The sequence below is a fragment of the Agelaius phoeniceus genome, chromosome 12 (assembly GCF_051311805.1).
Source record: "Agelaius phoeniceus isolate bAgePho1 chromosome 12, bAgePho1.hap1, whole genome shotgun sequence".
In the NCBI taxonomy this organism is placed as follows: Eukaryota; Metazoa; Chordata; class Aves; order Passeriformes; family Icteridae; genus Agelaius; species Agelaius phoeniceus.
The window spans coordinates 2,900,048-2,962,434 of record NC_135276.1 but is presented as its reverse complement, the minus strand read 5'-3'; the positions used below and the strand labels follow the sequence as shown (position 1 = coordinate 2,962,434).

At 44.5% G+C, this 62,387-nt stretch overlaps 4 protein-coding genes and 1 long non-coding RNA gene across 7 annotated transcripts; 1 reads left to right on the top strand and 4 right to left on the bottom strand.

The window, feature by feature from the left end:
* Window positions 1-5,189: 5,189 nt before the first annotated feature.
* Window positions 5,190-22,506, bottom strand: UBA2 (ubiquitin like modifier activating enzyme 2). Its single transcript, XM_054640702.2, has 17 exons — window positions 22,319-22,506; window positions 18,767-18,850; window positions 18,427-18,497; window positions 17,239-17,303; window positions 16,705-16,805; window positions 16,438-16,559; window positions 15,707-15,774; window positions 13,361-13,482; window positions 12,506-12,605; window positions 11,794-11,954; window positions 10,795-10,888; window positions 10,591-10,703; window positions 9,992-10,147; window positions 9,291-9,387; window positions 8,637-8,742; window positions 7,733-7,869; window positions 5,190-6,511 (listed from the first exon to the last, which is right to left on the bottom strand). Exons 1-17 carry the CDS (start codon window positions 22,460-22,462, stop codon window positions 6,228-6,230), a joined length of 2,025 nt encoding a protein of 674 aa, XP_054496677.2. The 5' UTR covers window positions 22,463-22,506; the 3' UTR covers window positions 5,190-6,227.
* A 1,466-nt stretch (window positions 22,507-23,972) lies between these two features.
* On the bottom strand, window positions 23,973-29,663 carry PDCD2L (programmed cell death 2 like). Its single transcript, XM_054641076.2, has 7 exons — window positions 29,423-29,663; window positions 29,153-29,316; window positions 28,929-28,998; window positions 27,504-27,943; window positions 26,366-26,479; window positions 24,626-24,774; window positions 23,973-24,132 (listed from the first exon to the last, which is right to left on the bottom strand). The coding sequence occupies exons 1-7, from the start codon at window positions 29,531-29,533 to the stop codon at window positions 24,002-24,004; spliced, it is 1,179 nt and encodes a 392-aa protein (XP_054497051.2). The 5' UTR covers window positions 29,534-29,663; the 3' UTR covers window positions 23,973-24,001.
* A 40-nt stretch (window positions 29,664-29,703) lies between these two features.
* On the top strand, window positions 29,704-52,340 carry LOC143695085 (uncharacterized). 3 transcript variants are annotated; one of them, XR_013183996.1, is made up of 5 exons: window positions 29,704-29,838; window positions 32,732-32,865; window positions 33,371-38,574; window positions 47,090-47,223; window positions 52,208-52,340. It is a non-coding gene; the product is annotated as an uncharacterized LOC143695085 (long non-coding RNA). The 3 variants fall into 3 exon arrangements; XR_013183995.1 differs by lacking the exon at window positions 52,208-52,340 and adding an exon at window positions 47,729-47,967 and having other exon boundaries at window positions 35,727-38,574; XR_013183994.1 differs by lacking the exon at window positions 52,208-52,340 and adding an exon at window positions 47,729-47,967.
* Window positions 32,029-41,313, bottom strand: LOC129125253 (fatty acyl-CoA hydrolase precursor, medium chain-like). Its single transcript, XM_054640606.2, has 14 exons — window positions 41,166-41,313; window positions 39,798-39,990; window positions 38,984-39,128; window positions 38,407-38,540; window positions 37,918-38,071; window positions 36,948-37,049; window positions 36,015-36,119; window positions 35,829-35,882; window positions 35,214-35,354; window positions 35,044-35,130; window positions 33,921-34,068; window positions 33,604-33,735; window positions 33,201-33,273; window positions 32,029-32,774 (listed from the first exon to the last, which is right to left on the bottom strand). The coding sequence occupies exons 1-14, from the start codon at window positions 41,236-41,238 to the stop codon at window positions 32,600-32,602; spliced, it is 1,716 nt and encodes a 571-aa protein (XP_054496581.2). The 5' UTR covers window positions 41,239-41,313; the 3' UTR covers window positions 32,029-32,599.
* On the bottom strand, window positions 46,389-55,552 carry LOC129125215 (fatty acyl-CoA hydrolase precursor, medium chain-like). Its single transcript, XM_054640547.2, has 13 exons — window positions 55,410-55,552; window positions 54,157-54,349; window positions 53,345-53,489; window positions 52,765-52,898; window positions 52,276-52,429; window positions 51,305-51,406; window positions 50,370-50,474; window positions 49,573-49,713; window positions 49,402-49,488; window positions 48,279-48,426; window positions 47,962-48,093; window positions 47,559-47,631; window positions 46,389-47,132 (listed from the first exon to the last, which is right to left on the bottom strand). Exons 1-13 carry the CDS (start codon window positions 55,480-55,482, stop codon window positions 46,958-46,960), a joined length of 1,662 nt encoding a protein of 553 aa, XP_054496522.2. The 5' UTR covers window positions 55,483-55,552; the 3' UTR covers window positions 46,389-46,957.
* Between the last annotated feature and the right edge of the window lie 6,835 nt (window positions 55,553-62,387).

The following is a 62,387-nucleotide window of genomic DNA, read 5'->3' as shown; positions in this document are numbered from 1 at the left end:
TGGTTATCCTTATGCCTGATTTTAAGTTATCTTAGTAAATCAGACATTAAGGAAAGCCAGCTGCTTCTGTTAAATAAACTCCATTGTCTAAGACTTAAAGAGAACAAAATATAATAATAACTCCACAGCCAGGTGGAGTCATTGATCTGTGAATATCAGCTGGCCAGGCCTCCCAGGCAGAGCTCTCGGGGTCCTTGGCATTGCCAGTGTCTAGAAGGGAGCAGCACCCGAGCCAGCAGGCAGGGAGGGCTGCAGCTCTGCCGGCCTTTGCTTCCCTGAGCTGCAAACAGTTCATTACCAACCAGGCAGGGAAGCTGTCAGTGTGAGAGCTCCCCGTGGAAACTTTAGCTCGGGTGAAGACAATGGCAAAAATCCCCCGACTTGTGTTGTGGTGTGTGTGTGTTATATCAGACCTGACACAATGCAGGAGGGAGTTCTTTGTCTCACTTCATCAACTGAGCAATCTGAAGCTGCTCTGCAGATTTGCCTACTGAACTGGATGCTACCTGCTTTTTTCCAATTTATTTCTTTGCCTCCAGCATTAAGAAATCAATGAAATTACACCTGTTTTCCACTTTTAAAATGGATCAGTTTCTTGGTAAGGAACGTAAATGATTATTCTTTTATCTCTGGTCTGTTTTAAGTCTGATGAAAAAAGAAAAAACAAAACCAAACCCAAACAAACACAAAACCCAAGAAAAGTTGTGAAATTAATTAAAAAATTATGCAAAGAAGTGTTTATATGTTGGGATGGGAGACTGAAGCTTTGATTTTCTTTGAAGTGGTAGCTGTATTGGGTTTATATTGGTTTGTTTTGCATGTTTGGATCCTGTATGTTAATTTGTGTTGTAATACTTTTACGTATAAGCCAACATTTTGGAATATGAAGTTTGGATATTAATATGTATGTGGACTTGGGTGATTTGTTTGCAAATCACTCTGTTCTGACCTGTATTTTAAAATTATCATTTGCAGTTGATTGCAGCTTCTAAAAACTGCAATTCTAGAGTGTGTTTTAGGGCACCATCTTCTGGCAGACAGCACACACTGTATTTGAATGGCTGCCCTCGCTAGGCACAACTATTTAAAATATTTCTGACTAACGCCACTCTGCAGGCTTACAGGTCATTTCTCATTCTAAATCTGCAATAAAACACTATTTAACATTTTTAACATTCTTTTTATTCACTGCAACTGCAGCTATTCACTGTGCTGCACAAACATAGCTTGGGACAGACCCTGTAAAATTCCAGTCACAACAGGCGCTTTGTGAACGTGCTGGGGTAGACAGACAACATCTGTCCAAGCACTTATGATTAATGCACCATATATGTATCTTATTTCTTTTATAGCTCCATCTTCCACTTCTCTTACATATTTCAGATAATCACACTTCTGTCCAGCACAGTTTAGGGGCTCATACTTTGGAGCTGCACAGGGCACTGGCCATAATTCCTTGCACTCACAGGACACAGTCACTGTATATTCCAATGCAATCAGTTAGCAACCACTACATTTGCATAAATCCCTCATTTACTTGGCCAGCTCAGTTAGCAGTGCACCCACTTAGTACTTTTAAGGAGGTCTGAAGTTATATAGCTTCTGATTTCAGAGACTTGCAGGAGCTACACTTTCTCTTGATGCAATAAAAAGAAATCCTGATTGCAACCCTGCAAACCTTCATCCAGCAAAGGAATCCGAGAGCATTAGTCACTGAATAAAGGACAGAAACACTGCATGAGGGCCAGGCTGCCAGACACACAGCCCCCTCTGCTCTGGTGTGAGGAGTATCAGCCTGACTGCATGTACCTCTTCATACCCATTAAAGAAGTGAGGCAGGCTACGAGCACTGACCTCCTGACCTGGCAGCACAACACACTTCAGCTGGGATGAGAAGGTTCATTTCAGAAGGAGGAGGACATTGGTCTGTTGAGAACACCATTACATTTCCATTTCATTGTACTTTAGAGGCATTATAGAGGTGCTACTCATTAACTGAAACTGATGAACAAATGTGCAAGGATGAAGCTGCTCCATGTGTAACTAACCCAGCCTGGTCTCTGCACTCTGCATCCTCTGCACTCTCCAGCTCGTGGCTCCTCTCAAATCCCCAGTAATGCTGCAGTCCAGTGAGCCCTGTGTCCCAGTCTGGCCCTGCACTTACCCAGCAGCAAAGGTGGCAGTCCCACACCTCCAAAGCCAAAGTGCTGCCACAGAAGCTGCTGGGGGTTTGTCTCCTCCAGGATTGCAGGGCTGGAATTGCTCAACCTTTGCAGGCATCCTCAAGTGCTGGACTGAGGACTGGCAGAGCAACTCCATATAAGTATCTTCTCTTCTGGAAATTGTTCTGCAGACTTCTAACCTTTTCTCATAAGAGTGAAGGAGACTGCCAATGGGAGAGATAAAGATAACAAGTATCTACACAGCAATTACCTTCTTTCAATATAACAGATATCAAGCTGTATCTACAAGTACAGGTAATTACTTCATCCTGTTCCTCCCCTAAAAAGCATCAAGGCCTCCAAATCAAAGCATTGCCTCTCATGTACATTTGTCTGCAGGTATAAGCTTCCTGTAGTCATTCCAGAAACAATCTCAGGCAAGCAAAAAACAGATAACTGACAAGTGTACAATTTGCTGTATTATCCTGATCCTAGTTCCTGCTTTCTTGCACATTCTGTATTTTAGATGCACAAAATGGAGGTTTTTTTGTCCTTTTAGCTGCAAAGAAAAGAAATATGTCTACCACAGAAACAGAACAACACCAAATCTATTTCCCTTAATTCTGTGTTTATTCAGTTTTCTAATCCAAATTTAAAATTTTGGGGCAGTAGAAGTAAGGCTTGAAGTAGGTATCAGTGGTATCTACAGACTGAATACAAGCTGATTTTATCTTCTGAAATCTAATAAATGGTTAGCAAGAGGTCTTTGTTGTAAAGGTCAGAACTTGAAATGGCACATCAGTCTGCTCCCAGCTGTCAGAGGCCAGAGGCCAGGAAAGGATGCACCTTTCTCTGTGGTTCAGCTATGGAATGGTTTCATAAAGGAAAGCTAAAATGTCACACACAAGCACCACAAACACTAAATGGTCACCTACAAGTTGCAGTGGCTCTCTAGGAAATGGGCTGGCACAGGGCTGTCACCAGGGCCCCAGAGCTCTTTCTCCTGAATCTTTATCATTTGCCTCATCAAGGTGATTCAATGCTTTGGGAATTCCTTCACCCTCCCTCAGAACAGCTTCATGAATCTCTGGTTAACTGCTGTCAATCATTAATGGTCAATATTCCTTTCCATGCTCTGCTGCAGAAAAGGGATATTGAATTAAAAGCATGCACACTAGGTACATTCTGTAATAGTCTGTATTTTCTTGTCCATACATGGCACTCAAATTCACTAAGTTAAAAATGCAAGCATCAAGAATTGTCTCTATAAAAGCAGCCAGAAACGCTTATCTGCATTAGAGAATTTTGCATGACTATAAGCAAACAACTTGAAAACCCTGTGTGACAGCAGAGCCAATTTATATCACTGCAAATAGCAGTTTGTAGACTGATTTAATGAGCTGGGCTCCAAAATTGTTAGTGAAGACAGAGCCTACATTAGGTTGCTGAGCCAAAGCACTGGGAAGAATTTCTCCTCCATTTTAACATTTAGATCTTGTGCCTTGCAACAGTACCTCCTTCCATATGACCATTCCTGCTATTAGGAGTTGAACAAATTGTCATTTGAAAAATGGAGGGCTTTTTAATTACTTGAAAACTTAATTAACACTTCCATTTTTATTTTTTTTTCTAAAGAGCAAAGGAAAGTTGAAGCTGGAAGATTCTACATTAATACAATGTTGGTGCCTAGCAGCCAATTAAGGACACATACTCCACCAGTTCTGAAAAGCAGCTTTTCATTTTGCACAGCAGCAGTTTGCATTTAGTGGCTCATTCTGTATTGCCCAACTTGCAAAGAACTGACCAGAGCAGCCAAGAGCTGTCCCATGTTCTGTGGGAGCAGCCTGTGGAAAGGAAATACATTACAAATGCTTCACTGCCAAGGGTGTGACAGGAGGGGTGCAGGAGCATTCTCAGGAGCATTGCCCAGGCAGGAGCAGCACAACTGCACCTTCCAAATACATCAGCAGGCCATGCCTTGTGCAGCCCATTCTGGCCCTTCATGCTGCAAACCAAATGATGGCACCAGGTTAAGAACAGTAAACAAGCAATAACTTGGGGAGCAGCCAGGGAGACAGAATAGAACCCCCCTGGTTTTTTTCACCTTTGAATCTGTCAGGGACATTTCAGCCCAGCTCATACTCCACTCAACTTCCAACTCACATTCTCAACTTCAGTAAAACCAGGTTACCAGGATTATACTCTCTACTGTGTTTAAAAAAAAAAAAAAAAGTTAGAAAGTGAAATAAAGCAGTAATTTTATTTTTAATAAAGATTAAACCCAAAATATGTCAGCCTTAATTTTTGGAAGATGTCATTAGACATTAAATTCTCATGCTTCACCTGTTTATGGCAAGAAGTTTTCCACTGTAGCACTGCAATCCTTCCTCTAACACCTTATTTACATCTTTCCCTCACTCTTCACTCCTGCCAGCCAAGCAGCAACTCACTCAAAAGGATTTCACTGTGAACTATTATGCCTCCAAACAAGCCACTGCATATGACTGTTACTGCCTAAAAGAAGAAATAAAACATTAATTGCCTCGTAGAAGCTGTCTTGCACAGCATTGGCAATTTTACCACAATGATGAGCTGGCCTTTGTTTTTTAACACTCTCCTGTAAAACTCACATTTGCTTTACAATTCTCTCAGCCTGCAAACTGGAACAGACTAAACCTTGCTGCTCAACTGCTGTGCTCTGTAAGGCTCACTGCACACTCACCCAGGACTGGGAGCAGTTTTGGGTCCCTGGCACAAAAGTGGGAGATTCTTTTGGTACAGTGACAGAAATGGCCAATTATTGCATTTTGAAAACCAACAGTGACAGTTTTTTGAGAGTTAGCAACACAAATGCAATAGGATTTAAGGCACTGATTCTAAACATGACACTTTTGTCCTACACACAAGGTGTAATGTATAAAATCAGTTTTCTTCCTTCTGAAGGCATGATGTGGTGAAAGTGTGTGTGTGTGGTGGTGCAACTGCTGCAGCTGAAGAGCCCAATAATTGATTGTCCAAGGAAAAAAAAACATTCACAAAAGTTTTATTAAAAAAATTCCCCTTTCACCTCAAACAAGTGAAGCTTAAGTTCTGTACTACTAGGTTATGTTTAGAAAAATGGAAATAATACAGTAATTTTTGAAGGCTATACATTGTAAAATCCCATAGTCAGCATAATTTTGGACTGTGCAAGCAAATATAGCAAGTATTTCAGATGTTATTTATTTGGTCCATCAGATGTACAGTATAGTAGTAGTATCTGAGTTTACAAAACATCAAATATAAATAACCTGAAACTGTAACAATACACAAAAATTTGCTTCTTACATTGACATACCAGGCAGTACGAGCTGAAAAACTGGAGTAAATTAACAGTTTTACAGTAATGTACATAGTGCCAGCTGATGTTTAAGAACACTGTTAGAACGTGGCACTAATTTGCTTTGTTGGATTTTCTTTACTTGTTCAGGGTGTGAAAAATGTTTAGGACTAGGCTAGAAATGTTATTTTTCAAGCATCTGTGATTTTGTGAATGCTGGAGGTGGAGCAGTCACACTTGCAACATGGCCTCAGAAAGGGATAAGCAAATATGCAGGCAGGCCACTGCTGGGAAACTTTAAAGGTAATCACAGAAAAATAAAAAACGTAATTGCTTAAAATGTGGGCATCTGGTGATGGCCCTTTCATTAAACAAAAGTAGGGTTTTTTTGTCCTATTGTATAATACCTAAAAGGTATTTACACAAAAATACCATGCTGTTTTCATGTTTAGGTAGATACTTATCTGTAGGTATTCATAGACTACGTTTCCACTACATTTAATATATGGAATACAGAAAAACCTTTCTGAGTCTATTGATACGAGAGCTTTATCATCGAGAGAAACAGACACCAATTATTTCAGCCAGCAATTTGGTTTCCACTTGAACCAAGGCCTTAGAGTTAGTCTAGTTCTGGACATTTTTCACATCCCAGCACAATTTGCTGTTACAGTATGACATTATGTGAATCACTTTGCCAAGGGGCCTTTGGAGGTTCCCCAAATGCTCTTCATCTTGCTCTTAGCTCAGCACACGCTCTTCGCCCCGACGCACTCGCACCCTTTCTCTTCAAGTTTCCTCTTGTGGCTCCTGCTCTCCTCCTCGCCCAGGCTGCTGGCAGCCCCCTCATCCTCAGACTCCACGATCATCAGGTCATCCTGCTCCTGCTCAGCCCGAGATCTCTTGGCCCCCCCACACTCACAGCCCTTCTCCAGCTTCCTCTTGCGGCTCCTGCCCTCCGCATCCGCAGCGTTGCTGGAAGTGCCTTCGTCCTCAGAGTCAACAATCACCACATCCTCCTGCTCTGGAGCTGCAAAAGAGGTGCCTGGGATTCAAATGGATCCTGCAGTGGATGCAGTCTACTCTCAAAGCAGTTTTCCTACATAAAAATTGGACCATTCTTTATCCACATTCTTTGCCATGACACTGCAAGTGTCACCGTTGAAATGACACGGATAAACGAGTGACACACTCCAGGCATTCCCAGAAGTTAATAATAATTTTATTTAGGAACCCATTCCTTTTTATACTCTAGTTCACTACAGGTGGACATGATTGGTCCTTTAATCAAAACACCATCACCACTGGTTAATAAGGAAACAATTTGGTAAACAACCTTATGGGAAAACAGCTTGTTAAAAACCACCTGCAGATTATTTACAATTCTTTCTCTCCAGCTCCCTCAGACCAATTAATGGGAAAGTTTATCTAGCTTTCTCTCTCTCTGACCAGACTGTCACATCCACACAAGAGTATCTCTAATGTCCCTGAAATTACTATAAAATATGGTTTTCACACTGGTGTTCCTTCTTCACTACAGGTGTGGAAAATAAGCCAAAATTATGGGAAATGCATTAGTTAGCATGACTTTTTTTTGCATGTACAAAGCCAAAGAATTGCTGTTGTCTGCAGCAGTTGCTGGGAAAAGAAGTTTTGCACACAGCAAGCTCTAGAGCAGCCTCTCCTTGCCCTACTGCACTCAGCAGAAACCCAGGAGAGGCCACATTCCAGGAGAGAGAAGTATCAAAGACAGGGAGAAGTGGAAGGGTGAGCAGACTTACAGAGCTAAAGGATAACAATGGATAGTATGAAGAAGGGGAGAGCCAAACGTGAACTTTCAAGACATCTAGTGGATTTTGTTTGGTTTTAAACACAAATTCACTGTAAAAACTTATTAAATTATGCAATTTTTAGGAAATTTTAGCAATACTCTTAAAATTTAGTTTTCTTTCAAACAAGAGGGAAGGGACTACATACTTTGTGTCTTAAATCTGTGCACATATCTTACAGGCAAAGGAACACCATGTAAGTAACAATTTCAAAGTGTATGTACTAGAAACTTCTGTACCTTTTGTGCCCTTTGTAAAAATTGTAAATGTGCATTTTTCTATTCAGTATTAGTTATACAGAGAGGCAACTTAAATGCCTTTTACTGTGCATTGGCAAAGTTAAATCACACAACTGGAGACAACTTTAACTGGACTGCACTAGAGAAGGACTGTTTTGGTTAATATTGATTAGTGCTGATTACCTGTTGATGTTGAGGGTTGTGCTCCATCATCACTACCATTGCTAATGTTCCTGGATGTTGGTTCTGATGGTTTAGGGCCAATTCTTTCAGGGGTATCACCAACAACTTCAAATTCTACATCTTTTTCTAGGTCTTCACTGCAGAAAAATACACATGCTTTTTAACAGCCAGAAAATAAAATCCTGTCTTTTACACAAAAAACCCCAACCTATTCAGGTATTAGAACACACTGCAACTGTGACAAAATGAGAAAACATACTGAAAAAGAGAAAAATCTGTTCAGTCCTCTTTTATGATTTATGCTTTGTCTATTCCTAAACACTATTCCACCCAGTGCTACCAACTCCAAATGCTTAGGAATCAGAAAAACCATTGCCTGAGCTTGTCCTTCTTCCTTAACAGCACAGCCCTCCTCCCACTGAACATGCAGTGTGAGTTTCTGTGTGTGTCTGTTACTTCCCCAGGGTTCAATATACACCCCAGAGAGTTCAGAGGGACTTCTGAACACAGGTAGGCAAGGAGAGGATCTATTATCCCAGCAGGCTGGGGCTTTTGTGCCTTTCTAAATTTTAGGGGTTTTTTTAAAATGCCAGTTTCTTGCTTGTTGGTTGCCCCAAATGTTAATTTGTTTTTGCAATGTATTCTTATGTTGTGTAACAACAAATTACTGAAATAAACCTCTTTCAGTTATTGTTATAAAAAACAAAACCACAACAAAACAAGACTACAACAAAAAAGACACAAGACAAAACCCCTTAAACTATAATTTCATAAAAAATAACCTTTCCTCTTTTGCCTCTATATTTCCTTTCAGCAGCTTAATCTTTGAAATTCGTTGATGTATTTAAATTGTGAGTGAAAAATTCCCTGTATGTACACAAAACATTGATTTCAGAATCCTTACCTGTGAAGCACATTGATTAACAGAGTATAGTCCTGCAGGAAGTCATCTGCCTGTAGTCGACTGCCATTCCGAATTCCAAAGTCTGATAATTTCCTGTGGTTATTTGCTACAAAAACAGTAAAAACCTGCAGTGTACAGAGCTATTTACAGAAAGATCTTTACATCTGAATAAATAGGGAGTACTCCAGAACTTTTATGTAGGAACATATGATTAACATGCAATAGCTATATTTAAATTAAAAGCTGACATTTAAGCCTATTAGGAGTTGAAGCTACTTATGATGTTTGATTTATTTACTCCTCATGCCACCCTGTTCAAGCACTTCACAATTACTGCATCTGGGAATATTTTGGAGGTGCTTTCTGGCATCATGAGCAGAGCAGCACCTATGAGCCAGCAAATGCAGGGTACCTGTCCCTGAAAGGAATCCTGGCATGCCAGCTGAGCAGTGCCCTGTGCTGGAAAAGCTGAGCTGCACGTGCAGCTCGCACACAACAGCCCTGGCTGTCCTCAAGCCACTCCAAACACTCACAAACCCTCTTCAAATACGAGTGCACAGGGTGAGCACTGCAGCATCTGCTACACACCTGCTCTGCAGAGTCTGTTCCAAGGGTTTGTGTACTCTTATCCCAGACCCTCAGGAGCATACATACCTTCTGTTTCACCTTCTTCTGAAGAGATCAGGATAGTTCCCTTTCCATCTTCTATTTGTACATCTGGTGCTACCATAGCAAATTTTTCTTTCAGTATCTGAAAATACAAATATATTAAAATATATTCAATCTCTGACTTAAAAAGATTTACTAAAAAAAGAACCCTGAATTATGTTGATTTTATTATTCTGGCTCATTGTCAGGCATCTACTGAAAACCTACACTTTTTTGTTCACTTCCACAAACAAAATTGTTATATTTTGAGGTCTGATACTTACAGGTTCATTTAAGCTAGAAAATTTTTGGAATACTTCATAAAATGACAGAATTACAAATCAATTGTGACCACAACTGTAATGTAGCTACTGAACATTCAACTGAAATGCAAATTTCTTTTTTTTTTTGCTCTGAGATATGAATAGGTTTTAGAACCACCAAAATTTACAAAATACAAACATTCTTTTACAAGACATACAACACACATGGACAAGAAGCATATTGGATAATCAGCTCTTCTTGTAGAGAGAGAATTATATTTATATTTACTATGCATTGAGAGAAATGTATAGTAAATATAAACAGCAGATGCTAGGTCAAAATACACTGTATATATTGTATAATATACTACAGCAAATACCTAATTTTAAGAATTTACAGGATTAGATTTGAAATGACAGCTACAGCTGTAGCTCAAGATTTACCTTATCCTGGAGTGTCAACACAGTAACTTTGTGTGTGTTAAGTTTCACAGTCACTTCTGGCTTACTTGCACATACATAACAATTGGGATTTGGTGGATCCAAAGCACAAGGAACCAATAGCTTCTTCCTGGGATTTGGCTGCTTGTTCAGAAAAATCTTGAGGACAGACAAAAAGAAATCAGGTTATTCTGGAATGACCAGCATGTCTAAAGCCTGTTTTCCTGCAGCTTTCTTGTCCTGGTCTGACAGGCTGTCCTGTTTCCAGATCCTCTCTGCTGTGCCTGCTGAGCAGGAGTCCCAGTGCAGTGCAGCCCGTGCTGACTGAGCAGCTCCTGCCAACAGCTCTGACACCAAACAGCCACACTGCAAGTGATGCCTCTCTCTCCTATCCAGCTGTAAATTTTTATTAACTCACAGGAATTTATTGATCCTTCAGACCTGTACTTCTCTTTTCATTGTGACTGAAAGTTCCCAGCATATTCAGAATCTACTGAAGCAACAAGGGACAGTAAAACTACACAATAGTAAAAAAATGTTAAATGTAACTTTTAAACAAATAATAAATAGCAGGAAAGCAAAAGCATTTTGTTCTCACTTACCGTTCTACACTGATCTATTTTCCCCGATAAAATCTTCAAACCCTCCAGCACTATCAGCCCAGCTATCACTGCATTGGTAGTAGCTATAGCTGGGATAATATTTCCTGCCATTGCTGCAAAACAAACCAGTATGCAGATTTTTAACAGCAGAAGAAAACAAGAAGATTGTAATTTAAATAAAACAATGTTCCATTTTATCCTTACACTTGATATCAAATCTGCTCTTCATATTCATTCCAAAAACATGCATCCTGAGGTTTGCAGCAGCAGTGACAAAATCCATGGCAGAAGGGTCATCCTAAATAGAAGTCAATATAAAAAGCATTTAAAAATCAGATTACTCATTGGAAAGAGTTTGCTACACATGGTTCCTAAAACCTTAAAAACCAGAATTAAAAAAAAAAAAAAACCACCCAAAACTTCCATTTCAAAGTCAATGTACTTTCTCTTTCAGATGGTGTACTCAGAGCAGTACTACTTTAAATACTAACTACAGATTCTAAACATGTATTTTAGTAGCAAATTAGTATATCTGTACTAATAAAATGCCTTGTACATTATAAAAATGTTTAAATCCTAAGTCTTACAATGTTTCAAACATTTTCAACATTGAATTTTAACTGTGAATCAGTTTCAAACACTGGGTGTTTCAGAAAGAAGTGTTTGTACTATTGGTTGTTGTAATATTCTAATATTTTGCCCCCACCTCCCCTATTTACAGACTATTTTTTATGCCAAATGATAACTGACTGGAAGTGATACTGTGTGTGGTGATAAAAGAGAAAATTCTTGTCTTCAACAGAACTTGTGTTGCACACCCATCATCAGCTGATTGCTCAGAACCTCAGTAACCCCCAGCTCCTGACACCTGCCTAAGAGCATGTATTGGAAACAGAAAAGGGAAAAATGAAGCTGCATTATTTAAGTATTTTCAAAAATCCAAACACGACAAATACTTGTGAATTTGTGCTTTTATGAGCTGGAGAATTTGGTGAATTAAGTTATTCACACCACAGCAGTTAATCCCCACCCTCAGTGAGTTACACAACATGGTGTTTAAAGAATGAATTTGTTTACATATGGAAACTGTTTCCATGAGGGGCCAGATAGTTTTGTGTTCAGTAGTGTCACTTTTGAAGGACACTGAATGAGCCCAGCTAACACTTGCATTACACATGTAGAGCTCAGACATTGCAAACCAACCTTATCCCATATAAGTGCTTCTCCATCAGCCTTCTCAGCCAGGTGAAGACTCAGGGTTTTAACACTCTTTGAAAACAGGTCTGCATAGCTCCTGACATTGAGAACCTGCTGATCCTTCAGCACTGCAGAGCTCTCATTCTGCTGGTCAGGTATGTTTTGCTCTTTGGGGAAAAGGAGAAAAAAAATAAGATCAGGAATATTTGTAAGTTCCACAGAAGTTCTCTCAAATAACTTTCCAATTTCAGCAGAATTCAGTATATTCTAAATGGAAGAACAATATCCTTAACCTACACCAGCCCAAATATTTTATAACAAATCTGCATTTAAAACTGCAACTATAGCTATGCTATCAGTCACCAACACACACACACAAATTACAGCAAACATAAATTTTCAACCAAACAACTTGCAGAGATAAATCTTATGAGATAAGGGCTTACAGTAAAGTGTCCTAGAATAAGCTGACATAATTTTATTAAATGTGTATTTTCTACAGCCAATACTGAGCATCTAAAACAACAACTGCAAACAGTCTTAGAGAAAGTGTTGTCTATACAGAGAAAACTTTGAAATCTTCAGGAAATGTAAAGAGTTAATATGTTCATTACCAGATCTCAACTGTGGCAGTAAAAAGAAATGTAAATATCACAGAGATGCATTAATAAACAGCAGGCATTATTTACAAATGTACAGTAGGAGGAGGGACAGTTACCTTGCTTTTGTACCTCAGCCCAGTCCAGTGGCACTGGAGGCTTTCTTTTCCTCCACAGCTTATCCATTGTCAGCAGATATCTAATGTCATCTTTGAAAAGCTGGAAACATGAAAAAAAAAATCAAATGAAAGGGGGGAAAAAAGACACTAAAAAAATCAGCATTACATTGATGAGGTTTTGATTTTCTCCTTGACAGTATTTTCAATGACATAAAAACAGATTCTACAATCTTATTCCCTACTCTCTAACACTCATTGCATAGAGCAGACATAGCTCTGATTTATCTGGGGAGGAGTAAAGTGAAAAATCAAGAACCAATAGTTCAAACAGTGGTTTACCTGTCTACTGAAGCCATCCCTACAGTTCTTTGTAGGCCCTCTCTGAGACAAGTGAATGAACAATGCCAATGGATTTCCAAAGAGAAGTTATTGCTACCTATGAACATTACATTCAAGCCCATTTCCTCTATTTATCCACTTTCAGTAACTATTTAGAACAAAAACTCCTAAATCAGTTTGTCTTTTCTTATGCCAGAGCCTGATAATGCACAGATGACTGATGGCTTTTAGGTGATCAGATTGGTTCTGATTGTGCCCAGTGCAATTCCAGAGGTCAAACAGACCCTTTCCCAAGAAAAGTAACTGCAGTGGAGATTTGTCTGCAGTGGCCAGGCTGCTGCAGCCATCTCCACAGGTGCAGATGGAATCCTTCAAAGAAGCAAATGTTGCAAGAGACCAACACAACAACAAAACTGGTGGATGTCACAACACATAACTGATGGCTAGCATTAAATATCCAAGCTCAAGAACCTCATGCATTTCAAATAAAGACATTATTTGGTGTAAAGAACATACCTTAGTAAAAAGTTTAACTGGATCATAGCCAGTGGATTTAGCCCACTCCTTAGTTGAAACACGTTTAATCTCACCATCTTCATTGGATGCTAGTGCTCTGGCTTCTGCTTCTGCTGGCTCCCCTATTAACAAAGTGATAACCAATATTTTAAATTAAAAAAAAGAAAAAAAAAAGAATCCTATCCAAATATTACCCCCAGAGTCAATTACCAAAATTATACAAGGAGCATAAAATGGCTTTATAGCACCCAACAAAAACTGAATTAGGCACAGTGGCTTGTTCCTCTTTGCCTCTGAAACTGCAACTCATCGACTTAACCTGGTATCACCCAACTCCTTTATTGGCAGAAACAATAACAATTGTTTCCCACTAATTTTCTTCACATAATGCTGCTACTCCAGAAATGTCTTACTACATCCTTTTAGTAGTCTCTTTTCTGGTTGAAGAGTCTTAGTTTGGTTGGGTTTTCAAAACAAACATAAAAATCGGTTTCCTCTCTCTGGTTCTTTTTAAGCAAAAAAAAATCTCTATAAAGACGCTAATAATTTTCTTTATTTCCCAGTCACATCCAACAATTGCTATCACGATTTCTAATAATCAGGTTGATGTTTTCATAGAACTATTTATTAACATGTTGACAAAATAAGAAAAATCAACTCAGAGACCATCACTTTATGTGTAAATTTGGGAATGTTTCCCCTCTTTCACCAATGCCTCATTTGCATTATTTCATATTTATCTGCTTCATATTTATTATTTATGGCAATCTACCATTGCCCAGTCATTCTGTATTGCAAAGCTTTCTACTACTTTTTCAAGTTAGGTCTCATCTTTTTGACTCTGAGTGACTTTGCCTAATCATCTGTGCTGAACAGCACACATCTCCCATCTGAGACTCCTCTAAACACCATTTACCTTCATCATTCAAGTAGTTTATCAATTTCAGGATCTTCAGTCTTTTTTGTCCCTTTGGCTGCTTATGTCCCTCAGGCTCCACTCAACAGTTTTTGGAACTGCTCCCTGGACATTCAGAACAGCCTAAACCAGACACACTCTACACAGGCTTGCTGATTCCTTCCAGGGACCCACAGAGCCCTGCTGGGACAACTTCCCTTATAAATATTGCATTAACTCTTCCCTGGATGTCCTGGTTTGGCCTGGGAGACAGTTAATTTTCTTTCTAGTAGGTGGTCTGGTGCTGTGGTTTGGATTCTGCAGGAGATAATGGTGATAACAGGCTGATGTTTCAGCTCTTGCCAAGAGGTTACTCCAAGTTAAGGACTTTTCAGTTTCCTGTGCTCTGCCAGTGAGCAGGAGCACAAGGAGCTGGGAGGGAGCAGAGCCAGCAGAGCTGACCTGAACTGAGCACAGGGATATTCCAGACCTCAGAACATCCTACTCAGCACAGAAACTGGGGGAGGTGGCTGGGAGGGGCTGATCTCTGCCTGGGGACTGGCTGAGCAGCCACTGGCCAATGGGCAGTCACTTGTTTGAGTTTTATTGCCCCTCTCTTTATTCCAGCTGTGATCAATAGTATTACACATTTGTTTCATTTTTAGTGGTTCTCCCTGCTCTGGGCAGGGCAGTGAGTGAGGGCTGTGCAGTGCTGAGCTGCCAGCTGGGGTCAAAGGTGGACAGTGCCACCCTGTGTGACCCAGCACCCTGACTGTGGGCAGTCTGTCACTGCAGACACCAGGCTCCAGCTCAGCACTCTGTGACTGCCCTGCTGTCTTTACTTAAATAAGTGGCATTGCATTTGCTACCTGCCAACTACTCCAGCCATTGTTTTAAGTGACTATATTGCCACTCTTGTTAAGACTCACCTATTTCATTCTGCACTTCCTGTAGGAACAACCTGTCCAGTGATCACTATCTGATGTTCAAAGAATTTGAAGAGTCGGAGGATCCTCTAAGCTCCCCCTCCCAAGTCCATTCATCTATCAAAGGATCCAAAAGAAGCAACCAACAATGATGCTTATTCACCTCATAGTAACTATGATAACTGTCCTTACAGAAAAATAATCAATAGCTATAAAAATATCACTCAAAATGGACATATTTCCTATGTAGATTAATGCTGAAGTGTTGCAGGCTAGAAAAGTTCAAACACAATTCCTGAAGTTTCCTTGCAAACCCTCAGCTAGAAGTGGGAAATGCAGAGTGACCACAAATATCACTCAGTACTCTGTTCAAAATACAAGCCTCCCAGAGGCCAGAAACAGAATCTTCTTTAAAGAAAATTGAGCTGAACTCTCTAACCTTAAGAAATGTACAGAAAGGAGTCATAATCTCTGAAACAGAGCATTTCAGTAACAGGGTAAGCCACCAGCTTATATCACACTCACAGGCAGCTTCAGGATCAGCTCTGTCAGGAGAGACTTCTTGATCAGCATCTTCTTCTCCAAACAACTGGCTATATAATAATTAAGAACAACAACAAGACCAGAATTTCAGCATATGTGGTTAAAGACTCATGCATTTGCTAATTGATATATATTCATTTTATGATTCTTGCTTTCAGACAGACTGCCACTTTATCATTGCTTTTTAACATGTTGGGATTCATCACACGTGGATTTAACACGGGCAACACAAAATACCCAATACAAAAATGAATTCAGCCAAACAGTTTTCTGTATAACTCACTCAGCAGCTCACCCAATATTCAGCCTAACATTTACACTGCAGTACTAAATGCATTTTTAGAACCTCTAGGATATCCAAGATTCCAACAAACTTGTTAAAACATGCATTAAACTGAAAAATGTGCTTACTTCATACAAAGATGAATAATAAAGCAACCTCAACCTACACTGCTGCGCCAAACTACTCTGCCAGGTTTTTTGTGCTATTAAAGCAAGGCCCAAATACTAATGAACCTTCCATCTTTATAACTACCCCAGCACCCAGGACAAGGAACCAGAGTTTTTCACCATAATCTATCTAAATCAATTTAAAATGAATTTAAAATCCATTATAATTTTTTTTAAAGTGTGTCAATTTTATTTCTTCCTCTGTATGCTTAGAAACCAAAAGAATGAAGCATAGCACCTGTTTCTTTAAAGAAGTCACTTACTTGAACAAATACTTGGCCCACACAATGCAATGGATAGGCTCCGAGGGCGTGTTTCGGATGGTGCAGCCTGGGAAAGTTTTCTGAGTTGGTTTAGGCTGACATTCATAACATTCTGTCACTCCCTGGTGAAAAATGAAGCATTTACTTGTCACTCTGAGAAGGCTACTGATCATTTGGGCTATTAACAGATGAGCTGTAACTCTATCTCCAAACACCCACTCCCTGCTGTCTAAAATAGCCAATGACAAGAGTGACACCCCACCTAACCTTTTTGATAACAGTTACTTGTCCAAGGTAGCCTGCAGTTCCACTCTCTATAAGAGGAATATCAGCAGCCAGACACATCCTGTTCACATGGTTACGGGCAGCTGCAAATCAAGAGGGTTTTAAAGAAAAAATTTGAATAGTTAAGAAAAAAGAAGTTTTGCTTCTCCAAATTCAAACTAGCATCCTATGCACTTATCTTTAACATACCTTGTTTCTCTATAGAGCACTACACCATTTTCACAAAGCCCCATTTCCCACTCTCAGAAGATACATGGACATTAATGAACACAGCAAACCAGCTGACTACAGCTGCCCTGTACCCACAGTAGCCAGCAGTTCCCATGAAGCAGAATTAGCAGTGCACATTTCCTTTCAGAGCACCTGCAGAAGCACTAACCACCCCTTCAAGCCTCTAGCAAAGCCCATGAGGCTTAGTGCAGCTGCAGATGGGGCAGGAGGATGCTTGTTATTCAAAGGACACTGCAGCAAGGAGCAAGCAACATGTGCAATATAAAATCATAGTGAAAACTTCACCTCTGTTATCCAGAGCATTCATAACCAACGTAAACTGGCGGAAGAACTCTACGTTATAGTCAGGGCTATGGAAAACAAAAACAACATTTCAAATGGCACATCCAAGCTCTTGGTTATTACTGCACAACAGAAACTCTACACATGCAGCCAACGTGATAAATTACACATTTTTTACATTTATAAATTTAGCTACCCTTTAGCTGCCCCATTTGTCTTCCACCCACTTTAAAGCTGGGTGAAAGCATGAATTTTATGCTGCTGGAAGGAAGCTACTGCAATTAGTACTAATTTGACCAATGAAACGGGCAGACAAGGGAAAGTGATTAAACTACTCTGACCTAATGAGTAAATTGGCTGAGCTGTGGTAACTGACCTTAAAAACCATCAGCTGTAGCTAAAACATGCACACTGTAATTACCACAGCTCATCAGACAGTGCATAATTCTTTGTGCTGTGACAGCTCCACTGGTTTGACTGTGTGGCCGTACCCTGAGGAGCCAACATATGGGACCTTAAATCCTGACACTTCAGTTATCTTTATGTTGCATTTTTCTGACTTAAAGAAGAAGGTGGAGAAGAAGAGAGAGAAAAGAGGAAACAGGATTAACAGTTTCAGGAGAAGGAAGCAGTGAGTCAGTGTTTCACTGGCTAATAGCAACATCAGAGTTCAAACCTCCATGGTACAGAATATTAATTTTTTTACAAACTGGGGCAAATATAAATTAAAACATGGGGAACAGATAATGGAACCCTACATAATCTTGTACTCTACTCATTGGTTGCAGATCATAAAGACTAAATTTCAACAGCTTGGGGCATATATAAATGACAGTTACCTACACACACACAGAGGACTTAATTTTCTTAATCACAGACTCAAGATTCACATGTCTCTTAATTTAAATATTGCTCAAGACTTCAGGACATCCTTACAGAGTAGAAACTCATATGGCAAATGTTGCCAATAAAATGAAAAACAGACACAAACAAATTTCTACAGCTTACTACCAGAGCTTAAAACCCATGCAAAAGCCACACTCCCACTCAAGTGCATGGTAGTTCACATTTACAGCTATTTCTCCTTATTGAGAAAGCTTTGTAAAATACCTTAAAGCACACCATTGCAGCATTTAAATAACACAGTACTTGCAAATCAAACATGTAATTAGAGCTTAAAACCAAACATACTTCATGATGCTATCATGGTAAGCTATAATATTAGCTTCTGGACAAAACTGTAACACGCTTTCCTTGGCAACCTAGAAACAAAACAAACAAAAAAAGAAAACAAAAAAAACACTTATTATTTCTTCCTTCCTTCTAAAAGACAGACTTGATACCAGCTGTGTATTGAGTAAGTTGACTACCTTAAGAAATTTAAATACTTTAATAATGAAATGATGTGGATAGCCATGATCAGCCAACCAACACTTACCTCCTCCCAGCAGAAACTAAATTGTGACATGTTTCTAACACTATCCATAAAATAATACTGAGTAATGAGCTTGAGCTTTGACTTTTTCCTCACCTGTGATTTTGATCTTCCAACATGTTTCTTCTGAAACAGAAACTGTCTGTTGAGATTGCTGACATCAATAGTATCCAAATCAATCTACAAACACACAAGAGAGGCATTTCATAGGAACAAAAGGAACAAAACCAATAACACAGTTTGAAGAAAAGACAATTGGCCAAAATGCAGAAACTTCACAGACCCTTTCTCAGCCCTTTCAGGTGTCACATCAGACCTACAGCACCTGAAGAGGCACAAGTGGCCACCTATGGCTGCTGACAGGGGACCGTGGCAGAAGTGCAGGACTACATGAGAACAAAGTTTCTGCAGAGATCCCTGCTGAAACTGCAGCCCCACACAGTGAGCAGAGATCCCTGAGATCCCTCTGCAGTTTCTGCAGAGATCCCTGCTGAAACTGCAGCCCCACACAGTGAGCAGAGTCACCCCCAACGGCCCTGCTGGCACAGGATGAGGATTTCAGCAGCAGCTCCTGAGGAGCACAGCACAAGCTCGGGTGGGAAATGCAGAAATCCATCAGACAGGTCCGGCCAGCCCCTCCCTGCCTGCCCCAGGCCCAGGAAAGGCTGCTCCAAACCAACTGGTCCTTCCACTTCCCAGAGCATGGCTCTGAGCACCTCCATCAGGGAATCAAGGGCTGCTCAGCCATCTCACACACACTGCAGGGCAAAGCTTCTACTGCTGTCCCCAGGACTGACTGCCTAAGTGCACATTAACAAATTATGAAATCCACTTAGAAAAAAAGAAATCCAATCACACAATCAAAAAGTTTAAAAACATACAGCACAGAGCACACAAAGGATGCCATGACTGTAATTGCCTAACAGCTATGCTTACATTTATTAATATATACACAGGAACAGCATAAATTCCAGTACCTTTAGCCCTCACAAGAATTAAGAAGATTTAACTAGAACTTTGACATTTATTCCTAGCTTTGTTACCACTACTTTTTGTGCAATTAAAGATCCTTTGACCAACAACTCTTGTTAGAAGTCTTCTCCTGTCCTTAACATTTTAATGAGGAGAGTGAGAGTTTTTCTGAGATATTTCAGAGATTTTTCTGAGATACATCAGAGATATTTCTCCCAAATTCCCACAGGTAATGCTGACATACTCAGCACAGTAACACCTTCAGCTACCCAGAGAGCACTCAGACTGTGCAGTGTGAAGGTTAAATGTGACCTGCTCAGGCTGCTCTCACAAGCTCCTGACTTTACTGACCAAACCTGAATTATGAAAAAAGCTCGGTACACACTCAGTGAACAGCTCTGCATGAGAGATCCAAACCCCAGCATTAATCTACCTCTTTTCTCAAGGGAGTATTTTCAACTGAAGGACTAAGTTTTAACATACTAAAAACTGCAATAGCTACAGAGTTTATTTGAACAGTTAATAAAAGCACCCGTGCATACAGAGCAGACAAAAAGATACAACGTTTTGAAAATATATTCTAGAGCTGAGAGTGTAAACATTGCTACCACTGTAACACAGTAACTACCCATGGCCTTGTCTCTTTTCATGAAAACAGTATTTGCATAATTCACATTTCTACCTCTGTTCCTTCCTCAAAAGACACAGGTTGCTTAGTCCACAGCCAGAAAGCCCAAGAACTTCAAGGGAAAACAATAAAGTGCAAAACTCTGTTAAAACCTTCACTACCCAGAAAGCTTTGAATATTTCAACTGGAGAAGATGACAAGCAACATCAGCTCCTGCTGAGAACAAGAATTACAATTAAAGGGAGCAAAGGGAGTTCTCCAGAGGGAAAACTTGAGACCACTAGACCTCAACAGAAGCTCCAGTCTAGCTAAGAATGATGAGAATTTCACGGCTCACTTATAAGACAACTACACTGCTCCCATTTTGGTAACCTGGAAGAAAAGGCATCATCACTTAACAACATTTACTCATGCTCTTAATTCAGACCTGGATCTGAAAAAACATAATTTTCTTCTTCATTCACAGGGCAAGAGTATGCCTTTCAACACTGTACTTAAGTCACATATTAATTAGTTGTCTGCTATACAAAACTACTGATTTTATTTTAGTATTAATATTCTTTAAAAAAAACCACAACTTGCTTATAAAAAGTATTTTCAGATGTTCAATTTTGTTAATATTTAATAACTGAGGAAAACTCTCAACAATATCACAAACGTTGACAAAAGCACTTTATTCTGCTAATAGCAAATTCCCTCTTTGTGTAACAAGTCTTCTTTTGCTCTCACCTCGTCTTGTACCCACCTGTTCCCTGTTATCAAAACATTATTTATGTGTTGCATGAAACACTGCCAGCAATATTGTCATATGAAGGCAGATCCAACGTGTATTTAATTTAATGGGGTCCCCCCAGTCAGCCTGCAAAGGCAATGCCAACCCCCAAACCATAACAAGGAAAACAAAAAGCACACCCCGATGAGATTCATGCCTAATGACAAACTGGAAAACCAGGAGCTTTAGGCTCTGCTGTGATGAACTGCAGGAGTACATAACTGACACAGCAGAGCAGCGGTGAAAAAAGAGAGGAACAGTGCAGAACAACTCCTCTGCAGTTATTTATTTCCCTGGTGCAATGTTCAAATTGGACAGGCTCTCAAACCAAAAGGAAAATTTGGAATTAAACATATTCTACAAGTTTAAAAAGCATTCCAGTAGGAAAGCCCAAGCTGTAAGAACAAGGCAAACCAGTAACTCTTTTCTTCTAGAAGCTGATAAGGTTTCAGATACAAGCTGCTATGCTCAACAAGTCTGGCTGCAAACCCAAACTCCTCACAACCTGTCACAAAACTCTCAGATGTGACTCCTGGGCACGTTACCAAAAAGGTATTGAAGGAAACAGACCTCTGCTCTAGCTGGATGTAAAACCATGTGCCCTTCTTTACTACAATAAAGGTCTGGACACCACGCAATCGTAGTTTCACCAACAGTATTTCTCTCGATCTCTTTTCATTACTACCCTCTCACATCTGCCCTTCCCGCACGTGTTCACAGATTAATATCTGGAAGCAAAAGTGAAAGCAGGAGCCCGCGGGAAGCGCCAGCGCTGGCGGGTTTACCTCCCGGGATCTGCAAGCACAGTTCACCTCTCCCGGGGGTTCCTCGCTGCGATTCATCCCCGGACCCTCGCCCCCAGCACCGGCAAAGGCGGCACTCGGCACAACTAAACACTTTCAAGGCATCGCCGGGCAGCGAGCTCGGCACAGCGCGGTCTCCCGGGCGGTTCCACCCGCGGGCTCGAGGGGACGTTCGGCCTCGCCAGGAAGGGGCCTGAGCTCGGCGGGGGAAGGAGGAGCTCCCGCGCCCGGCGGGAGCCCGGGCTGAGGGGGGCGGCGATGGCGCGCAGGCCGCGGCCCCTTTGTGGCGCCCGGCCCGGCGGTGCCGCGGCGGCTCTGGCGGGCCGGGGCGCTTTCAAACCGCGCACGCACCGCGGCGGCGGAGCGGCCCCGCCGACACCGCGGCCCCCGCGCGGCACTCGCGGCCCCGGGCTCGGCCTCCCCCCGCCCGCCAGCCCGCCCGCCCCGGCTCCCGCCCCGGCATCGACCCGCACCACGTAAATGTTGCTGAAGCCGGTGAGCACCAGGTTCTTGAGCAGCTCGCAGCCGATGCCGCCGGCCCCCACCACCAGGACCCGCGCCTGAGACACGGCCTGCGCCAGCTCGGGGCGCAGCGGCCCCGACAGCGCCGCCGCCATGACGGACACGGCGGCGGCTCCGCGCGCCTCCTCACGGGCCCGCCGCGACTGAGCGCCGCCCGCGCGCGCGCAGCGCCCCCTGGCGCCCCGGAGGGCCCCGCGCTGCCCGGGAAAGCCGCGGCGGGGCCGGAGAGCCGCGGGTTCGAGCCCCGCTGCCGCCGAGAGCCCCGCACTCCTGGTGCAACAGCGGATCATTATTTGTTTTGATATTTTTTAATATATAATAATATAATATTATAGTTTAATATTATATCATTATTAAATTAAATTAAAATTAGTTTATTAAACTATAATATATAAACAATTTTAATATTGAACTATATATAATATTGTCCAATATTAAAATTGAACTATACATATTAAATATATTTATATGTTTAAGATTTCTTTGTATATTATGTTATTATGAAGAGAGCTCAAGGAGGATTTGGAAAACGCTCCCAAGCACACAGCAGGATTCATGGGGTGTCCTGAGCAGGGCCAAGACTTGAAGATCCTGATGGGTCCCCTCCAACTCAGCATATTCTATGATATTTTAGTTATATTTATTTCTTATGTATTTTTACATTATTATATTTATTTTTATGACTTCACCTAAGTTAAGTAACTTGCCCCCAGAAGCTGACATGGTAAGCTACAATTCTTCCTTAAAAACACAGTTTTGCCAGCATTCCATCACTCGTGTAATTTTCTCTCCTGCCCACCTCCCCTTATTTTAAACCCACAATTTTAGTGCATTAATTTAACATAAACATAATTAATTATGTTGCAGAATTAAACTTGTACAGAATGCTCTAAGGAAACTCAAATTACTTTTCCTTCAGTCAGTAAAGATACTGCAGGTCAGCCTAAGCCAACAGGGAAGGCACAGGAGAATGCAGATGGTTCCAAGCAAAGCTGCACAAAATCGCCCTGCACCGAGGCAGGTGCTGAGCCTGCCCCAGTTCTGTACCTGTGAGAACACAAGGGTTAACTCATCCCTGCACCTTCTCCCCACACAAACCCATGGCACTGGCACAGCTCATTTCAGCACACAAATGGAACCTTTCCTTCACTGGAGAAACACAGAAAAGCTTCATGTTGGCCAGCTGCAGGGACAGCAAGGCCCTTCAGCCACTGCCCACCGAATTTCCAATCCGTGGTCAGATCAACACAGAACTGCTTTTTAAAATCAGGCTGGCATTAAGTTCTCCACTGCTAAGAGTTTCTAAAAACTGATTCTGTGTGGCTGATGGATACTAATAGTATATAAGAAAGGCTTTCTCCTTTACTTCTTTCCCAAGTGCTAAGAGCAACTAGAACTGTGAAACAATCTCTACACTTCAGTTTCCATGTGTAACTGAAGTGTGCAAATTTTGCCACATTTTAGAGGCATGCTAATATCCTTCAATCAGCTACTCTTGGAAATAATCACAATGCTGTCAAACAAATTTAATTTTTCACCACATCTGAGGAAAATTTTTTTATGCAATTACATACGTGTAAAAAAAGAAACCAAAACACCCCAACAGACTTTTGATCTATGCAGAGAAATACAGTTTATTTAAATAATCTCTGATCTGGGTCTTCTTGTACAAAAATAAATTCTTCAAGAGGGGTTTGATGATTTGTCGGCCAACAGCTTCTCTCACATGTGTAAACTATAACAGTTCCAAATTCCACTGACAGATCTAAAAACAAAGCAACAGAGGTACATAAGGGTATGAAAAGTGACATAATCAGGGGCTAGTGCTTACCACTAGACTTCAGTCTTTGCACAAATTAATTCAGTCTCCTCTGTAAACAGCATTTTCTAATGTTAAACATTTTAAAGGCAGCCAAATCAGAATTTTCAAAGGGATTTTTACATGTCTGCAATCTTATCTCACAGCATTTATTATTTTCCAAGGCCTCCTTTAAGAGGTAATAAAGACAGATACTCCCATGGCCACGGAATTATCCCTACTGCAGTTATTAAAGTTCACTAGTGAGCAACTCAAGCTGTAATCAGAGTCTCCATGAAGAAGAGTTCTCTCTTTGCTCACTGAAATCTGCAATGGAGACAGCAGATTCTCTGATCTGTGGCTAAGCACGTGTGGGTAGCTGGAAATAACCCAAATTGCAGTACACTGCACTTTCCCAAAAAGGAGACTGCTGGAACATTGATTCAGCCAAGCCAAGCACCTGAGTCACTCTGGAGCATGCTGACCAGCGTGGGCATCAGCTGGAACTCAAACACTCTGCTGCTCCCACAGGTACTGCAGGCTGGAATACCCTGCTCCAGGTTGGCTGGAGGAGATGTGATGAATAAAGGCTGGCCACCCCAGGAGTATCTGAGAGAAGACAGGGAGGAGAAAATTATCATTTTTTAAATATCTAAATTTGATAGGAAATCTTATGTGTTGGAAACAGTGTTCTGGAGTTGCTGAAATCTCTGAACCTGCTTCAAGCAAAACAACGGTGGTGAGTCAGAAGCTTCAAAGGAGTCATGAACCAAAAAATAAAGACAGGGAGGGGGAAATCCTTGGTAGGTTAATGCTTGGAAAACCTTAAGGAAAGAGCTGGATTAAGAGGAGACAAATGCTTTAAATGGACACCTCCAAAATATGCTGTACCAGAATAATTTCATTAAGCAAACTTACACTTCCCAGAAAAATGGAATCCTAAACAGTGGCAATAAAAGATAAAATTCAACAAGATTTAACACCGAATTGGTCCCAAGACCACTGCAGCTATGGTGCAGAAGTGATGGTTAATTTGTAAGAGCTATCAGAGCTTCACAGCTAGCAGGAAACAAAGACCAAGGATGGTTTCCACTGAATGCCAAGCAGGAGATTCTGTGCTCTGCAGGCAGGGGAAATGGGAGTCTAAGAGCATTGACAGTGCCCAGGGAGGGCAAAGGGAGCCTATGGAAAGATTGTAACCAGGGACAGCCCGGGGAGCAGCAGAGCTGGCCTTTTAGAGGAATGGCAAATTCAAAGAGGACAATACTGCAAAGGGACAGACCCAGTGAAAAGCTGTCTGAAAATGCTACTTGCACTCTGCATTAGAAAATCTCCTGTATAACCCTTGACAATGAATGAAAGTTTCTCATGTTTCCTTTCTGTCTAAGCAGCCACTCAGACTTTTAACTCCTCATCAAAAAGGGCCCAGTCATTCCACCTGGTACTGGAAAGCTGGTGAACAAAAGCCCTGTCACTACACTGAGACAGCCTGACCAGACAGGCAGCACTGGACTCCCTGGAACAGCTGGTGTGATCCATGAAAACCTGTATTTTCTGGTACTATGAATGATTTATGATTTACTCTTCACTAAATCCCATCCAGAATTAACTCCTCTCTCAGAAAGAGCAGCTACTTTGAGGTTACACCTGCTTCTGCTCTAGGAAAAACATCAGATGTACAAGACCTGAAGAGTGCTGGGTGCTGAGGGGAGTCCACAATGAGCTGCAGCTCTGGGGCTTTATTAACAAGAAATTCCCTGCAGGACAGACATTAGAAATTCCAAATAGATAACAAAATTTCACAGGAGCAGATAGCCTTGGAAATGTATCAGAACAGCAGAGCACTGTGTTGCACTTCTACCTCAACACTGCCTCTTGGAAACCTCTGTGCCTGGATTTCAGTGAGGCTCCAAAAACTCTCAGGGTCTCTCCTCATCAGGTCTGAGGTCTAAAGTCTCCCACAGCCAGAGCCATGGTCTCTGCTCCTGCTGGGCTTTTCATCTACTTTAACTTTGTATGAAGAAAGCCCAGCCAGGGACTGAAGGCTGACCAGAGACATGGCAACAGCATCCACAGCACCTTTTTTTAAATTATGGAATTAAAACACACACATCTTTCCAAAGAAAGAATTTATTTTGATGTACCAACCATCCATGCCAATGATTTGTATCTCTCTGTTACAACCAGATTATCAACATACCTTAAAATCTGTTCAGGACATACAGATATTCTTTTCATGAATTTATGGAATGTGTGATCCCAGTTTTTGACTTCACTCTTCTCATATTTTTCATTACCATCTTCACCTGAAAAACTGTATGAAAACAAAAAACAAACTGTCCAGTGACATTTTCAATATGACATGTTTTAAACAAGAAATGGTTACTATAAATGTTATAGTAACCATGTTAAATTATACTAAATACACTGAAAAAGATATACCTGTTCAGAGAAAATTCCTGTTAAGAGGTTGCAAGTGAACATTTTGCTTCTAGTTCTTTGGTTTCTGGTGACCTACAATTTACTAACAGTGTTTTCAACTATCACATGGGAACCAAATCCACCAGATATCTGCTGTATTTCATCAAAAATCCTAGTAACTTCTCAAACATTTTTGTGGTTCTTAAATTATGATGTTGTCTTTTTCTATTTTGAATCAAACATAATTAAAGTTCCACAATTTTATAGAGGTCACCAAAAATCAACAGGACCCCCACTGCTGAAAAGTCTTCTGCATCTTCTATGCAGATTCTGCAGTTGACAGCAGCTTTAGCTACAAACAAATCCAATGCTGTCCCCAATCCAGGCACAAGAGGCCAGAAGTCCTCACTGTAACCCCTTAGTTAAATATTTCACTAAGAGATATTTTCAGTAACCACGCTCAACAACTGTTTTTCAGGCAACCTTTACTAAACCTTCAGGTGTCTTTCCATCAGCCAGCTCTCTAGCCAAAATCCCTACAAAAGTTAAACTCCTAAAAATGCTACTGAAATGGAAGAAAAGCTTTAGGCCTGTAAAGGGGAAAGTGTGGAATGTCATGATCTAAAGTCCTGCCATTTGGCACAGATCTTGCATCAGAGATTAACCATCCACTGCACCTCCTGGAGCCCATGAACACGGCTCAGTCACTCAGAAGCAGCTGAGCTAAAAGCACCTTGGAGTAACTCCAGCTTTGGCAGCACTGGGTGCACTGCACAGCGCCCCAATGGTTCCTAAAGGAGCTTCCAGCCAATTGTCACCATTCAGGTTTAGTGAGAGTGCCATTGAGATTCTCAGCCAGCATACAGGAAAGCACACAATTCCTTCAGTTTCACCATGAACTGCAGACCTGTTCTCACCTTTCTGCCATCATCTGTTCCAAATCAAGACACTCTCTCTGCTGATACTCCTTCAGTAGCTTATCTGCATGATCCGTATCAAGGAAACCCATGTAATCTTCCTCCTCCACAACATTAATGTAGAAGGGCTGGAACACAGGAGCTGAACCAGCCATTGCCATCAGCATGTCCTCACTGGCTGCAGGATGTGTGTCCTGGGCACCGGGGCCATCCATGTCCTCACTGGCTGCAGGATGTGTGTCCTGGGCACCTGGGCCATGGGCAGGCTCAGACAGGTGGAGCTGCTGGAGCTGGGATGCACACTCCACCTCGCTGCTCACAGCTTCCTTTAGGCCAAGCAGCTCCAGAGAGGCACATGCAGGAGCCTCTGCTCCATCACAGGCTCCCCAGTCATCTGCATCCTCACACCAATCCTTTGCAGCAAAGGCTGATTCTTGTTTCTGAGAATCAAATAAAAAGGGGAAGAGAACATTGCCAAGGTCTACCACCCTGATGCATTTCAAATTCAGCTTCTCAGAGATGGGAGAACTGAGACCTTAACCTAATGGTCAGTGTTATTGCACCTACTCTCCTCACCGTGGTACTTCCCAACTCACCACGTTTACCTACCACACCAGCAGTTATGGCAAAACCACCTCACACTGGTGAATCTGAGCAAGAATTCATCAGCCTTTGAGTGGCCCTGGTGCCTCCTGCTGCCATGCCCTGGCTGTGGCACAGCCCCTGCCAGCTGAGGGGCAGCTCCAGATGAAGCAGCTCCTGCACCCAACAGGAATTCTGCACCCAAAGGGCAGAACACAGAAGGAAATAATAATAACACCTCCATCATTTTACCAGAGTAAAAGCCCATTTACCACAGGCCAAGATTCCACACTGCAAATGCACCACCTGAATAAACCCTCTCTGCCCACCTCCACTAGTGTGGTGCCACCCTACTCTTCCAACCTGCTTTAGCCATATGCAGTTTTTCCTCACAAGTATATTAATAATTATTGAGTCACATTAATTCAAAAGCTTATGTTAAATTTAAAGAGGACAATTTAAAAGAGCAAACAAAGAAAACAGGTTAAAAATCCAAACCTAAACATTATAGCCCATCCACTTGAAGTTGGAAAATAAAGTTTAAACAGCTGAACTTACTAGATTATAAAGTATCACTTTTGGCCATACAGCTGGACTGCAATGTCCCCTTTAAAACCAGCCTGGCATAGATCACAAACAGTAGCTTAAACACTCTTTAACTGTCTTATAGTAAACAGCGTAGTGCAGTGACAAAAACTCTGTGCCCACGACTTCTCCACACAAGCCAGGACGTGGCTGGAAACCATCACAGAGAGCAGCTTCTAGAGGAAGATCCCGGTTATTTAAACAAGGCGATGCAGGGTGTGCAGAGCGTCCCCCCGGGCAGGCAGAGCTGAGCTGTACCTGTGTGACGCTGAGAGCTCGGCTCTGTTTATCCTGGGCCTGCGAGTACTGGGAGCGCAGCACCTTCCAGCTTCCATGTGCCGGGCAAAGAGAAACACAGGGTGAGGGGGACAACTGACCAGCGGCAGGAACAACAACCACAATAACAACAGTAATAACAGCAATAATAACAAGCACGATAACAGCAATAATAACGACAGCGCCGATAAGCGGCCGGCGCTCACCTGCGGGCGGCTCCCCAGCAGCGCGGCGCGGCGCAGGCGAACACGTGGAGCGCGCGGTGCGCGGGGCCGCGCTCCAGCGGGCAGTACACCTGCACCAGCAGCAGCAGCGCGCGCCCGCACCGCGCGCACCGCGGCGGGCCCGCCCGCACGGCCGGCACCCAGTCCTGCAACACCGACACCTCCGCTCAGGCCCGGCCGGGGCGGCCGCGCCCCCCGCGCCCCGGCCGGGCCCCGCCAGCCCAGCCCAGCCCAGCCCCACCCCGGCCCTACCGCGGTGCCGCCTAGCTTGTTGGTGGCCCACGCGGGGAGCGGCCCGGCCGGGACCGGCCCCGCCATGGCGGCGTCGCGCAGCCCCAGCAGCACGGGCTGCCCGCCCGCCATGGCCCCGCCGCCGTGCGCGCACCCGCCCGACCCGCCGTGCGCGCGCCCGCGGCCCGGGCGTTCCCCTCACGGCAGCTCCGAAGAGCCTCGGCCGGGGAACACGGGCCCGGCCCTTCCCTGCCCGGGGAACATGGGGTCGGCCCCGGACCGGCTCTTCCCTGCCGGAGTCCCGGCACCGATTCACCACACTGCTGCGCTGAAAGGCACTGGGTGGCAAATCCACGAAGCGAGCAGCATGACCAGCCAAACTTTCCACTCTTTACAGCTTTTAGCAAACAGAAACATTAATATGCATTGGTTACAAGGTACGTAGTTCCCCTATTAATTAGTATTCTCTCTTCTATTGGTTAATGAGTGTCTCGCCTCTCCTGCTGATCACTGCCACGCTCTCTCTTTCTCCTCCTTTGTCTCGCTGCTTTCCTGTGGGCCGCTCCGAGAGTTGGTGCTCCTGACCTGCCCCTGTAAAACTGCCACAAAACGGCTTCCCCCACAGCTTTTTCCTTGGAACCAGTCTTAGCCTAAGGCACTGTTTACTGCCTAGAGTTAGGGTTACACCTAGAGTTAAAGCTAGGGTTAGGGTTTTGAAACCACAAAGCCCAGAGCTCCAGGCACACTGCAGCTGCAAAAGGCATCCCAAGGGGAACACAAGACTGCCACAACCTGGCTTCCACCACAGCTTTTCCCTTGGAACCAGCCTTAGCCTAAATTCTCCTTTACCTGCTCGGAGCTGATTCCACGCAGTTACTGAGTGGCCTTGGTTTGTTCCTTGTCCTCGTGGCTGCTGAATTCTGTGTTCTCGGGTATCAGTGGAAATCGGTCTCCTGATCTCTGTTAACTTCCCACGGGGCTGAGATCATTGGAACCTGTCCAGCCCCAAACCTTAACAAGGCAATGCTGCTGACCAGGAATTTGTGTTTCTAACAGCTGCACATCACTTAGAGCTTGTTGGCCGCTCTGTTTCATGGATTAAATCTCCCTCCTTGTTGATCAGGTTTGTAAGGTACAAGTTATCAAACAGCAAACAACATGGTATCTTAATAAAAATTTGCATATTTCACACTTAGCAACAAGATGATGTGAGAAGAGGGACTGGCACAGAACAAATATACTGACCACCTTGGAAAGGCAATTCTAGTAATTATGGATAATTAATAAACTTCAAAAGAAAAGATGAAGGCTTTTATTGACAGAATGTGAAAAACAGAACAGCAGCAGTTCTTGCAGAATAGTGTCAGTAAATATACTGCTGAGAATTTCTTCTACGATAGCTGCATCTGGGAATCTGAACCAAGTGACCATGAATACTGAAGCTAGGAAATAAAATGAGGTTTGGGACATAAGGTAAGGATCTGCTGTTTAAGTGTGGCCTATACTCTGTGGCCGTGGTGTCATTCCTTTCTCTTTAAAAGTGTGTACCAGTCTTTATATTTGGGCTTTAAAATCCACAGATGGACAGAACACTTCCTCTCACACAGTCAGAAACGACTTTGTTCTCATGTATGCCCAATGTGTGCCTCCCTTCTACCCAGGAGTTATACTGATGGTTCTGCATTCCCAAAGACACAGGATTCCTTCTGTCATGTCAGGATAATGATTTTTGTGAATGTACAGGGACTGACACATTGATTCAACAAACGCACCACTAATGGACATAAAGGCTGTGTCAGAGCAAAAGAAGGGAAGGGGTAAGAAATGTGTGGAGAAGTGGCAGCATGGTTGCTGCAATTAGCTGTTCCTAATTGCCACAGCTGGAGTTTTTCACAAGTGATGGAAAATGCAGAAAAGGGGGTGGCCAGGTAGTGCAGATGGCACTGCTTGAGATCCAGAGGTGTGCAAAAGCAAGTGAACCCAGGGGTGAGCAGGAAGAAGAGGACACCTGCAAAGGGTCAATACCTGCAGCAGGAGCTTGGGCTGTCCCTGTGAGAGCCCCCTGGGTGCTGTGGGATGTGGGAGCTGGGCAGCAGTGCAAGGGGTAGTTGGAGTGGGGCTGTTTGTTTGTTAATGGCCATGAGGAGAGCTCTCCTGGCTTCCTGGATTCCCACATTGTTCCTCTGTATCCTGCTTGCCATGTAACCTGGCAAAAAGCCACTTGCCTCCCGGTGTGCCCTGAGCCCTTCCCCAGCTGGGGGAGCCTGGGGGTGCACACTCTGCACATCAGCAGATCTTCTCTCTGGTGCTGCTGAGCCAACAACGTGCAGGGAGCACCACCAGCCTTTGCTCCCCCCTCTGCCTCTGTGGGCATCTGTCCTGCCAGCAGTGCATGCTCCTGCAGCCCCTGGACTGGGCAATTGCCAGGAAGGAATGAAGGACACCCAGTCACACCCCAGAAGAGTCTGTGGAAGAGCCTTAAGCCTCAGGTCCTGCACAGACACCTGAAAAGATTCATACCTGAAACCATTTGTGTGGAAGAAAGAACCTGGGCACGTTTCTGGCTCCTCGCGTGTGCCTTGACCTCTCGGAATGAGCCTCCATCAGTTAAGTGAAAGAAAAGGAAGTTCCAAAAAATCAAAGCAACATTTATTTAGAACAATTCACAAAGCAATAAAACAGGTAGAGATTTTCTGTCCTCTTTTGTGAGATGTCAAGCCCACCTCACAGGCGTAGTTTGATGGATGCTCTGCTGCCTACAAGCTATTTCCAGTTAAAGAAAGCAGAAAGAGTCCCTAGGAAGGACAACTGGCCATGCCTTTCTGCAAGAAGAAGGGAATAAGCATATAAAATATTCTGACACTTATGGTATAGTCTATATATATAATTTCTTACAGATTTCAGTTCATTTGCCCATTCCCACCTCAGTATTCAGTTTTGATTTGCCTTGAGTAGGTACCATGGTCTGTCTGGACCTGGACAGATTGTTTTTTTTTTTTTTTCTGCTTGCTTCATTAAATAGTGATTTTCAGTCTGACAAACATTCTGAATGCCCCTTGTTTCTGTCCCTTCACTGGGATTAGGACAGCAGATTACACAACAGTGAGTTAGGAGGTGATTATTACTCTGTATGCTGACAAACTCATTTTGTTTGACTTTCCTTTGGGCTTTAAAAGCAAACGGTGCCCTCCACAGTTCTTATAAATCTGTGTGTTTTCTCCTTCCAGTCTGACTTTGTTTCATGAGCTGTGCCCAAAACTGCACTCTGTGTTCTTTCAGTTTCTTTGCTGCCTTTTGCTCCAGGTCTATTGCCAGGTATTTTTCCTCCAGGTCATACTGAGGCCAATGGACCAAGCCCTCTCCGTTGGGATTTCTGGAAACAACAGAAGGACAAGTTAGCTCTCCATTTGCCAATCTATTGCTGTCTGACTGCTCAGGTTCAGAGCAGTTCAGAAAACCAACAGGTGAGCCCAGCTGATGTGATTCTGGTACCTGAATAAATGGACAGTATTTTATGAAAATGCTCATCAGTGGAACAGCAAAAGTGTAAAAGTTGCCATTCATTTTAGATCTAAAACTCCATTGCAGATGGAGTAACTGCTCTTTAGATTTTTTCTTCCTCATTTCTGCTGGGTTTTATTGGTTGTTTTAAGACCAATAAGAAGAGATATTGCTTCAATATTTCTCTTAAATTCTGTCAAATTTCTAGAAGCAGCATATAAGTACTGCTTCAGGCAGGTAAGTACCTTCTGGGCAGCACAGACTGAACTTGAGCTGTAATTAGCACTGTGATTCTCACCCATTTTTAGCAAAGTTGGTCCAGTATCTCATAACAGTCCTGCTAAGTTCATTTTCTTCTTCTGTAGCCCCTCCTGCAAAGGGAGAGATGGAAGGGCCACATTAGAAAGTAACTAATGAGTATCAGCTGTATCAATTGCAACACTTCTCCTGGTTGCCCTGTTTTTCTAGGAGGTTTTTCTAGGAGAGACCTGCAGATGAATGATGTAATGAAAAGTATCTGCTACTGAAGACAGAAGATGCTTATGCTCATAATGATGCTTATGATATATAAGGTATGCTTATAATAAGTATAATGTTTTTGAAGCATATAAGAGAGAAATTCTATTCTAAAGCCCTGCAGTAATTGAAATGAGACATAATGAGGGTCTAAAAGGAAGATGGAGTACATATGGGTACATTACCAGCTAAGAATGGCTTTCCAAAGACAAAGGCAATCTCAGCTCCATGATCTGCTTTTACAAACTCTGGTACCAAACCTTCCGCGGAACTCAGCCGATGTTGGAATTCATAAAAGTAGACTGGGTTGCCAGCATCTAGAGGATACAGAAAAGTGCTGGTTTGAGAGCTGAAAATACTGCTCCAGAGATGATAAACTTTCATGAAAAACTGTTTTGGTTAAATAAAAGCACTGTCAGTGCTCTGGATGGTGAAAAGTGCTGCACACTGTCCACACCAGCCCCCGACAGAATTGTACAGCTGTTCTGAAGCTGCTGGGTACCTCTGTGGTATCTGGCCACTTCCACAGATGAGATGACAAAGTAGACATCTCCCATTGCATCCAGGAGGCCATCTCGGACCTGAGCAGGGCTTTCTGCATCCCCCATGTACTCCTTGTACACTCTGTCAACAACTTCAGATGTAAGGCCCTGAAACAGCAATGAAAAGTATTATAATGATGATGAATGTTACAAGGAGCAACAGCAGTGGGTGAGTGTGGCCTCTGCACATGCCTGGCTAATCCTCAACAACAGCTTTCAGAGAAAATCCCCAGCTGTGTCAGAGTGTGGCTCAGAGCTCAGAGTGAAGTTCCACAGCTGTGGATACAGGTGATCTTGGGGAAAAGAGGGATGCAAGATCAAAGGATCAACCACCTTTAGATAAGCGGCAGTCAGTGATGCTGACTCTTCTCTCTTCTATGGAAACACCTTCACAACAGCACAGAAATCCTGCTGGATTTCATAAAATCCATTGATTGTTGTAGATAACCATAATTTCTCCCGTTCAGTACAAGCTTGGGCTCTGCATTTCCAAGTTCCTGGTGGATGTTTGTGTCATTGAATGATCCTTGCAAGTACTGGCCCTGCTTCTAGAGTCCTTAATTCTTACCTCATAATCTGTACTTTTCTATGGATTAGCTTCAGGAGAGCACAAAGGCACCACAAAGCCAAGAGATTTGTAAATTACAGGGAAGCAAAACCTCGAGAAACCTGAAGGAAGGTGTCAGAGCACCCCAAACCTCTCAGGCTGTCCTTTCCAGTGCCCAGCTACTGCTTTAGGAGGTTGTGTCCCATAGGTGTCCTGCCAGACCTGCTGCTACTCTGCACGTCTTGCATAACTGGGAGGATCTACAATATCCAAGAGACCTTGTTTATGGACCTGCATCACTGCTGGATTCCCACAGAACTCCTTTGGAGGAAGATGGACATTTAGGCTGGAAATGGAGAGGGTATTTGCAGTCACTGGAGGTAACAGGAATGCAGCACATGTGTGCCTGTTTCTGCCCCAATTCAGGGAGCTGTCCAGCACAATGGCATTTCCCTGTGAAATGTGTCCCTCCAGGGGTGAAACCAGCCTGACCAGCCAAGCAGCAGCACTGGCTTATTCTGAAACTGGTCTCTTACCTTAATGAATACTGCTAAGTTGCTCTGTAAAATTTGACGTGCAACATCTTTATCCAGACCATCCACAAAAGGAGGAAATTTCATCATCTGTGTGATACAGAGAATCATACTATTAAAGAAGCCTCTATTTACAAAATGATGTTTATATATCAACTTTATAATTCTCTTACCATAGGAAGTAGATATCCAAATTCACAGTTATTTAATCCTATGATGTATGGGACAGCATTGATTGATTTTTCTGAGAGTAATTCCATGGGACTCTTTGGAAAAAATTCACCATCTACACATGCACTGATGAAAAAGAAATCCTGAACAAAAAGAGAAAAAAGAAAGCTTCATTAGTGCATTCATTTTGCTTCTGAAAGTAGTTCAGATTTTAACTGCAGTTCCAAAGTGAAGCCAAAAGAAAATACAAAAAGTAATGATATCCATGCCATCTTAACATTTTCTCAGACTGATCTACTGCTCTAGGAAGGAGGTTCTGTGAAGATTAACATTATATTTCTAATGTTTGTGAAGCAGAAGTCATTATGTTCAATTTACATCTTTCCTTTTTGAATTATGGCCATGGATTTGTGGAACAGTGGGGGAAAAACCACTTCTGTATTGAAGTTTCAAAAGCACCTAAGCAATGTGATAAGAACTTTTAAGTTGGACATAATATATAGTTTGATTTTCAGGTTCTCCAGAATCATCTGTGCCATTTTCTGTTCCTTGCCCTGGTAGAGCACGACAGCAAACCACAGGCAGCTCCAAGTGCATGCAGAATGAAGGGCAGGAACCTGTTTGCACTTTTCCGGCGAGGTGTCATTGCAGATCTGCAGTGCTGTCATGTCCTGAAAAAGTCAAGAACGTCAGATTTTACAACCTTCTTCAGGTTCTGCTAATATTACAGCCCACAAAGAGTATTCTCTGGGATGAAAAGATCTGAGGTGTCATTTAAATGCAAGAAGAATCATTTCACCTACCATTTTTTGAGTTATCTGTAGTAGTTCTTCTTCTGTTTTTCCTCTCAAGCATTCAACCATTGCAGCTGAACTGGATTTTTCACAGCCAGAGACAGCAGCAATTTTCTGCAAGCAGTGAGAACAAACAGTTTTGGACACATTTCCTCTGTCTGGCTCTGTGAGACACCGAGTGCAGCAGGAGCAGCCAAAGCTCCTGCACAAAGGGTGCTGGAGCCTGGCTTGTCCCAGCTCCTGAGAGAGGGCACTGGAAGCCCTCACAATCCTTCACACCATGGGCTGGGAAGAAGAGGAAAAATCGGACTGCAGGTTTTTTTGATACAGAAATATTCTGAGACAATGCTGGTAAATAACAGGCTGGGCTGAGAAGGCTGGGTGACATAAAGGAGTTAGAGAATAAACCATCTGCAACAGGGAGCACATTCTACCACTCTCAGTGATGTCTTTTTGGCTGGAGCAAGAGCTGTCATTAGAGACAGCTGTCTCTCTTATGTCCCAGCTTCCAGGTTCTGGAAATTGTTCCTTGCAGTTGAAGAGAAAAGAAAGGGCTGGAAGCCTGTAGATCTCAAAGTAAAAAAACCCAACTGAATAAAGTCTTGTTTATTTGCACACTACAGGCATCAAACAGGAGGGGAAGAGAAGAGTATTCAGAGTCTGATACTGGTTTCCAGCCAAACAGTATAAATTCAGTTTTTTGGAAGACACTACATGTTACAACATTCCTGGACTTTTCATTCTTTTCTCATTGGGAAATTTGGGTGTTTGAAAAGCAGCACATCATTAAACATGTACTATTTGCACACAGAAATACTGTCTTTAATGACTGCTTTGATCCACAAGAAATGTGAATTCACATGATTCAATATTTTGGACTGAACAGTGTAATATATGCAGAACTATGTGGAAAAAGGAATTAAAATTCCCACCAGTACCCACCTGTGCATCCTCCTTAGGCTGGTCAGTGAACAAGCCCAGGGCTGCAGTGCCACTCTCTGAAATGGCCTTGTGGAACAAGCCCTTGGCCAGGGGAGATAAGACCTGTGAGAAAGCAAGGACAAGCATGACAAGCACTGTGTTCTCCCCTGGCATTTTGGGTTTCAGTATCAGCAGAGGCCATTGGGAGCATTTGGAAAGGCCATGTGCTAAGAGTGTCCCTGTGCAGCCTCTGGCCATAGCCCAGCTGTGCAAAGTGCTTTGGCAGCCCTGGCAGGGATGGGGAGTTCAGGGCCTTTCCCTCCCCCTGCCCTTTGCTCCCAGGGCCTCCCAGCACCGCCCTGCAGGGCAGGTACAGATGGGATGTGCCCAAGGCAGGCTGGCTCTGCTGCAGAAGGGCAGGAAAGAGCTTCTGGCCCGAGGAAGCAGGGATGTGTATGCCAGGTACAAGGAAGCCTGGCTGGGCTGTGTGAGCTGTACCAAAGTGGCCTCCTGGAGAAGGAGAGACTCACAGCCAATGTGCTTCGTGTTGGAGTAAAGATTTTACACAATCACAGGGTCACAAACTGCAGGGCTGCACCAGCTACCAGAACTATTCACCTCAATCACTTTGCGCTGTCAAAGCAAACAGAATTGGGCAAGAGTCCACAACTCCTCCTAAAGGACTTTTCTCATGAGATTAGACCTTGAGGGTTGTTTACATTGGGAAAAAAACCCAAACGGACCAAAATTTAATTCAACAGATGAGTAATGACATTCTCTTCCTTAACCACAACATTTGAGCATGAAAATGACACATTTTTGTCATTCAAAAGCTGTGTTGTTTTGCCTTGTTGTGTTATCAGAGACCCAGGTGATGTGTCACTGTAACCCCGTCCCTTTTCTCTTGCTGACTTCCCATGCAGATACTGAAAATGGATGGAGGGGATTTTTTCCCCTAAGTAATTACAATTCAATATTACTGTGAACTTACAAGAGCAGAAACACTGATTCCTCCTGCAGATTCTCCAAAGATAGTGACAGATCCTGGATCTCCTCCAAAATGCATGATATTTTCCTGAATCCACCGAAGAGCCGCCACTTGGTCTAAATATCCCCAGTTACCTCGGGCATGCTCATCACCAGTGCTGCAGGGAGAGAACAGATTTGTTCAAGTGCTCAATGCAAGCCAGGAGGCAGAGGAAAGTACAATCTGTGGTGGGAGAAATCATCTGCCATTCTCTGCATAGAACTTCCCTCCACGACTGACAAATGGATGGCTGGGGCATCGCTGAGATTGGAGCAGCAGCCCCACAAGAACAGACCTGGAAGCTGCCTTGGCACTGGAAATTGTCCCCAGTGCTGCAGGTGCAGTTCAGAAATGTTTCTTTGCATAAGCAAGTCTTCTGCACTTCTCTTTACAAGGGCTTTGCACACATCCTTTTAGAAATCACTTAGGAAAAACTGAGATCAACCAACTTACCTAAAATATCCAGCAATACCTAATCTGTACTGAATTGCTACAACCACCACATTGTCAAATGCTGCAAGTACTGAGCCATCATATGATGAAGCTGCTCCAAAAACTAATCCACCTCCATGGATCCATACTAGGACCTGGAAAAAGGAACACAGGATCAACCCAGCACAGGTAAGAGCCCCCAGTGAGAAAAACTAAATATAGCCCAAGAAACAACATTTGGTGCTATTTCACTCCTGATTCTTTCAGAATACATTTCACAAATTGTAGAAATCATTCAAATCTAAGGCCTGCAGGGCTACAAAATGGCACTGCTTTTGTTAAATGCTTACAGTGTGTCAGTGCCCTGTGACTTTGGACAGATCCTTTGGATTAAATCAAGCACTGCTTAGCTAAATGGCAATACAATTTTACTTGTAAAATAGAATTGTCTGTCTCTTTAATTCCAGCTAATATTTGCTGGGACAAAGCATGTAAGTTGTTCATCACTACAAAAGTGGCCCTGCATGTCTGCTTATGGCAGAGGTTGAAGTTTCCTGTCAGATAATTTTCCTCAAGTTGTTTTAAGGATTTTGCTTACAGGCAGCTTCTCCTCTTCTCCTGTAGAAACAGGTGTGTAGACATTTAGGTACAAGCAATCCTCAGATACTTGCAGAGCAACTTTCTCTTTTCTGTTGGTAATCAAGTCTGAAAAATCCTGTCCTTGTACTTGGTCCTGTAGACACCTGAATAAATACAAAAGTAACAGGCAAGCTGAAACTAATTAAATCCTGAAAGCAGTGAAGAGAAGCTTTTTTGTACTTCCACAACAAAGTGCCAAGCAGAAATTGATCTGCAGCAAACTTTTAGATTGGTATGTGAAATACATATGAAAATATAAATGAATTATTTGAAGTCTCCAATCGCTTTTTCCATTGCAATGGCAGATATTAGCCTTGAGACACTGAAGAAGGCCAGTAGGACAAAAGGAGTGAGTGAGACATTTACAAGGTAGATTGGAATTGCTGTGCATTTCCTATGTGCCCTTTTAAGCACTTGACTCGGCAGTTTCCCCCTAAGGCTGTGTTCCAGCATTTCCTCAGCTCCTTTCTGTCCATGCTCCAAAGGTTTCCAGGGATTGGTAAGGGATGGCCAAGTGCTCCTGAGGCAGAGCATTGTCTGTAGGTGCTGCTCCATCTCAGCTCATCTGTGATGCCTGTCAAACAGCAGCTGCTGGTACAGAGAGCAGCTCCCAGAGTGTCTTTAGAAATGCATCCACTGGGACAGCTGCAGGTGCAACGAGGGGGGGCACCAAGGAATTTGCCTTCATGGATGGCCCTGTGAGCACATCAGTGTCATGGAAGTGCCCAGAGTTTAACATCATGAAAGGTTCAGTGGTTTGGTCATTGCCTTACATTGGTGGGTAGGAAGTGGCATCTCTGACACCTTCCCATGGCTCAGGTGGCTGGGGTTCAGAAAACCTCAGTGCTCCAAGTGGAGGCTTAGCAAAAGGAAGTCCCAAAAAGACATTTACAGTCCTGTCAGCTGTGTCCACTTGGAATTGGTACCCTCGGACTCTCCCGTATTTGGTCTCTGCTTCTGGTTGTTCTGTGGGACAGCAGCACAGAATCACATCACTGGTCTGTTTGTAAGCAATTGCTAGATTTGCTACTTAAATATACACCTTTTGTGCACTTAAACAAGTAGTTTTTATACATAAAGCTTCAACAAACTCTCATCAGCTTTGACACTATACTGTCTTAATATGCTATATTATTTTACTCTTTTTTTTTACTAATTTGATTACTCGTGTTTACTCAAATAAATTTTACTAGTGTTTACTCAATTAAATTTTAATTTTATTTTTAATTTAATTTTTATTTTATCTACACACTTTCACTTTTATCTTTATTAAATCAGTAGAGCTGCCATTATTACAGCCTTCATTTTGATTGACCTGTATGTCCATCCCTTTCAGGTATATAATTTGTATTGTCGTACCACACACGCATTGGTGGTTGCATAGAGATTTTAATTTTTTTTTTTTCAGCCCTGGGTGGTTAGATAAAAACCCATTTTAAGATCTGTGTGCAAGTTCTAACATCAAATACAGATGTAGTACTGTGGCTGCTCAGCCTCAGCAGGCAAGATTTTGGGACAGGGATTTGACTTTGCTTATTGCAAAGGAGGCAAGTAAAACAAATGACTGAAAGCAGATTAAAAACAGAAATGAATTTTTGCTTCTGCAGCTCAGTTTGTGTGTCCAGCTCAGGCCAGGGATTGAGCCCAGCTTTGCCCAGGATGTTTGCCTGGCTCAGTCCAGGGTTTGTGTCCATCCCTACTCAAGATTTGTGCTCATTTCAGCCCAGGGTTTTTGCCCATCCCTGCCCAGGGTTTTTGCCTGGCTCCAGCCAGGGTTTGTGCCCGGCTCAGCCCCAGTTTTGTGCACATCCCTGCCCAGGGTTTGAGCCCATCCCTGGCCAGGGTTTGTGCCCTGCTCCCAGCCCAGGGTTTGTGCTCATCCCTGCCCAGGGTTTTTGCCCATCCCTGCCCAGGGTTTTTTCCCATCCCTGCCCAGGGTTTGTGCCCATCCCTGCCCAGGGTTTGTGCTCAGCTCAGCCCAGGGTTTGAGCCCATCCCTGCCCAGGGTTTGAGCCCATCCCTGCCCAGGGTTTTTGCCCATCCCTGCCCAGGGTTTGAGCCCTGCTCTCGGCTGGCCCCGGGAGGCAGGTGCAGGTGCCGTGTCTCCTGCAGGTGCCCTGGGCAGTATCCCCGGTGTTTACCTGTGGCCAGCAGCGCCGTGCCGCCGAGGCAGAGGATCCAGGCCAGCAGCGCCGTGTCCCTCGCAGCTGCCATGGTGCCACTGGCACCGAGCCCGCGGGCCGGGCCTTTATAGGCTCGGCCTGGGCCGCCTTACGCAAGGCAAACCCGGCTGAGGCGAGGCAGCGCTCGGGCTGCGAGCCAGGCCGGCACTGCCGGGCTGGGCCCGGGAGCGGGGAGCCCTCCTGCCCACGGCGCTCCTGCTGCCTCCCCAGCGCTCCTTGGCCACGGCATTGCCAGAATCCCGGGCCCCGCGGGCTCCAAGTGCTTTGGAAACGGCCCGGCATTGCCGGGAGCGCTGTCCTGCTGCTGCAGCACCTCCGGCTGCGGCTCCGGGGGAGGCTTTGCTCAGCCTGCCCCGCACACACCTGCAGGACACCTCGGCTCTGCTCGCTCACATTCACTGCCTTTGGGTGCTGAGATCTCCGTGTGGGAAACAGTCTAGCCAAGACCAAACCTATAGCCCTGCAGGTGTACTTTTACTGAAGTAAATGTGGAGTCATTTTTATTCTCAGAAAAGCATTTTTCTGACAAAACCCCCAATACTAGGAAAACCCCAGCTTTTCCTGCAGGGTGCAGGAGGCAGCTGTGACTCAGTTCTGTGTGTTCAGGGATGTTTGGAATAGTGTTGCAATGCAGTAACAACCAGAAAGAGATGAATGTTTAGCTTTTGTCAAGTTGGAGCAATAGTAAAGGGTTGTATTTGGGTGGTAACTCTATATCTAATGCCTCTGGAAAATCCAGAGGATTTATTTCAATACATTGCACACCTATAATTGAAGGATGATATGAAAAGGAGAGAAGAGAATAGCTGAGTAGAGATTTTCTGCTCACATTAACTAAGAGGTTGTGTTGGTTTTATGCAGGTATTAGGCTCTGCCTTTTTCTTCTTTTTTTTTCTGACTCAGTAGCTCTTGCCCCAGAAAGTTTGGCAGTTTTGCAATTTCCGATCATGTGAATTCTCAGTTGTCAGAACGAGCATTTCAAAGACTCTGATGCGTTTCAAAAGCTGATCTGATGACAGAATGGTTTGGATGTGAAGAAACCTGCAAGCTCTACTCATGCCACCTGTGCCATGGGCAGGGACACCTTCCTGTCCAAGCTGGCCTTGGGCACTGCCGCGGGTGGGGCAGCCACAGCTGCTCTGGGCAGCTCTGGGTGCCAGAGCCTCAGCACCCTCAGAGGGGGGAATTTCTTCTGTGCATCTGATTTAAACCTACCTTAGTTGGTTTGAAGCCATCCCCCTTGTCCTGTTGCTACATGCCCTTGGCAAATGCCCCTCTCCATTTTCCTTGGAGGCTGCCTGGGGCTCCTGCAAGGGGCTCTGAGGTGTGCCCAGAGCCTTCTCCTGTCCAGGCTGAACATCCCAGCTCTCTCAGCCTGTCTCCACAGGAGAGGGGCTCCATTTCTCCAGATCCAGTCCTGCTCACACCTCTTTTTACAGCTCAGTGGCTTACAAGAGCCACAGTCTTCAAATTAGTTTAGCACATCTCTTTTGCTCCTGTTAGTGCTGAGTGCTGTGGCTGTGCTTGTGCACTTTACTCCAAATGCTCCTTGTGCACTTTACTCCAAATCTTCCCCTGTGTATTTGCACAGGTGTGATTTACAGTGCCTGGAGATAAACCCCAGCCAGCTTTAACCTGGCTGCTCCCAGGGCAAACGGGTGGCAGGCACTGCAGGTGACCCCAAGCAGTGCTGGCTGTGTCTGCAGCCTGTGCTGGGTTTGTGGTGGCTCCTGAGCTCTGCCCCAGTGCCCTGCCCGCCCTGCCAGGCTGTGCTGGGTGCAGCTCCTGAGGCTGAGGGCACGGCCAGTGCTCACTGTGCACTGCCAGATGGGCAATGCTGTGAGTCTCAGCTGCTGAGAAAACAATGAGGACTGTAAACTCACGGTAAATTATACTAAATACACTGAAAAAGATATACCTGTTCAGAGAAAATTCCTGTAGAGGTTGCAAGTGAATATTTTGCTTCTAGTTCTTTGGTTTCTGGTGACCTACAATTTACTAACAATGTTTTCAGCTATCACATGGGAATCAAATCCACCAGATATCTGCTGTATTCCAACAAAACCCCCTTCCTCTAATAATTTCTCAAACATTTTTGTGGTTCTTAAATGTGATGGTATTATTTTCAATTTTGAACCAGCATAACTAAAACTCCACAATTTTATAAATGTCATCAAAAATCAACAGGACCCCCACTGCTGAAAAGTCTTCTATGCAGATTCTGCAGTTGACAGCAGCTTTAGCTACAAACAAATCCAATGCTGTCCCCAATCCAGGCACAAGAGGCCAGAAGTCCTCACTGTAACCCCTTAGTTAAATATTTCACTAAGAGATATTTTCAGTAACCACGCTCAACAACTGTTTTTCAGGCAACCTTTACTAAACCTTCAGGTGTCTTTCCATCAGCCAGCTCTCTAGCCAAAATCCCTACAAAAATTAAACTCCTAAAAATGCCACTGAAATGGAAGAAAAGCTTTAGGCCTGTAAAGGGGAAAGTGTGGAATGTCATGATCTAAAGTCCTGCCATTTGGCACAGATCTTGCATCAGAGATTGACCATCCACTGCACCTCCTGGAGCCCATGAACACGGCTCAGTCACTCAGAAGCAGCTGAGCTAAAAGCACCTTGGAGTAACTCCAGCTTTGGCAGCACTGGGTGCACTGCACAGCGCCCCAATGGTTCCTAAAGGAGCTTCCAGCCAATTGTCACCATTCAGGTTTAGTGAGAGTGCCATTGAGATTCTCAGCCAGCATACAGGAAAGCACACAATTCCTTCAGTTTCACCATGAACTGCAGACCTGTTCTCACCTTTCTGCCATCATCTGTTCCAAATCAAGACACTCTCTCTGCTGATACTCCTTCAGTAGCTTATCTGCATGATCCGTATCAAGGAAACCCATGTAATCTTCCTCCTCCACAACATTAATGTAGAAGGGCTGGAACACAGGAGCTGAACCAGCCATTGCCATCAGCATGTCCTCACTGGCTGCAGGATGTGTGTCCTGTAGAGTGTGAGAACCTTGGTAGAGTTGAAGCAGGGGAAGGCAGGGTGGCTCTGGGGCTCTGCTGAGCTATGTGGGGTAGCTGGTATGTTGGTGTTGCTTCGGCTGGTGCTGGTAAATGTTTTAGTTTGCCTCTTCAGTGCCCATGCTCAGGAGCTGCTGGTTTCCCACGGGGCTTGGTGAGAGGGTGTCCTGCTCTTAGCCACTGAGTGATGGGGTGCCATGTGGTCAGCACCATTTTTTTGGCAAAGGCAGGTTTGTTTGCTACAGTCCCCACGGTATAATACTCCTGCATGATTTTCCCTCCACCCTTTGCTTGGCGGAAACCCCTGCAAGGGCTCTTCCCACGCTCTGAAACTTACAATTGGCGTTTGGAAATGTAGAAAGGCTCAGAGAAGCTGTGTCAGTGGCAGTTTCGGGGAGGGCTGTTGGCAGCAAAGCATCTGTGGTGTGTCACAGTGTGTACCAAGCAGCCACGCAGTGCTGCCCTGCCAGCTGCCACGCTGCAGCTCTGTTATCTTCCCACGGGGCTGAGATCATCGGAACCTGTCCAGCCCCAAACCTTAACAAGGCAATGCTGCTGACCAGGAATTTGTGTTTCTAACAGCTGCACATCACTTAGAGCTTGTTGGCCGCTCTGTTTCATGGATTAAATCTCCCTCCTTGTTGATCAGGTTTGCAAGGTACAAGTTATCAAACAGCAAACAACATGGTATCTTAATAAAAATTTGCATATTTCACACTTAGCAACAAGATGATGTGAGAAGAGGGACTGGCACAGAACAAATATACTGACCACCTTGGAAAGGCAATTATAGTAATTATGGATAATTAATAAACTTCAAAAGAAAAGATGAAGGCTTTTATTGACAGAATGTGAAAAACAGAACAGCAGCAGTTCTTGCTGAATAGTGTCAGTAAATATACTGCTGAGAATTTCTTCTACGATAGCTGCATCTGGGAATCTGAACCAAGTGACCATGAATACTGAAGCTATGAAATAAAATGAGGTTTGGGACATAAGGTAAGGATCTGCTGTTTAAATGTGGCCTATTCTCTGTGGCCGTGGTGTCATTCCTTTCTCTTTAAAAGTGTGTACCAGTCTTTATATTTGGGCTTTAAAATCCACAGATGGACAGAACACTTCCCCTCACACAGTCAGAAACGACCTTGTTCTCATGTATGCCCAATGTGTGCCTCCCTTCTACCCAGGAGTTATACTGATGGTTCTGCATTCCCAAAGACACAGGATTCCTTCTGTCTTGTCAGGATAATGATTTTTGTGAATGTACAGGGACTGACACATTGATTCAACAAACACACCACTAATGGACATAAAGGCTGTGTCAGAGCAAAACAAGGGAAGGGGTAAGAAATGTGTGATAGAAGTGGCAGCATGGTTGCTGCAATTAGCTGTTCCTAATTGCCACAGCTGGAGTTTTTCACAAGTGATGGAAAATGCAGAAAAGGGGGTGGCCAGGTAGTGCAGATGGCACTGCTTGAGATCCAGAGGTGCGCAAAAGCAAGTGAACCCAGGGGTGAGCAGGAAGAAGAGGACACCTGCAAAGGGTCAATACCTGCAGCAGGAGCTTGGGCTGTCCCTGTGAGAGCCCCCTGGGTGCTGTGGGATGTGGGAGCTGGGCAGCAGTGCAAGGGGTAGTTGGAGTAGGGCTGTTTGTTTGTTAATGGCCATGAGGAGAGCTCTCCTGGCTTCCTGGATTCCCACATTGTTCCTCTGTATCCTGCTTGCCATGTAACCTGGCAAAAAGCCACTTGCCTCCCGGTGTGCCCTGAGCCCTTCCCCAGCTGGGGGAGCCTGGGGGTGCACACTCTGCACATCAGCAGATCTTCTCTCTGGTGCTGCTGAGCCAACAACGTGCAGGGAGCACCACCAGCCTTTGCTCCCCCCTCTGCCTCTGTGGGCATCTGTCCTGCCAGCAGTGCGTGCTCCTGCAGCCCCTGGACTGGGCAATTGCCAGGAAGGAATGAAGGACACCCAGTCACACCCCAGAAGAGTCTGTGGAAGAGCCTTAAGCCTCAGGTCCTGCACAGACACCTGAAAAGATTCATACCTGAAACCATTTGTGTGGAAGAAAGAACCTGGGCACGTTTCTGGCTCCTCGCATGTGCCTTGACCTCTCAGAATGAGCCTCCATCAGTTAAGTGAAAGAAAAGGAAGTTCCAAAAAATCAAAGCAACATTTATTTAGAACAATTCACAAAGCAATAAAACAGGTAGAGATTTTCTGTCCTCTTTTGTGAGATGTCAAGCCCACCTCACAGGCGTAGTTTGATGGATGCTCTGCTGCCTACAAGCTATTTCCAGTTAAAGAAAGCAGAAAGAGTCCCTAGGAAGGACAACTGGCCATGCCTTTCTGCAAGAAGAAGGGAATAAGCATATAAAATATTCTGACACTTATGGTATAGTCTATATATATAATTTCTTACAGATTTCAGTTCATTTGCCCATTCCCACCTCAGTATTCAGTTTTGATTTGCCTTGAGTAGGTACCATGGTCTGTCTGGACCTGGACAGATTGGGTTTGGTTTTTTCTGCTTGCTTCATTAAATAGTGATTTTCAGTCTGACAAACATTCTGAATGCCCCTTGTTTCTGTCCCTTCACTGGGATTAGGACAGCAGATTACACAACAGTGAGTTAGGAGGTGATTATTACTCTGTATGCTGACAAACTCATTTTGTTTGACTTTCCTTTGGGCTTTAAAAGCAAACGGTGGCCTCCACAGTTCTTATAAATCTGTGTGTTTTCTCCTTCCAGTCTGACTTTGTTTCATGAGCTGTGCCCAAAACTGCACTCTGTGTTCTTTCAGTTTCTTTGCTGCCTTTTGCTCCAGGTCTATTGCCAGGTATTTTTCCTCCAGGTCATACTGAGGCCAATGGACCAAGCCCTCTCCGTTGGGATTTCTGGAAACAACAGAAGGACAAGTTAGCTCTCCATTTGCCAATCCATTGCTGTCTGACTGCTCAGGTTCAGAGCAGTTCAGAAAACCAACAGGTGAGCCCAGCTGATGTGATTCTGGTACCTGAATAAATGGACAGTATTTTATGAAAATGCTCATCAGTGGAACAGCAAAAGTGTAAAAGTTGCCATTCATTTTAGATCTAAAACTCCATTCCAGATGGAGTAACTGCTCTTAGATTTTTTCTTTCTCATTTCTGCTGGGTTTTATTGGTTGTTTTAAGACCATTAAGAAGAGATATTGCTTCAATATTTCTCTTAAATTCTGTCAAATTTCTAGGAAGCAGCATATAAGTACTGCTTCAGGCAGGTAAGTACCTTCTGGGCAGCACAGACTGAACTTGAGCTGTAATTAGCACTGTGATTCTCACCCATTTTTAGCAAAGTTGGTCCAGTATCTCATAACAGTCCTGCTAAGTTCATTTTCTTCTTCTGTAGCCCCTCCTGCAAAGGGAGAGATGGAAGGGCCACATTAGAAAGTAACTAATGAGTATCAGCTGTATCAATTGCAACACTTCTCCTGGTTGCCCTGTTTTTCTAGGAGGTTTTTCTAGGAGAGACCTGCAGATGAATGATGTAATGAAAAGTATCTGCTACTGAAGACAGAAGATGCTTATGCTCATAATGATGCTTATGATATATAAGGTATGCTAATAATAAGTATAATGTTTTTGAAGCATATAAGAGAGAAATTCTATTCTAAAGCCCTGCAGTAATTGAAATGAGACATAATGAGGGTCTAAAAGGAAGATGGAGTACATGTGGGTACATTACCAGCTAAGAATGGCTTTCCAAAGACAAAGGCAATCTCAGCTCCATGATCTGCTTTTACAAACTCTGGTACCAAACCTTCCGCGGAACTCGGCCGATGTTGGAATTCATAAAAGTAGACTGGGTTGCCAGCATCTAGAGGATACAGAAAAGTGCTGGTTTGAGAGCTGAAAATACTGCTCCAGAGATGATAAACTTTCATGAAAAACTGTTTTGGTTAAATAAAAGCACTGTCAGTGCTCTGGATGGTGAAAAGTGCTGCACACTGTCCACACCAGCCCCCGACAGAACTGTACAGCTGTTCTGAAGCTGCTGGGTACCTCTGTGGTATCTGGCCACTTCCACAGATGAGATGACAAAGTAGACATCTCCCATTGCATCCAGGAGGCCATCTCGGACCTGAGCAGGGCTTTCTGCATCCCCCATGTACTCCTTGTACACTCTGTCAACAACTTCAGATGTAAGGCCCTGAAAGAGCAATGAAAAGTATTATAATGATGATGAATGTTACAAGGAGCAACAGCAGTGGGTGAGTGTGGCCTCTGCACATCCCTGGCTAATCCTCAACAACAGCTTTCAGAGAAAATCCCCAGCTGTGTCAGAGTCTGGCTCAGAGCTCAGAGTGAAGTTCCACAGCTGTGGATACAGGTGATCTTGGGGAAAAGAGGGATGCAAGATCAAAGGATCAACCACCTTTAGATAAGCGGCAGTCAGTGATGCTGACTCTTCTCTCTTCTGTGGAAACACCTTCACAACAGCACAGAAATCCTGCTGGATTTCATAAAATCCATTGATTGTTGTGGATAACCATAATTTCTCCCATTCAGTACAAGCTTGGGCTCTGCATTTCCAAGTTCCTGGTGGATGTTTGTGTCATTGAATGATCCTTGCAAGTACTGGCCCTGCTTCTAGAGTCCTTAATTCTTACCTCATAATTTGTACTTTTCTATGGATTAGCTTCAGGAGAGCACAAAGGCACTAAAAAGCCAAGAGATTTGTAAATTACAGGGAAGCAAAACCTCAAGAAACCTGAAGGAAGGTGTCAGAGCACCCCAAACCTCTCAGGCTGTCCTTTCCAGTGCCCAGCTACTGCTTTAGGAGGTTGTGTCCCATAGGTGTCCTGCCAGACCTGCTGCTACTCTGCACGTCTTGCATAACTGGGAGGATCTACAATATCCAAGAGACCTTGTTTATGGACCTGCATCACTGCTGGATTCCCACAGAACTCCTTTGGAGGAAGATGGACATTTAGGCTGGAAATGGAGAGGGTATTTGCAGTCACTGGAGGTAACAGGAATGCAGCACATGTGTGCCTGTTTCTGCCCCAATTCAGGGAGCTGTCCAGCACAATGGCATTTCCCTGTGAAATGTGTCCCTCCAGGGGTGAAACCAGCCTGACCAGCCAAGCAGCAGCACTGGCTTATTCTGAAACTGGTCTCTTACCTTAATGAATACTGCTAAGTTGCTCTGTAAAGTTTGACGTGCAACATCTTTATCCAGACCATCCACAAAAGGAGGAAATTTCAATCCCTGCGTGATACAGAGAATCATACTTAATTAAAAATCTTCTATTCACAAAATGATGTTTAAATATCAATATGGTTAGTGTCTTACCGTAGGCATTACCCATCCAAATTCACAGTTATTTATTCCTATGATGTATGGGACAGCATTGATTGATTTTTCAGAGAGTAATTCCCTGGGACTCTTTGGAAAAAATTCACCATCTACACATGCACTGATGAAAAAGACATCCTGAACAAAAACGGAACAAAGAAAGTTTCATTAGCGCATTCCTTTTGCTTCCTAAAGAAGTTCAGATTTTAACTGCAGTTGCAAAGTGAAGCCAAAATAAAATTCAAAAATTAATGGTATCCAAGCCATCTTAAATCTTTTTCCGTCTGATGTTTTGCACTCGGCCGAAGACTGTGAAGATTAACATTGTATTTCTAGTATTTTTGAAGCAGAAGCCATTATGTTGAATTATATCTTTTCTTAGTACAATATGGCCATAGATGTGTGGAACAGTGGGGGAAAAACCACTCCTGTATTGAAGTTTCAAAAGCACCTAAGCAATGTGATAAGAACTTTTAAGTAGGACATAATATATGGTTTGATTTTCAGGTTCTCCAGAATCATCTGTGCCATTTTCTTTTCCTTGCCCTGGTAGAGCACGACAGCAAACCACAGGCAGCTCCAAGTGCATGCAGAATGAAGGGCAGGAACCTGTTTGCACTTTTCAGGCAAGAATTCACTGCAGATCTGCAGTGCTGTCACGTCCTGAAAAAGTCAAGAACGTCAGATTTTACAACCACTTCAGGTTCTCCTAATATTACAGCCCACAAAGAGTATTCTCTGGGATGAAAAGATCTGAGGTGTCATTTAAATGCAAGAAGAATCATTTCACCTACCATTTTTTGAGTTATCTGTAGTAGTTCTTCTTCTGTTTTTCCTCTCAAGCATTCAACCATTGCAGCTGAACTGGATTTTTCACAGCCAGAGACAGCAGCAATTTTCTGAAAGCAGTGAGAACAAACAGTTTTGGACACATTTCCTCTGTCTGGCTCTGTGAGACACCGAGTGCAGTAGGAGCAGCCAAAGCTCCTGCACAAAGGGTGCTGGAGCCTGGCTTGTCCCAGCTCCTGAGAGAGGGCACTGGAAGCCCTCACAATCCTTCACACCATGGGCTGGGTATGAAGGGGAAAACCTCTGACTGCAGGTTTTTTTGATACAGAAATATTCTGAGACAATGCTGGTAAATAACAGGCTGGGCTGAGAAGGCTGGGTGACATAAAGGAGTTAGAGAATAAACCATCTGCAACAGGGAGCACATTCTACCACTCTTGGTGATGTCTTTTTGGCTGGAGCAAGAGCTGTCATTAGAGACAGCTGTCTCTCTTATGTCCCAGCTTCCAGGTTCTGGAAATTGTTCCTTGCAGTTGAAGAGAAAAGAAAGGGCTGGAAGCCTGTAGTTCTCAAAGTAAAAAAAAAACAACTGAATAAAGTCTTGTTTATTTGCACACTACAGGCATCAAACAGGAGGGGAAGAGAAGACTATTCAGTCTGATACTGGTTTCCAGCCAAACAGTATAAGTTCAGTTTTTTTGGAGATACTACATGTTATAATACTCCTTGACTTCTCATTCTTCTCTCATTGGGGATATTTGGGTGTTTGAAAAGCAGCACATCATTAAACATGTACTATTTGCACACAGAAATACTGTCTTTAATGACTGCTTTGATCCACAAGAAATGTGAATTCACATGATTCAATATTTTGGACTGAACAGTGTAAGATATGCAGAACTATGTGGAAAAAGGAATTAAAATAACCACAAGTACCCACCTGTGCATCCTCCTTAGGCTGGTCAGTGAACAAGCCCAGGGCTGCAGTGCCACTCTCTGAAATGGCCTTGTGGAACAAGCCCTTGGCCAGGGGAGATAAGACCTGTGAGAAAGCAAGGACAAGCATGACAAGCACTGTGTTCTCCCCTGGCATTTTGGGTTTCAGTATCAGCAGAGGCCATTGGGAGCATTTGGAAAGGCCATGTGCTAAGAGTGTCCCTGTGCAGCCTCTGGCCATAGCCCAGCTGTGCAAAGTGCTTTGGCAGCCCTGGCAGGGATGGGGAGTTCAGGGCCTTTCCCTCCCCCTGCCCTTTGCTCCCAGGGCCTCCCAGCACCGCCCTGCAGGGCAGGTACAGATGGGATGTGCCCAAGGCAGGCTGGCTCTGCTGTAGAAGGGCAGGAAAGAGCTTCTGGCCCGAGGAAGCAGGGATGTGTATGCCAGGTACAAGGAAGCCTGGCTGGGCTGTGTGAGCTGTACCAAAGTGGCCCCCTGGAGAAGGAGAGACTCACAGCCAATGTGCTCCGTGTTGGAGTAAAGATTGTACACAATCACAGGGTCCCAAACTGCAGGGCTGCACCAGCTACCAGAACTATTCACCTCAATCACTTTGCACTGTCAAAGCAAACAGAAATTGGGCAAGAGTCCACAACTCCTCCTAAAGGACTTTTCTCATGAGATTAGACCTTGAGGGTTGTTTACATTGGGAAAAAAACCCAAACGGACCAAAATTTAATTCAACAGATGAGTAATAACATTCTCTTCCTTAACCACAACATTTGAGCATGAAAATGACACATTTTTGTCATTCAAAAGCTGTGTTGTTTTGCCTTGTTGTGTTATCAGAGACCCAGGTGATGTGTCACTGTAACCCCGTCCCTTTTCTCTTGCTGACTTCCCATGCAGATACTGAAAATGGATGGAGGGGATTTTTTCCCCTAAGTAATTACAATTCAATATTACTGTGAACTTACAAGAGCAGAAACACTGATTCCTCCTGCAGATTCTCCAAAGATAGTGACAGATCCTGGATCTCCTCCAAAATGCATGATATTTTCCTGAATCCACCGAAGAGCCGCCACTTGGTCTAAATATCCCCAGTTACCTCGGGCATGCTCATCACCAGTGCTGCAGGGAGAGAACAGATTTGTTCAAGTGCTCAATGCAAGCCAGGAGGCAGAGGAAAGTACAATCTGTGGTGGGAGAAATCATCTGCCATTCTCTGCACAGAACTTCCCTCCACGACTGACAAATGGATGGCTGGGGCATCGCTGAGATTGGAGCAGCAGCCCCACAAGAACAGACCTGGAAGCTGCCTTGGCACTGGAAATTGTCCCCAGTGCTGCAGGTGCAGTTCAGAAATGTTTCTTTGCATAAGCAAGTCTTCTGCACTTCTCTTTACAAGGGCTTTGCACACATCCTTTTAGAAATCACTTAGGAAAAACTGAGATCAACCAACTTACCTAAAATATCCAGCAATACCTAATCTGTACTGAATTGCTACAACCACCACATTGTCAAATGCTGCAAGTACTGAGCCATCATATGATGAAGCTGCTCCAAAAACTAATGCACCTCCATGGATCCATACTAGGACCTGGAAAAAGAAACACAGGATCAACCAAAGCACAGGTAAGAGCCCTCAGTGAGAAAAACTAAATATAGCCCAAGAAACAACATTTGGTGCTATTTCACTCCTGATTCTTTCAGAATACATTTCATAAATTGTAGAAATCATTCAAATATAAAGCGCCTGCAGGGCTACAAAATGGCACTGCTTTTGTTAAATGCTTACAGTGTGTCAGTGCCCTGTGACTTTGGACAGACCCTTTGGATTAAATCAAGCACTGCTTAGCTAAATGGCAATACAATTTTACTTGTAAAATAGGGTGTTGTGTCTCTTAAATTTCAGTTAATATTGGCTGGGACAAAGCATGTAAATTGTTCACCACTACAAAAGTGGCCCTGCATGTCTGCTTATGGCAGAGGTTGAAGTTTCCTGTCAGATAATTTTGCTCAAAGTGTTTTAAGGATTTTGCTTACAGGCAGCTTCTCCTTTTCTCCTGTAGAAACAGGTGTGTAGACATTTAGGTACAAGCAATCCTCAGACACTTGCAGAGCAACTTTCTCTTTTCTGTTGGTAACCATATTTGAAAAATCCTGTCCTTGGACTTGGTCCTGTAGACACCTGAATAAATACAAAAGTAACAGGCAAGAGAATTCACTAAATCCTGAAAGCTGTGAAGAGAAGCTTTTTTGTACTTCCACAACAAAGTGCCAAGCAGCAATTGATCTGCAGCAAACTTTTAGATTGATATGTGAAATACATATGAAAATATAAATGAATTATTTGAAGTCTCCAATCGCTTTTTCCATTGCAATGGCAGATATTAGCCTTGAGACACTGAAGAAGGCCAGTAGGACAACAGGAGTGAGTGAGACATTTACAAGGTAGATTGGAATTGCTGTGCATTTCCTATGTGCCCTTTTAAGCACTTGATTCTGCAGTTTCCCCCTAAGGCTGTGTTCCAGCATTTCCTCAGCTCCTTTCTGTCCATGCTCCAAAGGTTTCCAGGGATTGGTAAGGGATGGCCAAGTGCTCCTGAGGCAGAGCATTGTCTGTAGGTGCTGCTCCATCTCAGCTCATCTGTGATGCCTGTCAAACAGCAGCTGCTGGTACAGAGAGCAGCTCCCAGAGTGTCTTTAGAAATGCATCCACTGGGACAGCTGCAGGTGCAACGAGGGGGGGCACCAAGGAATTTGCCTTCATGGATGGCCCTGTGAGCACATCAGTGTCATGGAAGTGCCCAGAGTTTAACATCATGAAAGGTTCAGTGGTTTGGTCATTGCCTTACATTGGTGGGTAGGAAGTGGCATCTCTGACACCTTCCCATGGCTCAGGTGGCTGGGGTTCAGAAAACCTCAGTGCTCCAAGTGGAGGCTTAGCAAAAGGAAGTCCCAAAAAGACATTTACAGTCCTGTCAGCTGTGTCCACTTGGAATTGGTACCCTCGGACTCTCCCGTATTTGGTCTCTGCTTCTGGTTGTTCTGTGGGACAGCAGCACAGAATCACATCACTGGTCTGTTTGTAAGGAATTGCTAGATTTGCTACTTAAATATATACCTTTTGTGCACTTAAACAAGTAGTTTTTATCCATAAAGCTTCAACAAACTCTCATCAGCTTTGACACTATACTATCTTAATATGCTATATTATTTTACTCTTTTTTTTTACTAATTTGATTACTCGTGTTTACTCATTTAAATTTTAGTTTAATTGAATTTAAATGTTAATTTTTAATTTTTTAAAATTTAATTTTAATTTATTCTGATGTATTTTCATTATACCCTAATTAAATCAGTAGAGCTGCCATTATTACAGCCTTCATTTTGATTGGCCTGTATGTCCATCTCCTTCAGGTATATAATTTGTATTGTCGTACCACACACGCATTGGTGGTTGCATAGAGATTTTAATATTTTTTTTTTCAGCCCTGGGTGGTTAGATAAAAACCCATTTTAAGATCTGTGTGAAAGTTCTAACATCAAATACAGATGTGGTACTGTGGCTGCTCAGCCTCAGCAGGCAAGATTTTGGGATAGGGATTTGACTTTGCTTATTGCAAAGGAGGCAAGTAAAACAAATGACTGAAAGCAGATTAAAAACAGAAATGAATTTTTGCTTCTGCAGCTCAGTTTGTGTGTCCAGATCAGGCCAGGGATTGAGCCCAACTCAGCCCAGGGTTTGTGCCTGGCTCAGTCCAGGGTTTGTGTCCATCCCTGCTCAAGATTTGTGCCCAACTCAGCCCAGGGTTTTTGCCCACGCCTGCCCAGGGTTTTTGCCTGGCTCCAGCCAGGGTTTGTGCCCGGCTCAGCCCCAGTTTTTTGCCCATCCCTGCCCAGGGTTTGTGCCCATCCCTGCCCAGGGTTTGTGTCCAGCTCAGCCGAGGGTTTTTGCCCATCCCTGCCCAGGATTTGAGCCCATCCCTGCCCAGGGTTTGAGCCCGTCCCTGGCCAGGGTTTGTGCCCTGCTCTCGGCTGGCCCCGGGAGGCAGCTGCAGGTGCCGTGTCTCCTGCAGCTGCCCTGGGCAGTATCCCCGGTGTTTACCTGTGGCCAGCAGCGCCGTGCCGCCGAGGCAGAGGATCCAGGCCAGCAGCGCCGTGTCCCTCGCAGCTGCCATGGTGCCACTGGCACCGAGCCCGCGGGCCGGGCCTTTATAGGCTCGGCCTGGGCCGCCTTACGCAAGGCAAACCCGGCTGAGGCGAGGCAGCGCTCGGGCTGCGAGCCAGGCCGGCACTGCCGGGCTGGGCCCGGGAGCGGGGAGCCCTCCTGCCCACGGCGCTCCTGCTGCCTCCCCAGCGCTCCTTGGCCATGGCATTGCCAGAATCCCGGGCCCCGCGGGCTCCAAGTGCTTTGGAAACGGCCCGGCATTGCCGGGAGCGCTGTCCTGCTGCTGCAGCACCTCCGGCTGCGGCTCCGGGGGAGGCTTTGCTCAGCCTGCCCCGCACACACCTGCAGGACACCTCGGCTCTGCTCGCTCACATTCACTGCCTTTGGGTGCTGAGATCTCCGTGTGGGAAACAGTCTAGCCAAGACCAAACCTATAGCCCTGCAGGTGTACTTTTACTGAAGTAAATGTGGAGTCATTTTTATTCTCAGAAAAGCATTTTTCTGACAAAACCCCCAATACTAGCAAAACCCCAGCTTTTCCTGCAGGGTGCAGGAGGCAGCTGTGACTCAGTTCTGTGTGTTCAGGGATGTTTGGAATAGTGTTGCAACGCAGTAACAACCACAAAGTGATGAATGATTAGCTTTTGTCAAGTGGGAGCAATAGTAAAGGGTTGTATTTGGGTGGTAACTCTATATCTAATGCCTCTGGAAAATCCAAAGGATTTATTTCAATACATTGCACACCCATAATTGAAGGATGATATGAAAAGGAGAGAAGAGAATAGCTGAGTAGAGATTTTCTGCTCACACTAACTAAGAGGTTGTGTTGGTTTTATGCAGGTATTAGGCTCTGCCTTTTTCTTCTTTTTTTTTTCTGACTCAGTAGCTCTTGCCCCAGAAAGTTTGGCAGTTTTGCAATTTCCGATCATGTGAATTCTCAGTTGTCAGAACGAGCATTTCAAAGACTCTGATGCGTTTCAAAAGCTGATCTGATGACAGAATGGTTTGGGTGTGAAGAAACCTGCAAGCTCTACTCATGCCACCTGTGCCATGGGCAGGGACACCTTCCTGTCCAAGCTGGCCTTGGGCACTGCCGCGGGTGGGGCAGCCACAGCTGCTCTGGGCAGCTCTGGGTGCCAGAGCCTCAGCACCCTCAGAGGGGGGAATTTCTTCTGTGCATCTGATTTAAACCTACCTTAGTTGGTTTGAAGCCATCCCCCTTGTCCTGTTGCTACATGCCCTTGGCAAATGCCCCTCTCCATTTTCCTTGGAGGCTGCCTGGGGCTCCTGCAAGGGGCTCTGAGGTGTGCCCAGAGCCTTCTCCTGTCCAGGCTGAACATCCCAGCTCTCTCAGCCTGTCTCCACAGGAGAGGGGCTCCATTTCTCCAGATCCAGTCCTGCTCACACCTCTTTTTACAGCTCAGTGGCTTACAAGAGCCACAGTCTTCAAATTAGTTTAGCACATCTCTTTTGCTCCTGTTAGTGCTGAGTGCTGTGGCTGTGCTTGTGCACTTTACTCCAAATGCTCCTTGTGCACTTTACTCCAAATCTTCCCCTGTGTATTTGCACAGGTGTGATTTACAGTGCCTGGAGATAAACCCCAGCCAGCTTTAACCTGGCTGCTCCCAGGGCAAACGGGTGGCAGGCACTGCAGGTGACCCCAAGCAGTGCTGGCTGTGTCTGCAGCCTGTGCTGGGTTTGTGGTGGCTCCTGAGCTCTGCCCCAGTGCCCTGCCCGCCCTGCCAGGCTGTGCTGGGTGCAGCTCCTGAGGCTGAGGGCACGGCCAGTGCTCACTGTGCACTGCCAGATGGGCAATGCTGTGAGTCTCAGCTGCTGAGAAAACAATGAGGACTGTAAACTCACGGTAAATTATACTAAATACACTGAAAAAGATATACCTGTTCAGAGAAAATTCCTGTAGAGGTTGCAAGTGAATATTTTGCTTCTAGTTCTTTGGTTTCTGGTGACCTACAATTTACTAACAATGTTTTCAGCTATCACATGGGAATCAAATCCACCAGATATCTGCTGTATTCCAACAAAACCCCCTTCCTCTAATAATTTCTCAAACATTTTTGTGGTTCTTAAATGTGATGGTATTATTTTCAATTTTGAACCAGCATAACTAAAACTCCACAATTTTATAAATGTCATCAAAAATCAACAGGACCCCCACTGCTGAAAAGTCTTCTATGCAGATTCTGCAGTTGACAGCAGCTTTAGCTACAAACAAATCCAATGCTGTCCCCAATCCAGGCACAAGAGGCCAGAAGTCCTCACTGTAACCCCTTAGTTAAATATTTCACTAAGAGATATTTTCAGTAACCACGCTCAACAACTGTTTTTCAGGCAACCTTTACTAAACCTTCAGGTGTCTTTCCATCAGCCAGCTCTCTAGCCAAAATCCCTACAAAAATTAAACTCCTAAAAATGCCACTGAAATGGAAGAAAAGCTTTAGGCCTGTAAAGGGGAAAGTGTGGAATGTCATGATCTAAAGTCCTGCCATTTGGCACAGATCTTGCATCAGAGATTAACCATCCACTGCACCTCCTGGAGCCCATGAACACGGCTCAGTCACTCAGAAGCAGCTGAGCTAAAAGCACCTTGGAGTAACTCCAGCTTTGGCAGCACTGGGTGCACTGCACAGCGCCCCAATGGTTCCTAAAGGAGCTTCCAGCCAATTGTCACCATTCAGGTTTAGTGAGAGTGCCATTGAGATTCTCAGCCAGCGTACAGGAAAGCACACAATTCCTTCAGTTTCACCATGAGCTGCAGACCTGTTCTCACCTTTCTGCCATCATCTGTTCCAAATCAAGACACTCTCTCTGCTGATACTCCTTCAGTAGCTTATCTGCATGATCCGTATCAAGGAAACCCATGTAATCTTCCTCCTCCACAACATTAATGTAGAAGGGCTGGAACACAGGAGCTGAACCAGCCATTGCCATCAGCATGTCCTCACTGGCTGCAGGATGTGTGTCCTGTAGAGTGTGAGAACCTTGGTAGAGTTGAAGCAGGGGAAGGCAGGGTGGCTCTGGGGCTCTGCTGAGCTATGTGGGGTAGCTGGTATGTTGGTGTTGCTTCGGCTGGTGCTGGTAAATGTTTTAGTTTGCCTCTTCAGTGCCCACGCTCAGGAGCTGCTGGTTTCCCACGGGGCTTGTGAGAGGGTGTCCTGCTCTTAGCCACTGAGTGATGGAGTGCCATGTGGTCAGCACCATTTTTTTGGCAAAGGCAGGTTTGTTTGCTACAGTCCCCACGGTATAATACTCCTGCATGATTTTCCCTCCACCCTTTGCTTGGCGGAAACCCCTGCAAGGGCTCTTCCCACGCTCTGAAACTTACAATTGGCGTTTGGAAATGTAGAAACCTGTCAGTGGCAGGTTCGGGGAGGGCTGTTGGCAGCAAAGCATCTGTGGTGTGTCACAGTGTGTACACAGTGTGTACCAAGCAGCCACGCAGTGCTGCCCTGCCAGCTGCCACGCTGCAGACTGCAGGGGACACTCCTCAGTGCTCGGGATGCACAAGGGCAGCTAAGGGCGCAGCCCTTTCCTTGGGAGAGCACAGGGGAAGGAAGGGAGTAGGAATTCAGAGGGTAATTAGTCCAAAGCTTTATTAGGAGCCATGAAGAGCTCCCAGCCTCAGGGCTTACCACTCTGAAAAGCCCCAAGACAATCAGAGCAGTATCTTTTATTCAGGGGTGGTACCAAAGGAGGGGGTTTAACTACCCATCAATAGGGGATCAAGGGGGACTGAACTGGGAGACAATTGACAACTAGAACAACCTTTCAGGAAACTTAATTGGAGGGATCCCTGAACCTTGACCAATCATTCAACACTCTTCATGGAAGTTTCTAGAGATGAGGGCAGAGAACCAAGTGACAGACGAGGCACTGGGGAGGGGATTTGAGGACTGACAAGGAAGTCTCCAGTGAAATGGGCAGAGCGGGGATAGGATTGACATTGGGGAAAGGAAGGTGTCTTAGTGTGAAACCACAAACAGGGGAAAAATCAGGAATAAACAAAATAACACAACACAACAGCAGTGCTCTCATGGTGTTCTGCAGGGAGACGATGATCCCTTGTGTCTCTGGAAGGCTTTAACTCTGGCAGGGGTGGTTCTGAGGGATGAGCGGCCCCACTTCTTGGTACGGCAACTGCAGGAGCTCCTGGTGATGTAATTGCCACATCTGCCCATGGAGGCAGGGCCAGGGGCAAGGCCACGCCAGGAGTGATGCTGGCTTGGGGACAGCATCACTGCCCCCCGATGCAGGCTGGATTGGGGCTGTAGGTACATTCCCCCAACGGAGGCACGGCCGTGCTCCATGGAGCTGGGAATTATCTTTGGGGCCAGGCCACCTGGCCTCAAGAGGAGGCGGTCCTGGTGTGCGTGCGGTCACAGGGGGTGCTAACATGGCAGTGTGGGGCAGTGCCGGAGTGGCTGCTGCGTGGTCTGGCCCCACAGAGAGGGCGGCATGCTCGGCGTGCTATTGCCTAGACCGGCGATGCAGCCTTGGGCGGCCGGAGAGCGACTCAGCTGGGCACAGCGGTCCTGAGTGGGCACTGCGGCTGTGCTTGCCTGCGCTCCAGGCTGAATTGCCCAATCCAGCGTGCCACCTGGCCAGGCACCAGCTGTCGCAGCGGCGCGGGCAGCGTGTGGCGTTCCCCGTCTGCTGGACCTGGACCCCGCCAGGGCCGCGCCACCGGCCGGGGCACTGCCTGTGCACGCCGAGGTATCGGCTCCGCGTGGGCTCTCGCCACCCACCGGGATTCAGCTGTCCCTCCGCCCTCGCCACCCCTCTGGGATGTTTGTAATCATCCCTGTGGTGCCTATTCAGCGCCTCACAGTGCAGTGTGGCTGCTTTTCGCAGCACGCAGTTCTCACCACACATCTTGGTTTTTATCCATCTTATTAAATTCAATATCAGTTTCCAAGGCCTTAGGATTTTAATTGCATTTCTGTTTCTTTTGTAAGCTGCATCCATTATATATTCACCAGTTTGTGTCCTTGTATGAATATTTTATGCATTCTCCTTGGTAGGTTCCAATCCCCGATTTTCAGTTCATATTATCAAATCTAATAAATTCTCTTTTTCAAAGTCATTTCTTTAGTAAATGGGTCCATACCTGCATTGCTGGATGTTCTTCCATGGAGACCGATCCTCCCATGTTCTCTGGTGGAGTCTTCTTCTATTTAGAAGGGGTATATAAAAAAGAAATCCAGATTTTTAGAAGCTTTTTGCCACAAAATAGACCTGGCCACTCTATAAACTGGGTGGATCTTCACGCTTGCCCCTATTTATATCTTGTTATTTGCTGGCCTGGCCAGTCTCTGCACTCACCTTTTGATTATTTCTTCATCTTCCCCCCTGGCTCTGCCTGCACATTGGCCTGCCTGCTCCCCTTGTAGCCACAGGAGCTGGCTGAGTCGTATCACGTCGGGGACACCACAATTACCTTGGAATCCACGTGTGCCGTGGGGTCGGTGGTGAGACAGGGATGACACACCCCCAAAGCTCCATGTGACAAACTCTGTGCTTTATTGTTTGGAGCCTTCTTATACAGGGAGTTCCAAACTCCTGGGTCAAGACAGCTCATGGGTCTGAGTCTCACACAGCCCAGCTCCTGAGCAGTGAGGTGCCTGCAGTCCAAGATGGAAGGTGAGAAGTGAAGGTGCCTGTCTCTAAACCCAGGGACTCCAATGCCACAGAGCTGCTGGAGCTGGTAGCACACTCCACCTGCTCACAGCTTCCTTTATCCCGAGCAGCTCAAGGGAGGCACAAGCAGCTCTGTTAACTTCCCACTGGGCTGAGATCATTGGAACCTGTCCAGCCCCAAACCTTAACAAGGCAATGCTGCTGACCAGGAATTTGTGTTTCTAACAGCTGCACATCACTTAGAGCTTGTTGGCCGCTCTGTTTCATGGATTAAATCTCCCTCCTTGTTGATCAGGTTTGTAAGGTACAAGTTATCAAACAGCAAACAACATGGTATCTTAATAAAAATTTGCATATTTCACACTTAGCAACAAGATGATCTGAGAAGAAAGACTGGCACAGAACAAATATACTGACCACCTTGGAAAGGCAATTATAGTAATTATGGATAATTAATAAACTTCAAAAGAAAAGATGAAGGCTTTTATTGACAGAATGTGAAAAACAGAACAGCAGCAGTTCTTGCTGAATAGTGTCAGTAAATATACTGCTGAGAATTTCTTCTACGATAGCTGCATCTGGGAATCTGAACCAAGTGACCATGAATACTGAAGCTATGAAATAAAATGAGGTTTGGGACATAAAGTAAGGATCTGCTGTTTAAATGTGGCCTATTCTCTGTGGCCGTGGTGTCATTCCTTTCTCTTTAAAAGTGTGTACCAGTCTTTATATTTGGGCTTTAAAATCCACAGATGGACAGAACACTTCCTCTCACACAGTCAGAAACGACTTTGTTCTCATGTGTGCCCAATGTGTGCCTCCCTTCTACCCAGGAGTTATACTGATGGTTCTGCATTCCCAAAGACACAGGATTCCTTCTGTCTTGTCAGGATAATGATTTTTGTGAATGTACAGGGACTGACACATTGATTCAACAAACGCACCACTAATGGACATAAAGGCTGTGTCAGAGCAGAACAAGGGAAGGGGTATGAAATGTGTGACAGAAGTGGCAGCATGATTGCTGCAATTAGCTGTTCCTAATTGCCACAGCTGGAGTTTTTCACAAGTGATGGAAAATGCAGAAAAGGGGGTGGCCAGGTAGTGCAGATGGCACTGCTTGAGATCCAGAGGTGTGCAAAAGCAAGTGAACCCAGGGGTGAGCAGGAAGAAGAGGACACCTGCAAAGGGTCAATACCTGCAGCAGGAGCTTGGGCTGTCCCTGTGAGAGCCCCCTGGGTGCTGTGGGATGTGGGAGCT

What these genes read in the sequence shown, in the direction of transcription:
- UBA2 (XM_054640702.2), bottom strand. Translation starts at nt 22,462, where the DNA reads ATGGCGGCGGCGCTGTCGGGGCCGCTGCGCCCCGAGCTGGCGCAGGCC. An exon ending in CAGTTAAACTTTTTACTAAG is followed by an intron (nt 12,606 to 13,360) that starts GTATGTTCTTTA and finishes TCATGTTTCCAG; the next exon opens with CTTTTCAAAGATGACATTAG. An exon ending in TTAATCAATGTGCTTCACAG is followed by an intron (nt 7,870 to 8,636) that starts GTAAGGATTCTG and finishes ATTTTTCTGCAG; the next exon opens with TGAAGACCTAGAAAAAGATG.
- PDCD2L (XM_054641076.2), bottom strand. Translation starts at nt 29,533, where the DNA reads ATGGCGGGCGGGCAGCCCGTGCTGCTGGGGCTGCGCGACGCCGCCATG. An exon ending in TGCTGGGGAGCCGCCCGCAG is followed by an intron (nt 28,999 to 29,152) that starts GTGAGCGCCGGC and finishes GGCACATGGAAG; the next exon opens with CTGGAAGGTGCTGCGCTCCC. An exon ending in GAGCTCTCAGCGTCACACAG is followed by an intron (nt 27,944 to 28,928) that starts GTACAGCTCAGC and finishes TTTGATTCTCAG; the next exon opens with AAACAAGAATCAGCCTTTGC.
- LOC129125253 (XM_054640606.2), bottom strand. Translation starts at nt 41,238, where the DNA reads ATGGCAGCTGCGAGGGACACGGCGCTGCTGGCCTGGATCCTCTGCCTC. An exon ending in GGTATTGCTGGATATTTTAG is followed by an intron (nt 38,072 to 38,406) that starts GTAAGTTGGTTG and finishes CTCTCCCTGCAG; the next exon opens with CACTGGTGATGAGCATGCCC. An exon ending in TACAGATAACTCAAAAAATG is followed by an intron (nt 35,883 to 36,014) that starts GTAGGTGAAATG and finishes TGACTTTTTCAG; the next exon opens with GACATGACAGCACTGCAGAT.
- LOC129125215 (XM_054640547.2), bottom strand. Translation starts at nt 55,482, where the DNA reads ATGGCAGCTGCGAGGGACACGGCGCTGCTGGCCTGGATCCTCTGCCTC. An exon ending in TTGGATGGGTAATGCCTACG is followed by an intron (nt 49,489 to 49,572) that starts GTAAGACACTAA and finishes TGTATCACGCAG; the next exon opens with GGATTGAAATTTCCTCCTTT. An exon ending in AGTGGCCAGATACCACAGAG is followed by an intron (nt 48,094 to 48,278) that starts GTACCCAGCAGC and finishes TGTATCCTCTAG; the next exon opens with ATGCTGGCAACCCAGTCTAC.